The 63,206-nt window shown below is 39.2% G+C and overlaps 2 protein-coding genes across 10 annotated transcripts; both read right to left on the minus strand.

The window, feature by feature from the left end:
* Positions 1-23,097: 23,097 nt before the first annotated feature.
* On the minus strand, positions 23,098-52,127 carry tfeb (transcription factor EB). Of its 8 annotated transcripts, none has more exons than XM_011475527.4 (12): positions 51,827-52,096; positions 36,149-36,213; positions 34,673-34,777; positions 33,577-33,771; positions 32,144-32,242; positions 31,000-31,188; positions 30,273-30,356; positions 27,505-27,622; positions 27,245-27,295; positions 26,753-26,828; positions 25,902-26,049; positions 23,098-25,817 (listed from the first exon to the last, which is right to left on the minus strand). In XM_011475527.4, exons 2-12 carry the CDS (start codon positions 36,173-36,175, stop codon positions 25,239-25,241), a joined length of 1,671 nt encoding a protein of 556 aa, XP_011473829.1. In that variant the 5' UTR covers positions 36,176-36,213; positions 51,827-52,096; the 3' UTR covers positions 23,098-25,238. The 8 variants fall into 8 exon arrangements, with proteins under 8 accessions (XP_011473829.1, XP_011473828.1, XP_078803841.1 ...); XM_011475526.4 differs by having other exon boundaries at positions 27,245-27,301; XM_078947715.1 differs by lacking the exon at positions 51,827-52,096 and adding an exon at positions 43,460-43,541.
* A 3,992-nt stretch (positions 52,128-56,119) lies between these two features.
* Positions 56,120-60,663, minus strand: tmem183a (transmembrane protein 183A). 2 transcript variants are annotated; one of them, XM_004069150.5, is made up of 8 exons: positions 60,406-60,663; positions 59,546-59,635; positions 58,859-59,035; positions 58,613-58,772; positions 58,255-58,432; positions 57,911-57,979; positions 57,655-57,810; positions 56,120-57,198 (listed from the first exon to the last, which is right to left on the minus strand). In XM_004069150.5, exons 1-8 carry the CDS (start codon positions 60,467-60,469, stop codon positions 57,016-57,018), a joined length of 1,077 nt encoding a protein of 358 aa, XP_004069198.1. In that variant the 5' UTR covers positions 60,470-60,663; the 3' UTR covers positions 56,120-57,015. The 2 variants fall into 2 exon arrangements, with proteins under 2 accessions (XP_004069198.1, XP_011473831.1); XM_011475529.4 differs by having other exon boundaries at positions 57,655-57,807; positions 60,406-60,635.
* Between the last annotated feature and the right edge of the window lie 2,543 nt (positions 60,664-63,206).

Here is a 63,206-nt window from a genome sequence, read left to right on the forward strand (position 1 = left end):
GAGGTGCAGGGACACCTCTGCAGGCTGGGTGATGCCAGGCCGATAGCACTGGAGGAATGGCAGTTAATTTGAATATGGCACCTCAAGCCACAATGATTATTATCATCACCAAATCAGGGAAATAAATGAGAAGAGGGGCTCCAAAAATAGCGCTCAGGATCCTTTGTGCGTAGCAGGTAGGCCCAGTGGGGGGGGGAGGGGAGGGGGGGGGGGGGGGGGGGGGGAGGGAAAGGGTTCGCTAGCTCATTATCCAGGGCTGGGCAGAGGGAATGGAGGGATCGAGACAGAAATTGCATTAATGTGACCACGGACCCTCTTTTCATAAGCATCCTCACACACACACTTCTCTTTCTTCTCATTGTCGTGCACTCTCACTATATGGCCTGTTTAATTTGAGTGCCAGCGGGAGGTAATTTAGGTGCACTGCTGTCACCTGCAATGAGGCCAGAGATATGGGTGGGAATGGTGAGAAGATTGAAACTAGTGATGCTTGAGACCTTTCCTCCCACTCTCCTCTCCACTCTGATGTCTGTCATCTTGTCACCTCCATCTTACTATATTTCTTCATGAGCACTAATGCGCACCACTCTTTCAATCTGTCTTCCCTCACGTCTGCATCTCTTTCATGTCTCCCTTATCCAGAAGCCCTCAGCGCTGCCTTCTTTAGCCCACACGTAATCTGCGCTTCACCTCATCCCCACTTCCAGCCCTGTGTCCACTCTCTCCCGCTCTACCACACTCATCTCTTTCCGAGAGAGAAGAGGAGATGTCTTTGGTGAGTCATCCCGCCAGTCGTTTGATTCATGCTGCTCCGGGCTCTCATCTCCCCAGAGAAATTACCAGTCATTTTAATCGGACCCATGTCTCTAATTCATTACCCAACCCCACACTGACACACGCGTGCAAATACACACTGAAAAACTCAGTCTTGATAGCTACCTTCACAGTCACCTTCGTCTTTGGTGTCAAACGGCATTTAGCATCCCTGCCTGTCACTCATATTCCGAGGAGAGTGGAGAGAAGGGGATGGGGCAAATGGGGCTGGGAGGACGAAAGGTTTGCCAGCAACTCTGTCTTCTGTCCCCCCTCCACACCGGAATAACTCTCCACTTTGTCATTTCTTCCATGACATCTGTTCTTGTTAGTCTTACTTCGATGGATCCTTCTGTAAATACCCCAAATCCTCAACATTAGATTGGACAAAACCATTTTCGGTTGTTTTTACCCTTTTTTCTATTATGCATAATTTACATCTACTTCAATTTGCAAAATAAAAATCTCTAAAGCATAAATAGTTCAAAATAAGAATCAAAAAGCCATTTGAGCATTGTAGTCATATCATATGAATATGACAATTAATAATTAAGTTGTTTAACCAGACCTGGGTTTTTATTTTATTGCTTTTATTTTACTGATTTCTTTTTTATTACCCAGCATTTTCGTACTATGACATAGAAATCTATTTATTTACATATACTCTATGCAAATGACTTTTAAAGAAATTGTAGTATTTCAATTTTAAGAGAGAACAGTTTAATTTAAAAAAAAAGTAAAACTTTGAAACTCAACATTTGTTTCACCTTTTCTTTTCATTTTTCTTTTCAGGAAAGTGAACTCTTTCTTTTTAAAACTCGGGGACCTGCTGCAGGTTCTCTCTGAAAGTAATTGGTGTTCACTTCAAGGGCACAAAGCCATTTCCAAACAATGAAGATTGAATTCAAAATGAATGGTATACTTCACCTTTGCCTTCTTCTGCAAGTTCAAATAGCAAAACTATGCTCCGCCTGTAATCTATCAGGTTTTTTGTTCTGTCCAGAAGGTCACGTGTTTGTTAGAAATGATGCAAATATCAATGTATAAAGAAAAACAATCCTGGTTTTAGGAAAATTTTAGGAAAAATTTTAGGAAATACAAATACTAAATTACAACACCACAAAGACATCTTAAATTGCTATTGTCTTGATAAACCTTGATCTTTTATAGTCCAAGATAAAGGTTTTGAAATCGTTTTTGGATAATTGGACTTGAAACCTGGGTCTATTCAGACCTTTATTTGCATTAAAAGCTTTTTTTTCATATATTTATTCATGACCAGTTCATCCCTTCTTAGAAACATGTCTTTCATTCCTAGCTGTGTGAAGCGGCTTGTTCAATTATTCATGTTTCGTCTAAACAATTATTGATGTTTCTCTGGATTTGAAGCTTTTAGTGGATGATGACCATCCTTGGATTTATTCAAACACAATTAATAGAAACGTTTAGCAACTTTAATTAAATTTTTTCTTTGCACTTAAAGTTTTTCCAATAAATTCAGGAAATCCACGGGAATTATGTCCCCACAGAGAATTGTACCATCAAAGTTCACGGGTGACTCAGCCCGTTTTGTTCAACGAAGAGAAGCAAAGCATCACATGTCAGGAAAGATGGCGAAAGTAAAAGGTTTTAGCTACCACCCTTAAATTAAAAAAAGCAATGAAAACACAGCAGCTTCCTCCAGGAGATGAAGAGTGAAAATACTCAGCACTGCGGTTGACACAGTTTCCCTAATTAGGGATCTTAATATGTTACAAATTAACGTTCAAGACTATACACACATAAAAAACACACATCAATTCTGCAACCTAATGCCTGTTTACGAGGGTCAGAGGGAAGCAAGTTGTGAAAGGCTGACAGGCAGTTTGCGGTGGAGGCTGAGCGGATGATAGGGCAGGAAGAGGCCACCATGCTGCAGCTGATGGGACAACAGCAGAGGCTTTAATTGGCTCTTAACATCCACTGGAGGGTCCCGGTGTGTCAATCGTCCATAGCCTTCCTTTCCTCTCTTCACCCTCCCTCATCACTTTCTTCTCTTCTTTTTCTGTTTTTCTGCAGGAAGCTGTAATGGGTCACTGAGCAGGATTAATGACTGCGTCTTTCGGATTCATCCGTTCAATAAGTTGTAAAACTCCTTCGCTTACAGGAGAAATCAAAGATGTCTGCTTTGAGAACTGATCATTTAAAAGCAACTTTTCATTTGAAACAACTAACACATCAGCAGCACTTTAAGCTCCCCTCCCCACTTTCAGTCCAACTTCCCTTTTTAAAGGTTTGTGAAAGCAAGCTAAGGTGTACCGTCGACAGCAGGCTCTTGTGATTAAGTCTTTCCATTGGTTAATTAGCCCCTACAGCAGTCGAACACAGTCGAAGCAAACAAGGCCTGACTCACGAAACGATCAAAGACAGTCTTTCAGGAGGCTCAAACAGTCTCTACACCTGTGGGACAGCCACACACACACACCTCTGTACCTGTGGGACGGTCTCTCCCTCTCAGTCTCACGCACACACGGGGACAAGCGCACTCGTCAAGTTTGGTAGCTTGTGGGAGATTCCCCTGCGGCTCCTACTCCTATGTTGAAGTGCTGCATGTTCACACAGGGACACATTTCAAAAGATCGCACACTCAGATTGTCTGTGACAGCAGCATGTATGTGCACACACACACACAAACAGCCTTCTTTAAACACTAATCAGCTCTGAAAGGGGGCATGAAAAGCAGCATATGCATTTCTTTATCCAACATAATCTCCTCAGGGGATTTAGATTTTTAAGGATATGTTAGTCAGGTGCGGGTTAGATTACTCAAACTGGGTTGTTCATTTGTGGCTATGGTTACAAAAAAAAGAGATGTCTCCTTTCATTAGTGCAGAGGAAAGCAGTCCCATCCAAACAGATCCAGCCAAACACATGAATGTGTTAAAAGAAAATCACCAACACGAGTACATAAAAACACGTGGTTCTTAAAGTCCCACTCTTCTATTGATCTATTGTGAAGGCATGACCACTGGTCTTTTGAATTCTGATGTTGCCGTTTTTAGCCTAAATCAAAAAACCTGTGTTGTTTTCTTAGACATGGTTTCTGCAGAGCAACAAGAGTTCATCAGAAATTTAAACTCTGAGCTGTGTTCATTTCCTCATCCCTTTGTTTACACTCTCTCCTGCTATTTTACAGCCCCTCGCAAGCCCAATCTAACATTAGCGGTGCAAGACAAAATCGCATATTGGAGCTATCCAGACGTACATTTTTGAGTCAGACGTCAACTGAGACGAGGAAAATGAAGACTGACATGGATCTGTTTGCATCAGAATGGAGCAGAGCACAGAGCTAGTGGCCTCTATCAACTGCAATCTTTATCAAACAATTTTTTTTTCCCATCTGTTCCCGATTCACAGTTTGAATAAAGAAATACTCAAAGACGTCATTCTAATCTGAATTTTCTTTATACATGTCCTGCGTCATACATGTTAAAAACCCCATTTCCATTGGAGTGGGTCTTTACAATTGCTACAAAAAGTGTTTTATACCATTCTTTGCACACGAAGGAGAATCATTTATTATCTCTTATTGGTATTTTTCTTCTTGAGTTAGGATGTATACAATCAGCTACTTAATGCAACATCCAACTTTGCAAATTATTGTCTCTTTTTCAGTAAAATGATCAAGCATGGTGTCCTTTCGACTGACAAGTTCTCTTAGAGATAGGTTTTAATCATTTAACACACTCCGTGCACACCCTTTTTTTGCTTTTGTGTGCAAAGTAATTGTTGCTGTTCCTCTTCAATACATTTATGATCTTTGAAAGGAATTGATTAAAAAAGATTCAAGATCAAGTTACTTTTGAAACCTCTTTGCATCAAATTCACAAAACCCCGGGAGTTTATTAAAGCTTGTTAATTCAATTATTTGCCTCCTCCCACACTCGAGTGAAGCTCCTTTCATCGAGGGATGCAAGTGGTTCATCCACTTTTTAAGCAAACGCACGCCAGTTTTATAGTTCAGTCTACCTCATAGTACTCTGAATTCTTCTTTATTTTGTCCCTGCTTGACCTACCAAGGTTTATTACAGGCTTGAAGACACCCTCTTCTTTATAGCAAGTTTTACTCACGAATGTTTTGAAACCAGGCCTTCCCTTATTATCAAAAGATAATTTTACGTTTCTCAATATGTATGTGTCTTCAGGTATGGTTCCTGCTACTATTTAATCATCTATTAGACAGCACTTTTAAAAAGTAAATCTATAGTTTTCCCTAAAAGACTTTAAAGAATTAAGACAACTTTTGTCCTTAAATTGTAAAAACTAGCTTGTTTTTTCAACTAGCGATTACATGGCAAATGTGTTTCTTTAAGCTTGTCTAAATGTAGGCGATAAAGGTGTAACGATTCTTTGATTTCATCAATGAATCAATTTTTATGCCTACAATCCAACCAGATTGACCTATTCCATTATAAAATCATTTCAAAATTAAATGAATTGGTTTTATCAATATTGTGGGGGGAAAAATACTTGAATTAAGGTTTAAGAGGTTTATTTTTGATAACGTTTTTCATCTTTTGGTGTATTCATTCAAGAGTGAAGCAACTTTCACTAATTCACACAGATACCCTGCATTTTATCTGGGCTGGGGACCGGCACAGGGGGACCCCTTTGTGACTTCATAGTTAGGCAGTTGCACAAAGGGTTTTTCCCAAGGACCCACAGTGGATGAAGCTCATCGCGCCCTCTGGGGATCGAACCGTGGTTTTCCATGTGCCTCCTGCGCTCAACCAACTGAGCTATCCAGCCACTAAACAGAACTCGACTTACTCTGCGTGCATCATGGGCCTGACATCATGACCAAGCGCAGTGGATAACACACATGATGGCGAATGGCGGGGATCAAGCAATCATTACGGTCCAATGTGTGAAAACACTTGGAAATTCACAAATACTGAGAAGTCTTTTTAAATAGTTTACTACCTCCTGCAATCATGCAGATACAGCAGCAGATAGTAAAGTCAGCTCTGCCTCGCCACCGTGTTTTTTCAAAGAATAGGCCAAAACTTAGCTCAGGCATAAAAAACCTCCTAACCGCACATGCATAGTTTATTTGCAAAGACATGCAACCCCCTAGTGTATAAAATTATCTATATGTTGTATTTTTATGTTGAAAAACATTTAGTTTATTCCAGACTAATTTTTATCGGTTGCACTTCTTTTCTTAATTGTTAATTAAAGTTGTAGTAAGAGCATAGCAGTGGTTTGAGTTTTCCTTTGAACAAAATTTGAAAGGATTTGTCATTAATTCTTGTTTACTTCTGATCATCAACAAGCTAATATTCAACCACATTTTTTTATATAAATCCAGCATCCGTACGCTTTGACAAAGGAATCAGCAAAAATAGGATCAAAATCCAAGCATCAAACGAACATGCCCCCCTATTTTACAAAAAACTATGAAAAAAGGTCTTTCTATAACTGCTAACTTGATAATGGAAAAGAGGAAAAACAGTGGGTTACCGCAAAGACAATGCAGTTCTTTTTTCCAGTTAACTAGGAGCTGTCCAAAGAGTTTTATTAAAGACTCATGAAGAAAAATAATTTTCTCTTCATACAGTCATTTCAATTGCTCAGTTAGTTTTCAAAAGGAAGTTAACTGAGTCTTTTGTCACAGTGTGTCTGCACTGATCTGCAGTTACGCCTCAAAACCCAAGCTGTTCAATGCTTTCAATCCACTGTGTTGAGTTTCTATAGGAGCTTTAAACACTGTGGTTAAATCCTTCACTGTTCTGGAGAGTGTGGCAGAATACTGATGTTGTGTCTTTATTTTAAAGGGACGTGGTGTGTGTTGTACTTGCACCTTATCTAATGAGCTACAGATGCTAGTTTGGTTGCATCTTTACCTTTTTTGTTGCTTTTTAGCAAATGATGTCGGATTAATTTAGTTAAAAATTAAATGTGATCATCACATATTTTGCCATCATTCCCAACATTTTATAAAGTATTTTTTCTAAACACATTTTCCCAAAACCTGCTCAACATGAACAACAAGCATTTGGATTTTGCTTTAAATGCTTCACGTTTAAAAGGGAAAAGAGGAAAATAGTATTGAAAGAGGTCTTCATGAAGACCTTGCGCTCTTATCCTCAAACTGTTGATAAGCAAATTTGTCATCAGTGCATTTTGTTATAGAAATAATTTCGGGCAGTTAACCTGAGCCTGCCAAAGAGGCTGGTCAATTTTCTCAATGTCATTTGTGACAAAATAATGGTTTCAAATTCTACTTTTTAATGGTGCTGATGGACATGACAAAAGATGAAGCATGCCAGGCTTTGCAGACTCGGTGCAAGCAGCTGCCCCACAGCACTAAAGAACAGTAATGTTCTAATTCCAATAAAAAGAAAAATCCAAGGTCACACTGTGAACTTCCTCCCCATCAGAAGACCACAAAGACTGGCTGCGAGAGTGCATAATATCCTCACAGCTATTTTTACCCTCAAATTAAAATCTATGACATGTTGAAATGACTGCAGTGTGCAAGAGGGGTATTCAAAGCAGACACTAATGACGCTTATTAATGGCGTGAATGAAGTCTTGACAGGTCGTGTGTCATTCTGAAGGCAATGCTCCACTGGCATAATGGCTAATGTAAGTGGGGATAATTATATATATTATACCCTGTCTTATGGTATTTTGGCAGGACTGTGAGGAGCCAGGCAGTTAGAAAGCAGAATGAAAGAGCTTGTGCCTCCTGAGACAGAGGTGTGCAGCCATGTGTTTGCGTGTCCAGGGGATGAATAATGGTGAGACAACAGCACCAAGCAGTGGTTGAACGGGAGACCAGCATAAACAAACCAGCAAGCACCAGGATTTTAAGAATGTTTTTCAAACCAAAATGTGGTGGTGAGTTTCTAGGAGAGGACTTTGCTTCTCTAAAAGCACAGACATAAGGAATTACAAGCTTTAAAGTCCCACTTCAATCATGTTTTGATCTATTTTAAAAAGCATTCCCAGTGGTCTTTTAATTATGATTATGCCATTTTTAGGCAAAAATCAATGTCGTTGTCTAGGACAGTTCCTGCAGAGCGGCTCAACTCAACAGACATCCGCCTATGAGTTGTGGCGGGACAGTTGGCACCGTGTAAGCCTGTCCACACTTCCAATCATCCCTTTGTTCTCCCTCTCGCTAGCTTACAGCCCCTCAACCCCCTCCCCCAACCTAATATCACTGGCGCAACAAAAATGGCGAGAAATATTGGAACTATCCAGCCGTACAGCTTTGAGCCAGATACCAGCTTGAACGAGGAAATCGAAAAAGAATCTAGTCATCTACAAGTGGATGCATCGGAATGGAGCAGAGCAGGGAGCTTGTGGCCTGCAAATTATAGTCCCCATGTCACTGCTACAAGCTTTTCAAAATGCCACTTTTATTTGCTCCCGATTCACAACGATTTGAATAAAAAGAAAAAAGAAAAAAGAAAAACTCAGAAATGCTATGTTAAGCTTGATTTTCTTAATAATTGTCCTCAATCATCATACAAATTCTACAAGAAGTCTTCAAAGAGCCTTTAGAGATGAGGAAAAAAACTAGTTTGTAAATAAAAATAAATGGTACGGATCCAAAAACGGGACAGAAAATTTACTTTAAAAATGTAAAATAATTAGTCAGTTCAGTTATAATCCCATGTTTTAAACTGATAAAAAAAGAGTGCTTTAGAAGAAAGTAGAAAATCAGACAAAGGAAAGCGGAATATGATCAGTAAAATCACTTTTTTACATTTCTGTTTAAAAAGAAATTATTTCTAAAAAAGCATGAGACACATTTGCCGGCATGCACCTGCTGATTCCGGGAGTCTCAGCTGTCTGCAGAGTGTGAGTGACAGCTGTGAGGCTGAGGGGGGGGGGGGGCTCTGACCAAATGGATCATACTGGATCTCCTTCCTGTGATGTTGAAGTGAGAGAGTTTGCTAATTGCAGGCCCGGCGGTAAAAGCTGTTCATTAACGGCGCCGCCGCCGCCTCTTGGTCCCGGTGCTCAAACACCGTGCCTCTGCATTTCTCCACCAATCCCAGAACAGCACCTACACCGTCCCCAAAGTTTACCAAGGAAGAAAGAAAGAGAGGAAGAAGGGAGGAGAGATAGACAGATGGAGAAATGAGAGAGGGAAGGGGTAACTTATGCTCAGTGGGAATTAACAAAGCACTTAGTAATTAAATCTAAATTGACATTCTGGTAATTAGCCTCTTGATTAGGAGCAATAACACAATAAGCCAACCAGTCTTTGCTAATTGTTAATTAGTATAAGCAAAGTTATTGTGTGTGTGGCAGAGGGAGGCATGTAAAAGAACAAATGTTAATCTATCTCTTTCAACAGGCGCGTCCCCTCTCTTTCTTCTTGCTGCTCTCTATTGAGCGCCCAGGCAGGTTCATTGCCTTTCTCATCAGTAAAGCTGCATTCAGAAGAAGCCATCAGTAATTAGCTAAAAGTGTTGTCATCAAAAAAGGAGGTTGAGCTGGCACATTTCCACGTCCATCCAATGAAACATTCTTTGAGTCTGCATCCTGTCACACTGAGGGGGGATTTGTTCTGAATAAAAAAAATGTGATGCGGATTAAATGCAATCATAAAAGCAGTCATCACGTCGGAGATTGAACTAAAAGAGATGTAATTCATCAAGAAAAGGTCTTAGTTGATGAGTCAGAGGGATAGAACACCCAATTAAAGGCAATGAGAAGAGTGAGGATATAGGAAAATAGATAAATGGACTATAAAGCTCCACCACGAAGTGGGATTTTCATTGGCCTTAGGTGAATCGTGAGCTAATTTCAATTAACGTGGGCTCACCGGGACAAAATATGTTCCATTTACATAGGGTTCTGGTACAAAGCTAAAATCATGTCAGCCAACTTCCAAAGACAAATAAAAAGTCTCTTCTTTCATCCGTTGAGCTGTAACAACAGCAGTTACACTTCCACAGTAAACACGGATGCAATGTTAATCTCCTGGAACTTGGTCAAATGATCCATGTGCCGGTCAAGGAGGAAGAAGACACACAGAGCTATCTACAACTGCACACAAATACACACAACTGCACACGAAAACCTAGTTGTACGCTGATAACATACACTCTAGGTGTGTGTGTGTGAGTGTGTAGAGCCAGTTTCAGATTAAGCTGGTCTTCCAACACAAATATTTGGCAGCGGGATGAGCTGTCTCAGGACGCACCGGAACATGAAATTAAGCTGGAGAGGTGAAGGTGCGGAGCAGAGCTGAAAACAACCCCACCGAGAGGAGAGGAGAGGAGAGGAGGAAAGTTAGCAAAACCAGAGCGACGGTCAGATCTGCGCTGCTCAGGGACAGCTGATACATTTCTGGTATTAGAAAGGCAGATGAGCTAACAAACAAAATGAAAACGTGTCAGTGGGTTTGAACTTCATGGGTGTGTGTAGGTGTTACTGTGTCTGTCTTTGCCATCGTGTCTGCCGTGTCCCACCCACTGTGGCTCTAATTGGATCCTTATTACCAAGCCAGCCTCCTACCCAAGAATGATGGATTCATACCATGCAGAATTCCATTAATCATTCCTTATTCACAGTCCACTCTGAAATGAGGGCAAATTCATTTCTTGCCGTGCCGAGAGGCCATTCTAATGAATATTCATGAAAGGAAATTTGGGGTCAGGCCTAATAAAGGAGGTAATTTGTAATTTGCGCTGTTTCCACTTGGGTCTTGTTGAACAGGTTAACCTATAGAATATGCAGAACAGAGAGCGGCAGCACGAACTCACCTCCACCTGCACTTAAACGTTTGTATTTTACTCTGAATCTGACAAAAAGGGTCATGTCAACGTTCACTCTCACTCTCTTAGTATTCAGGTTAAAAATCGGCAAAATTATGAAGAATTTATTCTGACTGACACCCCTCAAAAGCAAGACAGTTTGGGCTTTTAAGCAAAGTTGTATTCAGTCCGTCTGAATGTCAGGCAGAAGCTGACTTCCTGCAAAAATAACCTCCAAAAAGCAGGAAGCCACTCGCCAAACAGGAGACTTTAAAGAAAAAAAAAACCTTCTCTTCAGTCAAGATTACTACGAGCACCAGTAAAACAAAGAATGAAAAATGGCCCTAATTTTTGCAAAATGGTGTGTCCTCTCTGCCTGACCAAACAAACCCTGTAGACTGTGGAACACTTTGAGGGAAAATCCATTTTGAATAAAACAGCTGCTTTAAGAGAAAAATAACAAGCTCCTCTGCTCTGCTTTCACATCGCAGCACTTCACCCCCAAAAGCATTTTATTACTCCTTCTGAAATTATGCCCACCTGGCATCACTTAAAGTCACTTAATTAATAATTTATCAATACATTTGAAGTGATTAAAATTCATGACCAGAAAGTGTTTTTAAAATAGTGCCCCTACCCCCTAAGGGTGTCCAATCAGTGAACTGCTTTCGTTAGATCAGGAAGGAATAATTAATTGTACCTGAATGTTAAGTCGAGTTGGGCAGTGGGGGCAGGACGCTCGTGGTGTGTGTGTGTGTGTGTGTGCACACACGTGTGTATAAATATATATATGTTTGTGAGCGTGGGAGCTCCAAAGGGAGGATCGTCGCTCCCAAGCCTTTGCTGGCTGTGGAGCATCTACGAAGAAAGACTCCATTTTTTTGCATGCAATGTAGCCTATTTCCTGCACCAACGTGTTTTTACTTGAATGTATGCGTGCACACTCTTTTAGCAACATCCCATAATTTTCTCTGCCAACCTGTCATCACCTCTATCTCCTAAAGACCATATCTTTTCATCTCCGTCAAGAAAATCTCCTTCGAAGAAATTGCAATTTAGAGTTGAAGTCTGTCTTTCAGACTGACAGAATGGTGCAAAGCTGCAAAAGTGCATGTTTACACTGATAAACACAGACATCTAGGGATCTAAACAACCATGAGGTATCACATTAACACCATGAATATTTTATCCAAGCAGCAAAATGTTGTGTCGTTCACATCTTATTAGAAAAATAAAACATGATTTGTTCTTCTGCGTCTTTCTTTAGGATGCATCGAATACTTTTTGGGTCCAAGCTATTAAAATCCCTAAATGCCACTATTAAGAATGAATCAGTCAATAAATTCAATTTGGATCACATTTTTATTTGGTATTAGTTTAAGTGCTCTTCTAAACGCTGATAAACTAATAAGACTAATGGACAGAAAGGGGAACACTAAGTCACACCAGCACAGAAAGTAACGATAAAATGATGGAAGACAGTAGAAAAACTGTTTATTATAAATTCTTTGTGTTTCATTTCAGTCCAGCCTGGCAACCTGCAACTCTAAAATGCTGCTTAAAGGTTCATGCATTATTTATCAAACCCCCTAAAAGGGGTCCGTCTGCACCGCCAGAGCTCTCACACCTTGCAGTTTAACATTTTCACAGCTAATAATTTTCCTGCTTCAAAAATGATAATTGTGTTTTTCTATTTTTTTTTAGACATTTTCAATGCTGTAACTCTACAATGACAGGCGTCACTAAAGTTGAGCAACAACTTATGTTCTGCTACATTTAGGCTTAAACAGCGCTGCGCACAGGGGACCATGGGGGGGGGGGGCTGGTAACAGAAAAAGCCCCTTTGCACCGAACGATGAGTGCTGCTGAAGGCCTAGATAATCGACACGGTGTGTCTTGCTATGAAGGTAAGCAGACTGGTCTGTGTTACTCCGTCCTCTCATGTATAATACATCGCTATGTTTCACCCCAAGGTTCAGAAGCCCAGGGCCCCAGAGACCAACACAGTCTTTTAAAGATATGTGCTCACTTAATCACTGAAGAAAAAGGGCCCCTAGAGCTAGCCTAATATTATAATTAATAAATTCAAGCAAAAAGGGGTATTAAATTTCTTCCCTCTCAGGGTATCAGCTGAATACATTGACCTTTGTGGAAATTGCCCTCTAATTCGAATCAGGTTCTTGAGCCGTTTACAGACTAAACTTGTTTCTTTTTCTTCGCTTCTCCTCGTCTGCAGGAGTCTGTGACAAAAAGCCTTATATGTAGGGGTGAGGTCTGTGCGTGCGGGAGCGCCTAACTTTGTCTTTGCGCATCTGTGCCGTGTGTGTGGTTGTGCGAAAAGTGCATGTGATCCCTACTTATCTATCTCTGCTGTAACAGAGAAGAACAGAAACTTTTCTTATTACCAGAGAGGTAGAGTAGCAGGCGGCTAAGTCTGTGTCTGCCTGTCTCTCAGCGGTGTAACTAACTCCCTGGTGTACATGGGGTCTTCAGTAACTCTGACTGAAGTTCAGAGGGGTTAGGTGGTATACTCAAGAGGAAGGGGAGAGACACTAGAAGCAGAAGGAAGGGGGAGGTTTAAGTAGGATTGGAAGAGTGGCAGTTTTAAAACAGAACTTTAAATCTCCACCTACGAAAGACGGAGAGAAAGAGAGTGAGGACAATGGCGTCATACGGCGTGCCGTTATCTTCAGGTCTCTGGAAGCTGGGAGACGATAGGAGGAGAATAAAAATAAGCTTGAAGAGGGGCACATGTGTGATAAAAGCTGTAGGCTGTATAATCTGTGCTGCTTTGCTGGGGAGGAATGAAGGAAAAAAAAAAGTCAAATCTTTGCAACCTTCAGATTGTAAGATCACAGGAACATCCTGTCACCCACAACAACCCCAAATGAAAGCGAAGAGGATTTGCGAGATGGATGGATGAATGCATGAGTGCATGGTTTGGCAGATAGAGAAACAAACACTGCAAAAGAATAAATAGATCACCAAGGCTTATAGGACTGAATGAATACTGTGCAACAGACCATTAGCTGGTTAGTAATCTTCATGGTGTTTTAGTCAGAGACGATAATGTGGCTCGTTATTTGTGATGGTGTGCGAAATAAAATCTAAAAAACCTGCAATAAAAATATAAAACAGAATACATCACTTTCATAGTCAATCCATCAGCTGCTGGAGAAAAGGATGGAGTGGTTAACCTTCAAAATGTGTCAAATTCGATGTCAGAGACATTATTTATCTTAATAATGATAAGCCTAATTTAGCACCTCTTTAATCAACTCAGCAAACTGAAAGATGTTAAGTGAAACAATGTGCCATCTTTGATCATTCACACAGCCCAACAACAGTTTGCCTATTATGTCTCTTGTGCAGCCGTCTGGTGGAATTTAAGGCACGACACCATGTCTTAATTTTAAAAAGGTTGCACCAGATGTTCTTCCAGTCAGTGGATGACATTCACTGCATTTCCAAACAACATATTCATTTTCAGGCCCCAAAGTGTCAGTCGGGCCTCGCTTGTTTTCCGGTCACCTATTTAATAGACCACTATCTCCCCCTGCTGGTCATATAACACACAAAGCTTCTGTTGTGAAAAAAATCTGTGAAGTAGTTCTTTGATTTTCTGTCACTTTCTCCACTACAATGCAAGGAAAAGTTTGAGAAAATGATCAAGATGACAGCTCACTCCACCACCGTCACCCAGTCCTCACCTCTTCTGCGCGTTTCCTCACCTCTGCACACATGAAAAGGCAGATCCATCCCTGCCTCCGCTAATGGTTCAGCCATTATTCATCTCTCCAGCCAATTTGAAGATTTTCAGTAACAGAGTCATGAAGGTTGAGAGGAGTCAGGAAGGAGCATTAAATATGTAGAGGAAGATGGACAAGGGAGGGAGGAAGGAAAAGGGGCAAAAGTGAGAGGAGTGAGGAGTGAGTACAAAGAAGGGCAGACATGGCGTTTGTTTATACTTTTGCAAAAATGCTGTTTTAAAATTGCTTTTTTTTCCACGAAAAAAATAAATAAAATAAAGTTCAGGATCTCTCAAGAGGCATCACATTTTCTGGAGAAACTGAAGTTAGAATGACAGATCAGCAGTGAATGTAGTGCAGTCTTTATTATAGGGTTTTTGATAGTAGGCCAGAAGTTTTAATGCCTACAGAAGCTATAAAAGTAGTCTCCAATCTGGTAAAAAGTGGAGTTTTTTGTGTGAGCCGCAGTCTACCTGTCACTACGAGAATGTATGTTAGGCGACCTGGACAGGAGAGATCATAAAGAACACTGCGGTTGAGGGGTATCTTAATGGAGAAGGACCGATCAATAAGTAATATCAGCCATTTTAATTCCAGGATACACACATAAACCTTTACCAACTTCACAATGTCACTCAGTGTTCATAAAAAGTTTTTCTCTCCACCTTGGACAGGAAGACATAAATCCATCACAGTCCTCTCTGCTTTATGGTCCCCGCTCATTCACCTCCTCCTCATCTCCATTTTGATGTCTGTCTATTAGCACGGGGTGAGGCCTTTCCTGGTCTCCCTTCCAGGGGCTAAATTAGCTCAATCAGCACTGTTTCACCTTTCTTCCGAAGGCTTCAGGCTGAGTGCCTCGGTGCTCTCTCGGGGTGGATGGACGACTATTTCTCACACACACATGCCTACAATAAGCCCAGCAGCTACATGGAGATGTATATATTAAAGGAGAAGGATGTGTGAGCACATTTGGAATAGAAAAGCAAGCTTTAGTTTGCCTCAGCGCAACAGGGCTTTTAGCTTTGAATGGAAAATTCTTGCTCACTCCTTGATGAACCTTCCATCATTATTTTTGCTTTCCTCTCACCCCTCAGTAGGGCAAAGAGGTGCTTAAGGTGCCACACCAAACCCACTTGAAAGATATGCGTCAATCAGAAAAAGAGGCACAGAGTACTTTTCAGTGGCTCACTCAACCTCCAGAGGCCAAACTCTCCATTCCAGAGCCAACATCGCTTAAATTGCTCCTTCATGTTTGATTTGTCTCGACCTCTTCCCTCGTTTCCTTTCACTGAACAGCCACCCAAGTATCCAAGGAAGTGCAAGGCAGGCATTTCTGCAGCAGTAATAGTAGTGGGTGTGTGTCGGGAGGAGGAGATGGGCAAAAAGGTGGTGATCGGACTGAGCCATAAGATCTACTCTTCGTGGCTCTACAGGGATTTATTAGACTGGGAAGTACATTAGCATCATAAAGACTCAGGAGAATGGGCTTGTGGATGGGCTGCAGACACCGTTGTCATACTTTAACATGCTCTGCTGTAGAGTGTGTGCGGCTGTGCACACCTGCGTGGATATGGAAAGATTACCCTGACTTAACTTAAGAAAGGCCGTTGAACAGTTTATGGATGATCCCCAAGCAGCGCTGGACTAATGCATCAGGAGATGATGGAAGGAACTGGAAAGGAAAAGAGGCATTGACATGCAGGACCCTACACAGCTGGTGACCAATTCCATCACTAACAGACTGTACAAAAAGGTGTGGATGTTTGGTGAACACAAAGAACAACCTACCTTAAGAGTTTGTTGGTAATAATTCATAATTCAAAGTAGAGTTTGAGAATAAGGTAAAATTGCAAAAGCTTCTTATTTAATTATGTTAAAGCTTCTTAATTAGTATTTAAGAGGTCAACATCATATCAGCCCAGGCCCTTATCTGTCTGATTACAGTAAAAGCTTTAATCACCAGAAAACATGACCCTCCATGTGGATATATGCTGCCCCCTAGTGGACATGCTGTGTAAAAAAAAAAGTTTAATAAAAATGTTAATATTTGGGCCTAATTCAACATTTTAAAATTAGTCTTATAGTTGCGATTGTTAAAAAAAACATCCACTGATGGAAGCACACACGGAGAAGCCTGTAATTAAAGTATCTCATTTAGTCAATTGGGAGTGAATTTTCTGAATCACAGGCTTTCATTTGATACATTTGTCCGACATTCAAACATTCGATCAACATTACGGTGTTTTACTGTGATTGCACACTTCTCAAATGGCCACTAAGGTAGAGGATTACCTACCTCCGCGTTGGGCGGCGTGACGGTGGCAGGAAGTCCCTCAACCTCCCAGCCATTATGCAGCCTTGCAGATTCTTGATGACACTCAGTAGTTTTTAGGTTTTCCACTTTAGGTGTTGCGGCGAAGAAGACTTGCGCAAAGCAGGATAGGTTGTCATCGGACGGAGTTATTCTTGTGCCAACTTGATTTATGGATTCGATATGCGTAAAAATCGACGCGGTTAGGCGATATTTTACGCAGTCGAAGTTAACAACATAATCTCTGCGACAATAAAAAAAAAAAAAAAACAAGTGAATGGATTTCCCTAATTACCAATCAATCCATGCTTACTCCCTTCCAGGGTTACAGGGCTGGTCCTAATGTTCAATGAACTCGGTCAGTAGACATAGACAATGGACCAAAGACATAGACAGTGGACACAAAAACAGATTTTTGGCACAAATGGAACCTCATATGGTCCAGCCATTGTTGGACAAAGATAGGGTACATCCTTTGTAGACTCACATTTAGGGATAATTTAGAGTCACTAAATTTGACACGACGCTGAAGTTAGCTTCCGATTCACAGCTTCCGATTCGCGAGGGCACTAAATAAACATTCCGCTGCAGTTTTCGCACTAAGACCACCCTAAAACCGGGTCCTGTTCAAAAACCGCTGGACCTGGACTGCTCAAACCTGGATTAAATTATAATTAAGATAGTAAAGAACACAATAAACACAGTTTCTGATTTGTGAAACTTTCCTCTGATTTGTGAAAATGTGAAATAGGTTGATTTTTATCCCATTTTACGCACTGAGTCCACTTCAGACCAGGTCCTGTTCAAAAACCGCAGGACCTGGACTGCTCAAACCTGGATTAAATAATAATTTAGATAGTAAAGAACACGTTAAACCCAGTTTCTGATTTGTGAAACCTTCCTCTGATTTGTGAAAATGTGAAATAGGTTGATTTTTATCCCATTTTACACACTTAGTCCACTTCAGACCAGGTCCTGTTCAAAAACCGGAGGACCTGGACTGCTCAAACCTGGATTAAATTATGCATTAGATACTAAAGAACACATTAAATACAGTTTCTGATTTGTGAAACCTTCCTCTGATTTGTGAAAATCTGAAATAGATTGATGTTTATCGCATTTTACACACTGAGTCCACCTTAGACCAGGTCCTGTCCAAAACCGCAGGACCTGGACTGCTCAAACCTGGATTAAATAATAATTTAGATACTAAAGAACACAATAAATGCTGTTTCTGATTTGTGAAACCTTCCTCTGATTTGGGAAAATGTGAAATAAGTTGATTTTTAATCACATTTTACGCACTATCTTAATGCGAAAAATGCAGCGGAATGTTTCTTTTGTGCCTTCGCGAATCGGAAGCTGTGAATCGGAAGCCAACTTCAGCGTCGTCTAATTCAGTGTTTTTCAACCAGTGTGCCGCGGCACACTAGTGTGCCGTGGGAGATGGTCAAGTGTGCCGTGGGATTAACTGATCAAAAACATTTCCCATCTCCAGGATTCAGCTCTGTGTTCACCCAAACAGGCCCTGATAAAACACTGTGAGGAGTTAGGAATATAAAAGATTGTAAAATTACTTTTTCTTTGTGTTTATTTTATTTTATTAAAGACATTTTAATAAGAATGACGCGATTCAGCTGCACCTTCGGCTGTATTTGGGAAAAGTCCCGTCCCTTTAACTGTCTCCACCAATCATTCTTGAGGGGCTTAATCACATGTCATCGGTCTGACCAATCAGAAGTGGTTAAAGTCTTCACTTCCTTGTCCCGATTTAGCTCGTAAAGTCGCTCAGTTCTAACAAAAATACCAGCTAAAGCTCGTCTTTAGCGGTGTAGCTTTCCACAGAATCCAGTGTCAGACCGTGGAACAAGTGAACAAAACAATGAAGCTCCGAAAAGCGATCTTCGGCCGTTTTATGCACTACATCTCCCATGTAGTGCCACAGAATCTAGCCACAGGGGTTGCAAGCCAGTTACTTCTGTGCCGGTCCCAAGCCCGGATAAATAGAGAGGGTTGCGTCAGGAAGGGCATCCGGCGTAAAAATTGCCAAAATAACCATGCGAATCATCCACAACACTTTAGACATACCGGATCGGTCGAGGCCCGGGTTAACAACGACCGCCACCGATGCTGTTAACCTACAGGGTGTCGGTGGAAATTTGACTACTGTTGGTCGAAGAAAGAGGGGAGGCAGAAGGGCCCGTGGCCAGAGAGAGAAGGGAAAAGGCAGGAACATAGGTTTGAGAAAAGGGACTCTTAACGTTGGCACAATGACAGGGAAAGGCAGAGAGCTGGCAGACATGATGGAGAGAAGGAAGGTAGATGTACTGTGTGTGCAGGAGACAAGGTGGAAGGGCAGCAAGGCACGTAGTATTGGAGGAGGATACAAACTGTTCTATCATGGTGTTGATAGGAAGAGAAATGGGGTAGGTGTGATTCTGAAGGGGGAGTTTGTAAACAGTGTTCTAGAGGTGAAAAGAGTCTCAGACAGGATGATGAGCCTAAAGTTAGAAATTGAAGGGGTGATGGTGAATGTAGTCAGTGGGTATGCGCCACAGGTTGGCTGTGAGTTAGAAGTGAAGGAGAGATTCTGGAGTGAGTTGGATGAGGTCATAGAGAGTTTCCCCAGAGGAGAGAGAGTTGTTATTGGAGCAGACTTTAATGGACATGTTGGTGAGGGCAACAGAGGTGATGAGGAGGTGATGGGCAGGTTTGGTGTGAAGGAAAGGAATCTGGAGGGACAGATGGTGGTGGATTTTGCGAAGAGGATGGAAATGGCTGTAGTCAACACTTACTTCCAGAAGAGAGAGGAACATAGAGTGACATACAGAAGTGGAGGTAGGAGTACTCAGGTGGACTACATCCTATGTAGACGAGGTCATTTGAGAGAGGTTATTGACTGCAAAGTGGTGGTAGGAGAGAGTGTAGCCAGACAGCACCGCATGGTGGTGTGTAAGATGACTCTGGAGGTCAGGAAGAAGAAGAGAGGGAAAACAGAAAAGAAGACCAAGTGGTGGAAGCTACAGAATGAAGAAACTTGTGAGGAATTTAGGCAGAAGTTGAGACAGGTCCTGGGTGGTCAGGATGAGCTTCCAGATGACTGGGAAACTACAGCAGAGATTATCAGGGAAACAGGTAGGAAGATGCTAGGTGTGTCATCTGGAAAGAGGAAAGACGGTAAAGACACTTGGTGGTGGAATGAGGAAGTACAGGAATGCGTCCAGAGGAAGAGGTTGGCTAAAAGGAAGTGGAATGTAGAAAGGACTGAGGAAGGTAGACAGGAGTACAAGGAAGCGCAGCGTAGAGTGAAAAGAGAGGTGGCAAAGGCCAAACAGAAAGCTTACGATGAACTATATGACAGGTTAGACACAAAGGAAGGAGAAAAGGACTTGTACAGGCTAGCCAGACAGAGAGACAGAGATGGGAAGGACGTGCAACAGATAAGGGTGATTAAGGACAGAGATGGAAAGGTGCTAACAACCCAGGAGAGTGTACAGAAAAGATGGAAGGAGTATTTTGAGGAGCTGATGAACGTGGAAAATGACAGGGAAAGAAGGGAGGAAGATGTGGTTGTTGTGGAGCAGGAAGTAGCAGAGATTGGAAAGGATGAGGTTAGGAAGGCTCTGAAAAGGATGAAGAGCGGAAAGGCCGTTGGTCCTGATGACCTACCTGTGGAGGTATGGAAGTGCTTAGGAGAGACAGCAGTGGAATTTCTAACGAGTTTTTTCAATAGGATTCTAGAGAGTGAGAAGATGCCTGAGGAATGGAGGAGAAGCGTTCTGGTTCCGATCTTTAAGAACAAGGGTGACACGCAGAACTGCAGCAACTATAGAGGAATAAAGTTGATGAGCCACACAATGAAGCTGTGGGAAAGAGTAGTGGAAGCCAGGCTTAGGAAGAAGGTGGAGATTTGTGAGCAGCAGTATGGTTTCATGCCCCGTAAGAGCACCACTGATGCCATTTTTGCTTTGAGAATGTTGATGGAAAAGTACAGAGAAGGTCAGAAGGAGCTGCATTGTGTGTTCGTAGATTTAGAGAAGGCGTATGACAGGGTGCCGAGGGAAGAGCTGTGGTACTATATGAGGTCGTCTGGAGTGGCAGAGAAGTATGTCAGAGTGGTTCAGGACATGTATGAGAGAAGTATGACGGTGGTGAGATGTGCTGTAGGTCAGACAGAGGAGTTCAAGGTGGAGGTGGGACTACACCAAGGATCAGCTTTGAGTCCTTTTTTGTTTGCTATGATGATGGACAGGCTGACAGACGAGGTAAGACAGGAATCTCCCTGGACAATGATGTTTGCGGATGACATCGTAATTTGCAGTGAGAGTAGAGAGCAGGTGGAGGAACAGCTAGAGAGGTGGAGGTTTGCTCTGGAAAGAAGAGGCATGAAGGTCAGTCGTAGTAAGACAGAATACATGTGTCTGAACGAGAGGGATCAAGGTAGAAGCATTAGGTTACAGGGGGCTGAGGTGAAGAAGGTGCAGGAGTTTAAGTACTTGGGGTCAACAGTTCAGTGTGATGGGGAGTGTGGAAAAGCGGTGAAGAGGCGAGTGCAGGCAGGTTGGAGCGGGTGGAGGAAAGTGTCAGGAGTGTTGTGTGACAGAACAGTGTCAGCAAGACTCAAAGGAAAGGTGTACAAGACAGTGGTGAGACCAGCTCTGCTCTATGGGTTAGAGACGGTAGCAGTGAGACAGAGACAAGAGGCTGAGATGGAGGTAGCAGAGATGAAGATGTTGAGGTTCTCCTTAGGAGTGACCAGGTTAGACAGGATAAGGAACGAGTACATCAGAGGGACGGCTCTTGTTGCCTGTGTTAGCGACAAAGTCAGAGAAGCCAGACTGAGATTTGGTTTGGACATGTTCAGAGTAGGGATAGTGGATATATTGGTAGAAGGATGTTGGAGATGGAGCTGCCTGGCAGGAGGGCAAGAGGACGGCCAAAGAGGAGATACATGGATGTCTTAACAGAGGACATGAAGTTGGCTAACGTTAGGGTAGAAGATGTTCATGATAGAGTGAGGTGGAAAAGGATGATTCGCTGTGGCGACCCCTGATGGGAAAAGCCGAAAGAGAAAGAAGATCTCCCATGATGCATTGGGTTGTGAGAGTGACAGCGCATAAGGAGATCTGTTGTTAAACGTCTTGAAACCAACGAACACACATCAAACTGTTTTTAAATCTTCTAACTTAACTTATATTGCATCTTTTAGAAAAAAACAGCTGCAGTTTCCAGCTTTTTCTACCACAATTATCTCAAAAAAGCATGTGAGATTGTGGAAGGGCTGTAGATCAATACAGACTATGAGTTTCTCCTTTTTATTTTTTAATTTTTGGATGCTGGTGTGCCGCGGGATTTTTTTTAAGGTTAAAGTGTGCCGTGGCTCAGAAAAGGTTGAAAAACGCTGGTCTAATTGACCTACTTTACTAAGCATATTTTTGGACTGTGGGAGGAAGCCAGAAGACGCCCACATAATTCACCAGGAGAACATGCAAACTCCAGAAAAAGCCGACATAATTCACCAGGAGAACATGCAAGTTCCACAGAAAAGGGTCCTAGCAGGCATTCGCCTTCTCACTGTCAGATACAGTGCTAAGCACTACACCACCATCATCACTCAAAACAGAAGTACACAGGAGTAAAAGAGGATCATGAAACGGTGGCTAGTTTTCTGTTTGCATAAAGTGTTTTTTTAAATTGATTGTGACTTACATTTGTATGAATAGCTGTCAAAGGCAGTCACAGCTGATTTTTCCCTCATTTTGTGTAGGTGGACAGGAAGATACACAAACTGTTCACCTGCTTTGTTGCAAGCAGAGACAAAACTAAAGTCTGAGCAGACCGAAAATGAACATTTTTTGCTGTTTAGACAATGCAATGAGAATGACTACAGATACTGAAAATTGTCTTCAGGGGAAAAAAAAGGGAATAGAGCAGATCTCCCTTTTATTATAAGGTATACTTTTCAGCATGACATTTTTTTCTGTCTGTTCTATGGTTTTGATGCATTTCAATGGATTTATTTTGCATATTGTTTGGACAAATATTTGGCCAAACCTGGCATTTTCTAAACAGTATAGTGTTGAGGAAACTCATGATTTTCAGACACTTTTTCAGTCATAATGCAACAAGAAATGTTGCTCATGATAGACATCTTACAGAAAAATAATTTACAACCTGACTCAACGTAGTTTTTATTTCAATTGTAAACCTTTTAAAACTCTGGAAAAATACAGTTTTCTTTAAAAAATGGTTTAAAATTCAATTCATCATTTTTACTTAAACTAAATTCTAGAAGCATTATTCCTGATTTATTTTTATTTTGACTAATTTTGTGAAGCAACTTTGTGACGTAAAAGCAAACCGATAACTTGTAATTTGATGTGTTTCAGTGGAAATTCTACAAAAAATGCTAATAAATTATTTAAAAAGTTAAACTGAGAGAAGATTCCCCCTTCCAAAAAAGTGTTGACAAACTTTAATTTTATATGTATATCAATATCGATGGGTTTTTTTCCCGGTCATGTAACTTTAACACCCATCGAAATACACATAAATGCATGTTCAAGAGAATAAAAAACATTAAACAAATGCAAAACAGGAAAAAAAAAAAAACGAACACCAGTTTGTGGAGTCTTGCATAACATGTTTATATCTTCGGTAATTTCAAAACCACATATCCCTGTGGAGATGCTCTGCAGAGCACCCTCAAGTGGAGAAACAGGAGGCCGGGGAGCTCTCGGGAGTGTTGACAGAATGACAATGTGCAACTGCCAGACTGTAAAAAGGCACAGTTCCAGACAACAATGAATGCAGAGTCAGTGGCAACACCAAAAGAAATAAAATAAAAAAATGTCACCAAACACTGGCTTAGAGTTTATGTGATAAGGAGACAGCAATGCTGACATACTTCAATCAAACCAGAACACCTGGTAAACCGTAAATCCTCAGAAACTGTTTGATTTCAGTCACATCATAGAATCATAACAGATCTATGTCTGGTTTCAAATGTAAAATAATAAATTAAATGGGAAATAAAATAAAATCCTGATCATATAAAAAGCTACAATAAATGTAGGTTTGCATCCTGTGTCTAAAATCAAGTGAAACTCTTACGTTTATAAATCACTTCCCTAGTCTTTATCCTGCAAAACATTGGCCTAAAAACATACACCATGTAATTCCAGAAAACAGCTTTAAGTAGAAAGACCAGATGGAAAATTAAACAAAACTTCAACAAGAAACAGAAATAAAATACAGTCAAGTGGCTTAGTGGTATACAACATTTGAAATTAATTGTATTTCATGTACAAAGGCAAAAAAAATAGTATAGTTTCCAGTGCTTTTGGAGAAAAAAAAACATCAAACTTAAAAAGAAAACAATCTTGCCTTCAATCACAAACAGAATCATCACTATTTTACTAACTATCAGTTCTGATCGAAAGCTATAAAAACAAAAGCTTAGCCCCAGGTCTACCACAGCAGAAACAGAACGCAGGTCCACCACAACCTGCACCAAACATCCCTGTGACAACTGGAGTAATGAATTACCTTTGGGTGACAGTTTGTATTCCTGACCTGAGCTTTACCTCTGCAGCTGTCAGTTTTGCTTGATTTACGAGGGAGGCGACTGATGAGGTGAACAGTCTGATCTGAGAACAGCCTGAAGGCACAGGCCGCATATGTGTATGCATGCGAGAGCAAGAATGCACTTGTACATGACTGGTGAGTTTCCATGTGTTGAAGGGGTTGTGTTTGTGACACGAGCATGAGCGCACGAGGGCAGGCATGTTCTGACGCTGTTATTGTGAAAATCACATGTGGAAGAGAAAGCTTCGCCAGAGCCTCATCAATCTGTCTTTACTGTTACGTTTGCCAAAAACTTAAAGAATCGATTAGTCGGATAGAAAATTGATAATTTTCTCTTGACCGTGATAGTTTCAAATCTTGTTAAACCCTTAGCAGTTTAGGTTTTAGGCAAAAGCGAAACAGGGAAATAAAAAACAAAAAAAAACGACCATCTGAGCACAGAGTTTCCCCTCCAGATAAATTATACAGCCAAGACCAGAAAGCTATTTCCATTTTATTAACTGTGATTCATTCAATCATTTACGGTTGCTATAAGAGGTTGTAGAGAGGGCAAATAACTTGTCCTCCATCACGTGAGTCAATGTTCTCATATGTCCTTGTGTCTTAAGGCATCAGTCTAATTAAACACTGTTTTTGCTCACTTCTCAATTATGATTCAGGGTCCTCTTGTGCTGAATAACTGATCTAGCTGTGTTGGCTCTCGGCTTGAAAAGGCAGAGCTTGTTGGCCGAAGCTGTTCTGATTCATTCCATAGGCACTTGTGTGTGTGCAAAAATGTGCTCTGTACAGCATGGTTTCATCATTGTGACTGCAGTGTACCCTCTTCTTCCCATACCTACAAAAAAATATATTAACTGTACAACCACTGAGTGTCACTTGTGTGTAAAAAGTGTGTTCCTTCTATCCTTCATGTGTATGTTTGGTTTCTTTTTTTTTGTGTGGATACTTGACTATGTTTTGTAGTCTTGAACAGCAACCATCAGACCTCATGCCCTTGGGTAAGTGCATGTGTGTCTACATTATGTCTTCATCATCTATGCCAAAGCTGGATCTGCGGCTGGAGTCAATTGAGGCTTCAGGGGACATTGCAGAGAGCAGTGGGTCACCAACCATGGGGGACAGAGGTTCGTCCATCATCAACAGGCCCATGTCACCTCTTCTCATTTGGACATCGAGTCCACTCAGGTCGCCCAGCCCTGGCATCCCATCTGAAAATCCAGGTATTCCATCGCACAAGTCCAGCGATTGGACAAAGTCAAAGGGCTGAGAGCTGCCCACAGCTGGATACTGGATGGGCTGCTGTGGCTGAAGGTGTGGTGGGAGGGGTGGCAGCTGCCTGGTTTGAGGCTGCATGTGATCCTGCGGGTGGAGATGGGTCTGGGGCATATAGTGGTGCTGCTGAGCGTGCTGCTGTGGTTGAGCGTGGTTATGGTGCAGGTGGTGGGGCTGGTGATGGCCCTGTGGGTGGCTGTGAGAGAGGTTCTCTTCTGGGCTGGTTTCTTGTTTTATGTAAGCAGGCATCATGTCAGGAAGGCTGAGACCAGAGGGAGAGGCGTTGGGCAGACCATGCAGACGAGCCTGCATTTCCAGCTCCTGTTGAGCGTCAGCAGAAGGCAACCTCATCAGAAACATTACATTCTCAGTGTTCATGCACATGCAATAGAGCAAATGTGTTACCTGGATCCGTAGCAACAGCTGTTTATTGGCCATTTCCATCCTTTTGAAATTATTCTCCACCTCTTTGGATCTCTCTACATCTTTCTGCATACGTTTAATATAGTCTACAGAAGCTCGCAGTATGGTGCCTTTGTTCCAGCGTACATCACTGCCGACACAAAAAATAATAATTTTCCATCCTGAAGTTTACCCTGGTTAAATGCAGCAAATGAACCCTCAGTAGTCTCTGAACTCAACGGAGAGTTTGCCAATCATATCGGCTTTTGACGTAGGAAAGACACCGCCCCCCTCAATTGGTAGGGTTTTCTTTAAAATTAACGTGAGGGTTTCAAAAGATTTTTAGCTTTGACATTTTTCATTTAAAATAAACATAAGAGTTATGAAACATAATTGTGATCATTCTTCTTGGAATATTGTATAAAATTTAATGGAGCTTCGATTTTTGTTGTTGACATTTTTCATTTTGTTTTGACCGCGTCTTTGCTTTGTTTTTGGATTTATACATTTTTATTTTGTCTCTACACGTTTGATCTTTGCTATACAACATAAAACTGATCTGAATTTTTTTACATTTTCACAGAAAAGACTAAATTAACTGCTCAGAATTGACTTTTTAGGAAAATTTAATGTTTTTATAGAATTATTTATTGTTGGTATAAAAAAAAATACCTTCCAAAAAAAGCTGGGGTTATCCTAAAAATGTATAAATCAAGTTGTGACACAAAAAATGTTTTAAAGATAAATTATTAGAGCAACTTTTAAAGTGTGCATAGGATCAAAAAGGCCCCAGACTACTAAGGGTTAAAGCAAAGTAAAAAATTCTATTTATTGAAGAGGTAACAGAAACTCACAGTTCGTTCGTTTTGGGAATCATTGTGCCCAGCTCTTTGATACGGTCGTTGATGTTGAATCTCCTTCTCCTTTCAACTAGAAAAAAAGGAAAAAAGATCATAACTGTCAAAAATCTGAAACAGAAAAGGCAGCACTGCAATGCATTTTGGGACTACACATTAGATAACAGATCAGGACAAACACTCAGGCAATGATGTGAGTGGATGCACATTTACACACACAGAGTCACAGGCAATTACACCAAAGTGCCAGGACAGCAGAAACGATCAGGTTAACTATCCACCCACTTGTTGCACCATTTCAGCTAAATCAGCACAAAGCAGTCTTAAACAGTTTGTGCAAGGATCCATTATGTTGTATATGTGCGTTTGCAGATGCATACAGAAATGTGTGTGAAATGGCTGTACAAGCAGTAGTAAAATAAAAAAGTAAAATAAAAAAAATTAAGAAAAAATGAGTGCATTTGAAGTAAAGACTGCTTCTAGACTTACTCAGGTTGTGGTTGTCTTTTTTCTGTCGGTCTTTGGCCTGCGCCCGGGCTTCTGCATCTTTGCAAAAACAAAATGGAATTAGCTAAGGGCTCAAACAGTTTTTCTGACAAGGACTGTCATACGTTTAGCAAGGCATGATGGGAAAAAAATGTATTTACTCCGTAACAAAGATTGTCTGTATGACATATGAAAAGCTTGATAGTTCTTTCCTGACTCTCAAAACGTGACCATAAAAGACAAACAAAGAAAGACGTTTCCACCTGAAAGTTCCCGCTTGACGGTGAGGTTGGCAGGACAGGAGTTACTGGTCATAGTAATGGTTGGCCCTTTCATGCCGGGGCCGGAGTAAACGTCCAGATGACTGCTTGACAGTGGGAGCTGGGGCAAAACACAAAGTTTAGTTGGAGAAAAGGACATTTCTGTTCAGGTCAACTGAAGTGATGATCTCATGGACACAGTGGATATTTCCCATCATGTCTCACTGCAGACCTCACAGGACTGATCATGAAGTAATCACAGCCCCATTGAATATTACACAGGAACAACATTAAGGTCCAGCTGTTAATGTGTGATCACACTTTTATATCTATAATGAAACGATCCAAAAAGCTGAGTGGAAGTTGAATGTAATCAAAGAAAAACCAACAATCCTTCAGCAGATTCATAAATGTGTTTAGCACCTTTCTGAAGTCAGCATTTGTGTTTATTGTGCTGTAAAAGGAGATAGGAAAGAGTGATTCTAAATTATCACACCTGGGAGCAGCAGGCCAACACATAGCAATGATTGACAATCATACCACCAATCTTATCTCACTTTATGGCTCAATTCACTCCTTTGGCTTCTCCAGCTTCTGAAATTATGTTTGTGGCGTGCTCCAAACTTCAAACTTTTGCACTTTAGCCATTGTATAACAACAGCAATTTGCTTTTGTATGGACTCCTAGAATGTTTTAATTTCATTGTTATTGGGTAGGTTAATGCGTAATAGACTTTTTTATGCCTTGTAAAGCATCTGTGTCATACTCCCTGAAGTGGAGGCAAATATATTGCTGCTAATGAGGCCTAAGAGATAAGGAACTCAGAAGTAGAGATAACTTAATCTGAAAGCTACTGGGTAAACTCCGAGGGCAAACGCATAAGCAGACACACTGATCCCTGCAGGTTAAACTTATGCATGCATGTGGAGACCATGGAACCTAAAGTTATACTGTCACAATTTAAAGATACAACCAGTTTTTTTATATTGATGTGCAACTTGCACGTTCGAATGTCAGCAATATATTAAAATAAAAAACAAAATTTTTAGTATAAATGGAAGAATAGGTTAAATACGTACTTAATTTCAATGGTTAAAGAACAAAGGCTATATTTTGTGATTGATTTTTTTCCTCAGCTTCTTTACTTACTTTTGCTTTATTAAAAGTCTTGGGTTTATTAAAATTAATAACCAAAAGCGATCTAGAACTAGATGTGCTTCAGTGCAAACATCCCTGTGCAGACACACTTGAAGGAGTCAAACTTCTCCTCTGTGCCTGGTATTCAGTGGTGTCTCAGACTCTAATTTTGAGATTCCATGAATTCCATGGAATTTGCTGCTTTAATCCCCATCAGGATTTAGCACGTTAGGTTTGCTCACTGTTCTGACATTTTGGAATAAAGCTGCTATTTTTTTGTGCGTTAAATTTGAGAGCTGCCCTTTGGGTTTTTCTCTCACTTCTTTTGCAAAACTTGTTTTTCCCACATAGACCAACCTAAGTTCAATCAGTGAGTTCTGCCCAGCCTAATCAATAAGTGACACAGACACATGCGAGAGGACACACTTAGCTTGATTAAACCAATCAACCACACTAAGCAGCACAAGACAAAGCTACAGAAAGATGGATAGGTTTGGAGTAGAAGAAGTGAACCAGGTACAAGACCATGTTGTGTCTCTAAATACCCTCACCACCCCAAAAATGATCATCTGATACATTTGACAGCTTGGAGTTCTTAAGAATCCCCCTTTAAATGCTTAAAAAAATTGAACTAAAATGTTCCTGCATCAGCTTCTTCTGCTGAGGCCCCTCTTCTAATCAGAAACCCAAGGCTCAGAGTTAGCGCTGCTGCTGCTGCTGTTGCTGCTGAATCATTCTTTGAAGTGGTTCTGAAAAACACAGATTTCATCCCGAAGATAGTAAAGAAATGAGAAAAACCTTTCGTCTTACCAGCTGAATCTGTTCTCCTTCAATAACTTCCACAATGGCATAGGTCTTACTCATCTCCTTCATCCTACACTCCTTCCCTTTCAAGCTTGGGGGATTTCTTGTTCCCGCTCAAGTACAGGCAGCACATGTGGCTCTGTGCAGCCCTGTCCCGACACACTGACCTCGGCTGCAGTTCTCCTTTCTTTCTTCTACCTCAGCTCCAAACCAAACAGTGAACTTTCCCCTAACTGGACTTTCAGCCTGTTTTCCCCTCGCATAAATTGTCCTCATCCCCTTTTCCCTCCTCCCTTCTTTCTCCCCCTCTTACCCCCACCCCCACCGTCCTCTCTTCAAATGTCTTGTAAACAAGTTGAACTCTAACTGCTGGTTGTTTAATTGTTAATTTTCTTAGTGCGTTCCCTCAGACACAAAGGACTGCACAGTGCTCCACTGGCAGGTCTTCCCTACAGTCTAACTATGTCCAACATGGTTTAGAGCTGGAATGTTTGGTGTTTAACTGCATTATACACTGTTTTGTATCTTAGCATGAGTGTGTATATATGACTGCGTTAAGACAACATTTCTCGTTTTGGGTTTTTACACAAACAGAAAATGGCTCTGAAGCTAAATGTAATGGCTTATTTCAAACATTAACTAATTACATTTTCTGAAAGACCCAACATAACTGATAACAGAATCAAACATTAATGCAAACAATAAACAGAAATATTGATGGTTTAGTATTTGTAGCCCAATGGACTCAAATAAGCTATCAGCTAACTTGCTGCAAAGCATCATAAACAAAATAAAGAAATGGTCAAACTGAGCTTTTTAGCCTTACTTACTGTGTTTGGCATCTGGATAGGATCAATGTATGGTTGATCTTCATAGTTGGACATACTGATTATGTCGTCAATAACATCATCCATCTGAAAAATATTTTTACAATGATGTTTTGGTTTCACAGAATAAACCACAAAAGTAATTCCAAATTTAAAAAAAAACTGAAAAGTAACTTGTGAGATTGTAAAACTTTAAGGACCTATAAAGCCCAGAGAGAAGAGTGAACCATATGCTTAATTTTTTTTAACTAACTACCAGAAACATGAAAGACAGCAGAGTCTTTTGTGATGAGTAATTGAACTATTTTCTTTTAGACCGATGAACAAAGAGGTGGTTGGAAGTTGAAGGTAAAAAGTTGGTCAAAGTCTTTTGGGTTCAAAGGCCCCCTGCATTCTGCTGTTTTTCTGTCACTTGTTAAACTGTAATTACAGCTACAAGGCCATTATAGAGCATTTAAAATCCACTGATTGCCACTCTCTGTCACCACTTTCATCCACACATTTACTGTATGAATAACACATTAACAGTAGTTCATTTGCAACCACTACTTCTCTCTGCCAAAGAACAATCAAGGCATTACTCCACTTTCATTAAATGAAGGTATAATACTCCTTTTGGGGTAACTATTGACCCTTGTAATTTTCTACATCTTTTGTCGTGGAGCACCGTAGCCTTGTGTTTATGGATTTGTGTTTATGCCACACTGTGCCCACGCCCGCAGGAATCTACCTCTGTCTCGTGGTTGGAGCTGATGTCGAGCATGGCCATGGGGCTGTTGGGGGCGCTGTTGCCAGATATGAGCTGTTCTGTGCGGATGTGTGGGGAGCAGATGGGTGGGGGGGCAGAGCCTGAGACCCCAGTGGGTCCCCTGTTTTGGGGAGGAGATGGCATCCCCAGTCTTGACACCTCGTGGACCGTCTAACAACACAGAGGGAGTTGGGAGTGAATGACAAAGATTATGAACTAATTAGGTCAAGTTTATTTTTTATATTTCTGTTGAATCAGCAGTGCCATTAGAAAAAGCTTGCAGTTCTTATGTACAAACTACTATCGGCGGGTCACAAGCTCCCTGCTCTGTTCCATTCTGATGCATTTATTTGCAGATGACTAGATTCAAGTACATCTTCATTTTCTTCACCTGTGTTGGCATCTGGCTCAAAAATGTGCAGCTGGATAGCTCCAATATTGCTGGCCATTTTTGTTGCAGCACTAATGTTAGCTTGGAATTGTGAGGGGCTGTAAGCTAGCGGGAAAGAGTGTAAACAAAGGGATGATGGGAAATGGGGGCAGGCTTACTTCGCAGCATCAGTCACACCTCAGCCGTGAATTTCTGATGAACTCCTGCTGCTCTACAGAAACTATGTCCTATAAAACGACAGATTTTTTTGATTTTGGCTCAAAACGGCATATTCATAATTAAAAGACCACTGCTTTGAAAATAGATCAAAAGATGATCAGAGTGTGAATTTATATCGAAAACCTCATTTCAAAAAAGATCAAATGTAAAAAAGATTTTTTTTTTTTTAAACAAAACACAAAATTGCAAAATGTAACCAACATAAAAGCCCACATTTATCCAACATCCTAGTAATTGAAAAAAGTGCATCCTAACAGCCTCGGCTTAGATAATTGAGCATGCAGACAGAGGTGGAATGCTCCGTTAAGCCATCACTTGGAACGTTCGATCCCCTTTAGTCTGAGAGTGTGAATGAGGGACAACCAGTGTACTGTGTACCAGTGCACTGTGACTCCTGCACAGAATGATAAACAAACCAGATAATAACAGAAAAATAAGCCTTTCACTACCATTGCACCAAAGTTGTTTACTCTAGTTTCAAATCGCAACTTACAATAGCAAGAAAAGGAGACTTACTTGTTTGGTGGCAAAGGTGGTTGAAAGGTATTCTTTAACTTGCTGCCTCTGCGCCTGACGGAGATGATAGTTTGTTGGATTTTCAAGGTGAGTCTGCACCTGCATTAAAGCAAACAGAGGGAAGATGCTTTTCATTACAGCTTTAGAAACACATTCCACTGTTTTTAACCAGATAAGACTTTTTTATGCTTTTAAAGTTCAGTGGAAAAGGCAAAAAACAGTAATGAATGAATTACTCATCACTGCCATTTAGTTTTTACAGAATTTGACCTTATTTTACTGCCAACATTTATACTCACTGGGTTGAGACTGCTTCACCTCAATACTGTGATATGGCTAAAACTTGGTAGCATTAAGTCAAAGACAGGTCAACAGGAGTAAAGCTGCAGTAAACCCTGTGGTGAGGCTAGATAAAGACATGGACTGACCTCATTCCTTTACATCAGAGGCCAAATCTCACTTACAAGCTTTAACAGCAAACATCAGGATAAAAAGATCAAATCAAACAAAACGATAGCAGCAAATACATGGTTTTACTGCTCGCCATCTTGGTAACGTCAAACCCAGAAGAAGAAAAAATCTGCATTAACGATAGAAGATGAGCTGAACCTTTAGATGTGTTTTATCGTTTTAACAAGTTCCTTAATTCATGCTTGGGAGTTATTTTGCAATCCTGACAACAAACAATGATCGACAATGATCACATTCCTGTCCCTCAGCTTCTGCCAGTATGCTGGAACAACTGTTAACACTGATAAACACACACACACACACACACACTTAAAATATGCCTTTCTCTCAGATGAAGGTCTGTCAGCACAGAAAAGGTCCAAAGATAAACACCCCAGCAGGTAAGACAGGCTCAGTGGACCGCGTACATCCACATTTGGAAATACACTAACTTTATTCACTGTAAACAGCAAATATCTAGCTACATAGCAAGGACCATATGTACACAAGACAGATCATTTCTTCAAATGTTACAAAAAACAGCATGCTTATACATCTAGGAGTATTGCAAAAAGCCCCCTTCCCCTCAACACACAAACGCACACACAAGCATCATCAAAGATAAGGACACACAAAGGCATCTCTGGAATCAGGCAAAATGTCACTTCAGCTTTATCTGTCCCTGTCTGACTGTATCTGCATTGTTTCTTTCTGGTCTATCATAAAGCATGTCAAACGTCTCTTATCTCCCCCATTCAGTCTCCTTACCTGCAAACAACTCCACTGAATTTTTCTAATTTGACCTTTTTTAAACCCGTCTAGTTTTAATAAACATGCGCCATTGGTTGTTGCTCACCTTTCTGCTTGTTTCTTTCACTTTAACACTGTTGACTCTTTTACTATCCTGACTTTCCAACTTTTTAGTTTTTTAGCACTGCTGAAAACAAATAAGTTGGTAACTCCTGCTTGAACTTCACACTGACCTTCAGAACCTCCACTGGGACCTGCATGCTTTGGTACTGTTGAGGAGTGCTTATGGCAGGCGTGGGTGCAGGAGGCCGAGCCATGTGGTGCTGCATGTAATGCAGAGCTGCATTCTGCTGCTGCTGCTGCTGCTGCTGCTGCTGTTGGTGCTGCCGCTCACGCTGCTCCTCCTGCTGCAGCTGGTCTCGCATCAGCTGGACAAAAACACAGAAGGGAGTAAAATATGTGGTTTTCCTGATAGGCACTAAAATATCTGCTTATGATCCATTATTTGGTAGATTTGCTCCAGTCTTAAATCATTTTTAAAAACACACGGCAGTAGTCTTTTTCTCAGGGGAAAGGTTAACTTCAACTCATTTCTGAGGTCTTCATTTTTTGACATTTTACACGTATTATTTATTTAATATTGGCTCATTGTAACTAAACATAATTATCCCACATCATTGCCATGTTTGAAGCACATGCCCCTGTTCAATAATACCAGTGTGTGTATTTAACTTTGCTTGTAGTTTGGCTTCGTCCTAAACGTACATGTGTTCAAGCTGCTCTACTAGAATAAAAAATAGACTAATGCTGGTTTTAGTGTTTTGATTCTTGTCTAATTAGCTCAAGGAACTAAAATATTGAAGTTTCATATAATAAGGAAAATTAAGTGCTCATATGACAGAATTTAGAAAGTAATGGGGGTGCAACGATTCACTTTTCCCATGATTTGGTTCAAATCTCAAATTTTTTTTGGATTAATGTTTTGTTTCTGTTTAATTTGTGTATAAAAACAAAAACAAAAAAGAAAATCAGAAAAATTGTTGTTTCATTTACTAGATAGCAAGTAGCTATGACAAAAAACCCTCCAGTCGGCTTTTACTAAACCTGGTGTAATTAAATAACACTAAATATCAATTCTTCCTAAATGTTGCACGTGTCGACACTTTCAGTGTTAACATACTGGTATGCAGTCAGGATGGAATGATACACTTTCCACACCCTTAAGTTCAAAGGTGTGGCATATGGTTCAGTTTGAAACTAATGATTGTGGCCTTCCAAAACTTTTTTAAAAGCATAAACAATCAAACAAAGAAATGAACGCTGTTATACCTGCATCCGCAGCCCAATGCGTGAGGCCATGGCTGAGGGACGGGGGGGCAGGGGAGGGCGAGCCGACGTTAATGCACCACAGTCCAGCCCGAGAGGTTGTTTAAACTGTGAAGAAGATAAAACAAAATGTGAGTCGTTAAATTCTGTTAGGTTAGGTTATATGGACAGTGTTTAAGTCCATATAACCTAATGTATAGTTGCCCAATCTGATATTTCAAGTCCGATTCCCTGATTATGAATAAATACACACCAATTTTTATTTTTTGTTTTAAGAAATTAAAAACTTTGATGCTCTCGCGGGCCACAGAAAATGACATATCGGGCCACATTTGGCCCGCCATGTCATTTTTGTCATCAGTTTGATACATGTGGTCTAAATGATCTGACTGACAGCAATAAAAACAAAAACAAAAAGCCATTTATAGATGAACGGCATTTCATAGAAAGGACTATCTAGAAACTATATGGACAGATTTTGTAACCTTCATTAAGACAAAGACTATAAAACCACAGTGGGTGTTAAAACTTTGAATACTTCAAAACAAATAGATGATTCTTGGTCAACAATAAACAAATCTTTGCAATACACCCAAAAACCCTTTTTGTCAGATTAGAGCACAAATATTTCTAAGTTAGGGTTTTATTATTTTCAGTCATTTGTTCAGTTTGTTTTAACAAAATCAGATTTAAATATACTCTGATTTGTAATCAGTATATCTGTAATCTGAGGTAATTCACAAATCTGCATTATGTTACTGAAAGAATAGAAAAAAACAAAAAAAACGTGACATCCGTTGCAACAAACACAGGGTTCTCAGCTCCCCACAACCCTTAACAACTGATACATTTACTGGATCTCTATGATGCTGTGGTGAATTAAGGTTAACTTCCTCCATAAAGCTGGAGAGGTCATAAGGGAGTCATGTCATGTGGTTGCTCTGGGGAGGTCATGTGAGAAGAAAGACAAGGGGAACACCCATTCCAGCGCAGAAGCATCTCCTTCTCTCACGCATGCACACCAACAAACATTCAGCGGGGAGTCCCAGGTCAGACACTTCCTCCTTTTCCTACCATTACTGGTTATCCCTCAATGACTTAGCTTGTTTTAAGGTGTGATGAAGCCAGCACCAGGTCTCAAGGACTAATACTGACATTTAATCAAAATTGCATTTATGCAGCCTCACATCAGAATCTGTATCTGGTTAAAAAGAGACACAGACTCAGCGAGAAAGACAGCCAGACAGAGAAAAGCTCATTGTGTATGAGGTACAATAAGCATGGCAGCTCCTACTGACACGGACTGAAGCTGCCTGTTGTCTCAAACTGTACATTTCAACACCCAGGGGGGCACACACTGCCTGCTTTGTGCCCCTTAGACAGCCCAGAAAAGAGAGAAAAGAGAACTTCCATGCAGAGAAACACATTTAAACACATGTATTTCTCAACTCCACAAAGCAAATTTCCTACTTTTTGTACCTTCCTAAGGTGGAGCAGGTTTGTCATCAAAGTACCTTCAGACAGTCAGACAAAGAGCACCTCACCTAAAAAGTCAAAAACTGAAATTAGTCACATAAACTTTGCATTCTCTGGGATGTGGAATGAAATCTCCTGAGATTGGATTTTCTTTCTAAACATAGCATCAGATCGAACCTTTATCCAGAGTTCATAAGTCAAAGCAGGATTTTTAAAGGGTTCTTGTGTTTTTTTCTCAGCATGCTACAGCTAGGAGGGGTGGGCAGAGTTTAATCATAAACTAAAAAAAAAAAGTGTAGTTTTAAACTAATCAATGCTAATATTTAGCAGCACATAAATGAGAATGTTTGCTAAGGTGCATCCATGATGGGAATTCTGCATGATGCAACTGTAGTCTGACAAACAGGGTTATTAGATCTTAAAATGTAATTAGTAGGGTCAGTGAGGAACAGTCCCTGATCTAAAGCCCAAAGTTTGTCTGGATGGAGTTACTAAATCCTAACAAACAACAAAGTAAATACTTACCAGAATATTCAGTAAGCAAAACTTCTTTAAAAAAACCTGTTTGTAATGCGACTTCATCAACATAAAATAATAAAACAAAGGAAGAATTGTATTGACTACACAGGCAGGAGATCCTCATTATATGAGGAGGAAGTGTGACAACTGCTCTCTGAAAGATTAAACGCTAATGAAAGTATAGCTTTTCCTCAAACAATGACGTCAAAATGTTAATACCATAGCTTGTGCGCTTTTAATGCATTAGTATTTTGAAATTTAAATAAAAAGAATTTTTATCAAGTAAAGAAATGCAATCCGTTAGGGCTGGGACAGATTTTATACATTCTAATCGATCTTTACTTGCAAGAAACCATACGGATTCATGTCACGAATGGATTTAGCTTCAGATCTATTTCGCCTTTTTTTATTGTGTCCTTGTGAAAAAATTGGCATTATATAAAACAGAGGGAGTAAAAAAATAACAGATTTCTAAACAGAAAAGATTTTCAGAAAAAGATACATTTTGAATTTAAACGTTTGATAAGAGAAATATTTGAGCTAATACCTGGTCTATACACTGTAACTTATTCTCTGATGGCTTTAATTCCACATATTTATCTCTATATTACCAGCAGTTTGATTATTTTTAGATTTGGTCAACAAAGAGGTAAGTTCTTACTTTCACAGCTGTAATGTGCAAATATAACTTATTTAATCAACACTGAATAGTAAAAAACGGTCTTTAAAATTGATATTGCATGTCTGTAGTTTGAGAAAAAAAAAGCATTTATGACTTCAGTTACCAGCAAATTACACAAATATGTTGACAGTGTAAAGACGAGATGTGAAACCCGTTCCGTTCGCTCACTGTAAACTGCAACAGGTGTTTTAAAGTGGGTGTGGTGCACAATGTACACAAAGATCATCATCTCAAAAAAACATTTTTTAAAAAATATACAGAAAATCCCCAACTAACTTGAAGACAAAAAATAACCTAAATTTCAAGGCTGCAAATGTCCCTTGGGGACTGATTTGACATTCTAAATATTCTAAAGCGCTAATGCAAACTAGCTTAAATGTAAAACTCTGAAAATAGAAACAATTCTAAGTTGACTTCCTTGACATTATTTTCTTTAAGTAAAATAGAGTGTTTCAATGTAAAAGCCTATATTAGATGTGTTATTCAGTAATATCAGGCGTATTAAAATCATCACATAGTTGTAAATTATTGTGTTTTATTACATGCAGGGACAAGATCATCACTTCCTGCTTTCCTACAGTGATGCACTCCTACCAAGAGGCCTGGTCTGTCACTTAGACCCTCCCATTGCCCGACATCCACTGAGGACATTTGTGACGCAATAAGAGCACACAGTGACCATTGTGATTCCAACGCTGTCATGTCATGCCCCCCTCACTTCAAACACTGACAGCCCGTGGGAGGATGCAGAGCGGAGGAAGCCCAGGTCAAAGGCCAAGCTCTGGGCCGTGCTGCTCTTCAGTCACAAACATGCACAAAACAACAAATGCACAGGACGGAGGGAGGGGTATTATAAACATGTTGTGCAATGACAGCCTTTACTCTCGTGGAACACATAAACACAGACCGCCGATGAGCACATGCACACACGAGGGCAAGTGTAGGCCATGGCACCTGTGCTCACAGACATGGTGTTGATTTGTGGACTGTGTATTTTTAGATGTGAGAGCTCCATGCCAACAGAGGCCACTTTGAGAAGCGGCGTTCATATGTGGAATATTCACACATGCAGTGACCTCGCACAAGTAATCAGAGTATGTATTAATTAAAGCTGCAGAGAGACATTCAAAAGCCACTGTTATATTTAACCTTAAAAACCATCTGAAAGTTTGAATAAATTAGTTTTAAGAGAACATACAAAGTTGTGACTATCACATGAAAACAGGAAAGAATGTCAAATCTTGTGATATTATTTCTGCATTTAGTTCAGTTTGTCACAGTTTTATTTTGCTAAATTCTATCCTTACATTTCATGTTCCCTTTACATCCTCAAGTTTTGATTCATGTTCTCACTTGTGGGATGTTTAGGTACGGTAGTTTCACAACAGTCAACCAGTCAAATTTCACATAAAGCACTAAAATGGAGAAAAGGGGCAATTTAAGCACCTTTTAGTATTGCAAAGTTGACCATTCAAGAGAAATGTCATATAGTTAATGATCTCCAAACATTTAATGTGTGTAATTCAATGCAGAAAATGCTACAAAATACGTAACAAGCAGCCTATCCTGCTTAAAAAGTCTGTTTGGATGTCAAAGGTCAAAGAGCAACGAGCTAGGCTTTTATCAGTAAAACAAAAACACAAAATAACCACATAGTTTTAAACAGTGGATGTCAGCACTGTCTACTGATGGCTTATGCCTTAGTCACATGCACCCGTTTAGGGTCAACTATTCAGGGTTGTAGAGAAGGAATGCCACATTTTGAAGGGAGTGTGTCTTGTAGTTCTCTAGTGGCTTGTGCAGCCACCTTGAGCGACATCATGAAAACGGAATGTACCATTGTCATGTGATAAGTGCATCATGTAGTATTCATAGGGACAATTTAAGTTACACGCACTTGCAACGTATGAGTGATGTTGTCTTGCCCTTATGTCACACTCTAGACGTTAATAAGGCGCACATGCTAGCCGCTTAGTGAACGTGTGTAAATGCCGTACGCAGAACGTTCAAAGGAAACGCAAGTACTCATAGAAGGAGCACAAAATACACTCCGATTGTCTAATTCTTTAATTTCTAGCAGTCAGGCAAGGAGTGCTGACTTTTCACTTGAACAGCACCAACAGGCCGCTTACACAGTCCACCCAGTTCAAGGGGCTTAAAAAAATGAAAAACCTGTATGACATGCCTGAATCTCATCAACTTCATTCTTAATTACCTTTACGTGTTAAGTGTTCGCTACGACCTGTCGCCCGCAGCATGCCCGTAGTAAAAACTGTGCATTAATATTTTCGCTCTAGGGTTCACAAGGTTGTCTACTAGGGCTGGACGATATGAGGAAAACTTGCGATATGCGATATTGGTAATTAATATTGCGATAACGATATAAATTGCGGTATATAAACACATAGCAAAAAAAACAAAAACATCATTTCCATTTCACTGCAACAGTTTAAAAATTTTACTCCAAATGACCCTTGTCGACGTAGGAGGCAAACATCAAACATAAAAGGGCTCATCTGATTGATCAAAAACGTAAACGGGTCCTTCTAATTGGTTAAATGCATAAAGGGATTTATTTCATTTGTTCAATATTTCAAGCTGCCATGAGTTTGTTTTAGCACATTTAAGGTAATCATTTATTGCGATTTTTGCCGTCTTTTGGGGTTGCTTGATTTCGCGATAACGATAAATTTGCGGTATATTGTGCAGGCCTATTGTCTACGATCTTAAAATTTCGTGCAGCAGGCCACAGACAGCCTGCAGACAGCACGTATCCGAGGGCCGTTGTGACTAAGGCATTACAGAGTTGAAGACCACGTTTGGTCCCACCACTGTTACCTAAGAAAGGAAGTTGTGGCTATAATTTGCAAAAACTCTCTAAAGCTGGAGGAAAAGACTGGTGGGAAAAACTGTTTGCTGAGTTCATGAATCAGTAATTCCACAGAAGGGCTCAAATGACATGTTCAGACTTAATGTTACTGTAGTTAACAATACAAAACCAATGCACTAGTGTGCTGTAAGAGCTTGTCAGGAATTGCAATGAGAAATGTTTCTGTTTCACCAAATTGGTCAAAAATATTTACCATTACCAGGATATAAGCTATGTGTTCTTTCAAACAAGCCCAGGATTCACACTGAGGAGATAGGCATATCAAAAATACCCAAAAGACTATCATGTTTGTGCTTATGCGATTCTTATTCTAGACATTTGTTGTGTCTTGTTCCAGCACTAATTTCCCATTCACTTAAAATTGAATTTCTCAATTACGAAGCTAACTTTTGATTTCAGCAAGCCGTTTATTCATGTTATAAAATACACTGAAGTCGATGATTAACTGATTAGATAGTTGTCACATGGAGCAGGTGAACAGGTGTAACACGCTGCGGCCAGAGAGTGTGGTTCAACAATGTGTCAAACAAAAAGCAAGTTTCCAACAACAGTGGACATCATAAAAACCCAACAAGTGGAGGATTTTTTTAGTATCGTCATTAGAAATTCAGTTTTTAGGGAATGTATCTATTGACATGGAAGTAAACAGACAAGAAAAGGACACAAAATCACAATATTTTACACAAAAATGACTCAATATTTTATTTAGACAACTAACTTTAATGTTTGAGCTATTAAATTGAAAACGATTTGTTTGAAACAAATGACCAACCACACACACTAAGACCCTTTTTCTGTATCAAGCTACCAGTCTGTCTGCTGGGGCCTAAAATAACCCTCTGGTCTCTGTTCTCCTTTTCAGGAACACCCTGTTCCCCAGAGGCTGGGTGCATTTTTCCCTTTAGTTTACAAGCATCTGTGTGTCCACATGCATCTGGGTATGTCAGTGGTGGGTAACTGAAAGCGTAGCACATGTAAACAGATCATCGTCAATGTTACTTAGCAGTAAACTCAGCGTGGAAAGGTACGGCTGTTGAACAAAACGTGCATGAGAAGTAGAAGATCTTCTTCTAAGATATATGGCTTGCACACAAGCCTTTATCCTTTACCCTAGAAGACACCAACTCTGCTCCTGTCTCCAGTGCTGTCATACACAGTAAACACAGCCAGTCCTCGTGCCGCCACCATCACACAAAGTGGGCGAGTAGAATGGAACAATTGCATAACAAAGCTTGCATTACAGGTATGAGATCTTGTTCAAAGATATATGGCCTGCCTGCACCCACATACACACACATTTATTTCCCCAACCACCAGAAGAGACCCAACTGCTCATAAAGCAGGAAGGACTCGCCAGCAGACGGATAATTTTTACTCTTTGAAGCTGGGTAAATTCCTAGGTTAGATATAAAAAACTTCCAGTTATCTCCTCACATCTATATTAAAAATGCATTTAATTACAGCACACATGGACAGTGTGTGCACACCAGAGAGGACAAGGTCACTTTAGTTTATCAGAAACACTGATTACTTTTAGATTTCAGTGTGTCAGAATGGTTGTACTCAGTCTCAATCAGGTTTTCTATAGTTCCATCTCTATTGCTGTGTCAAAAAGAGACAGATATTTTCACATGTCATCTGTTTAAGAAGGAAATATAGAGTTTACATGTCTGGTTGCTAAAATGAGACAACATCCAAAATAAAATCATCACGAAGAGATCTATTAAGAAATGTGGAGAAAGGTACAACAGAGAGAAATAAGCAAATTGAAACAAAAAGAATAAAAAAACAATGACTGTTTTTTTTAACCAAAGAAAGTGGTTAGGTATTAAGGAAGAGGAAACTACAGACATGCAATATAAACTTTAAAGAACTTTGTAACAAGGAATTTCCACAGCGGAAACAAAAGAAGCAACAGACTAGTGTTGTCCATCTGAGCATGAACACATGTGGTTAGATGTTATGCTTGCTTGACTGTAATTTGATTACAGAAATTTTTTTAGGTGTTAAAATCTACAGACAGATTTTTAGATTTCCTATTTTACCTAAATCAAACCTGTAAAAGAAAGAAAACATGTTTTTAAAGAAGAAAAATGTTTTTTTTAACAGCACCACTTTAAAAAACTGTGGCTCTGAGGAATACCTAAAATTAAATTAGTTGTCGAAATCTGTTGTTTGATTTATAAGCCAGGAGATTTCCCTGAGTCCACACGAACATGAGTTGGGAGTCATCCTGAATTTCTGCACAGCAATCCACTTTAAGAAGGTCTTCAGGATGAATCACCAACTCAGTGCATGAATCACACTGTCAACCTCTAGTCTCCATGCAGTCTCTTTAAGCTCGATAAAGACCAACCCCTTCGGAACTGACAAGAACTTCAGAAATCACAGAAAACTGACTCCTTTAAAGCAGAACAGACAACAACAGGCAATTAGCAATACGTCTTCAAGACAGTCAACTTACTGCATAAAGGAGATAAACCAGCAAAATCAATGTTGACAACAATATCACTTCCGTCTTTTGGTTTGGATTTTCACAATTCCTAATTTTGTCAGTTTTGTCAGCAACTTCCCAAAAATAAGCCTTTGCTTTTTAGCAACACTTTCTTGGACTTAAAACTGGTTTCATTTATTGTGTTTACAAGTAAATTCCAACACTAACAGCTATTTCCTTATTGCAAAGGTTCTCTGCAAAACTGGTTCGACAAAAACGCTCCAGTTGCCCAGGCAATGACAGCGAAGACGGGTTTTGTGCAGAAATCTACAATCAGATCATGAATTGTAGGCACTGAAGATGAACTGTTTCGTGTTTAACTTGATTAGTGAATACAGTTTTTAAAAACAAAGAATTTACAAAGAATTTCATGTTTTTGTGAGCACAGGAGCTAAAGTCAGACAAACAAGGCTGCCCCCACCATCACACTTTAAAATGATCCAGCACTAAGCTATAAGTATTTATGCAAATAGTTTAAAATCTCCTTTTTATATTTAAAAAAATCTGAAAAAAGTCTATCAAATGTTTGGCTATTGGAAAAAATTCAGCATTAACATTTTTTTCCCTAATTTTAATAAACATTTTTGCATTTACCTTTAGTATTTTCCAACTATGAAGCAAAAAAACATTTTAAAAAAAAAGGAAGGTCCAAAGCAGCCAATTAGGCGGTTGGTAAAATACTTTGAGTTTACCAAATAAAAGCAGCAAGTAAAAACTTCAAATTCTTACCAGAACCCTGCTACTACATCCAAGTCAGCATGGTGTATCCAGCCGAAATCTGTCTCTCCACTTGTTCAGACACTACATCCCAGAAATGAGCACGTTTTGGTGGCTCCACCGACTTATGCTTACAGACTGTGAAACCACTCCCCCCGGCTGGATAACTTACAGTGGACTGTTTGCAATCAATGTGAGTCACCTCTGCTTCCTCCCGCACAGCTTCCCTCTTTCTTTCCCTCAGCCTCCTCCTCCTCTTCCCTAAATTAACCTGAATGCTGTCTGGAACAGAGACAAGGAGAAGCCTGTATGGCCTTCACTCATCTTTTTTTCTTTTTTTTGACTCATGTTCTCTGGATAGTAACTCCTCCTTCAAACAGTTACACCCGCACATATGTATATGCACGTGTAAAGACACACAAGCATGGAGGCAGTTCCTTTTTCTCATAATAAGTCACAATGCTTGTGTGCTTCGGAAATGCTGTCAGCATTTCTTTCTTCCTTGATTAAGTATGAAAGGCATGTGAAATTTCAAATAAACACCAAAGCTAAGAAGGCAGTAAAATTAAATGTATCATTTTCAATTTCCTTCTGTGACTTATTTGTTTAAAGTGAGTCTTGACAATTACGTCACAGTGGTAGGAAGTTGAAAAAATAGCCTATGCATGATTTACTTTAAGAAATACAGACAGATGAGTAGACATATAAAGCAGACATTCAAACTAAAACACAAACTTTGAAGGTGATTATGGAACAGTTCATTTGCAAAAAAATAATAAAACCCAATAAAATGAAGTATAGTAACATTATTTTAAGAAAAGAAATCTGATTAAATTTTGGTTTAAATTTAATCAGGAATTTAAACAAAAATCTCAGCCATTTCATTAAAATAAATGCATTCACTAATACTGGGGTAATGATAACACCTGGGTTATTATCTTCCAATTTGTTCCAAGCATGAATGAAACTATATTGAATTCCATTGTGATCTGTGATATTTTTTAAGAGCATGCCATGCGGCCGCTTTAAGTGGTCCTCACGGGTGACCATGCGCCCCCCGGGCACTGTGTTGGTGACCCCTGCTCTATGGTTGGCTTAAGGCCCCTAACACCCCAAACAAACAAGCCAAACCAAACAAACAAACCAAACAAAACCGGTGCAATTAAAATGTTGACCAAGATTGGAGCTATCCATCTTTACAGTTTGGAGCAACAATCCAGTTCTGACAAGAAAATGAAGATGGATATAGTCATCTGGAGGTGGATGCATCAGAAAGGAGTAGCATATGTTCTGCTTCACAAATACGTTTTTCCCCCCATTGGGAATTTTCCGTCTGTTTCTAATTCATGACGATTTGAATAAAGAAAAACTCAGAAATGCAAATTTTAGCTTAATCGTCTCTATATATGTTAACATATAACACGTTAAAAACACCAAAACCCCATTTTCATTGGAGTGGGTCTTTAAAGAAGAAGCTCCACATGTATCACTGGAGCATAGACAGAAACTCTGTAATGAACTGTTTCTAAAATCCTCTTTCTCTGCCATCACTGTATCTCGCTCAGCTGCTTGTATTTCTTCATCCACTTTCTCCCTGAATGAAGGGACACAAACATGCAAACCAGTGCGCCAGTTACAGCAGCAGCAGCAACCTGACAAGAATCCCTTGTTTGTACACAAAGAATTCACCAGTGGGCTGGTTCCAGTTCTCAGAGAGCCCACTGTGTATTTACTGGATTATTTTAGCTCAAGTACTAGGCTCATGCAGGATGTGACATTATTGGTTGTGGTGGTGCTCCCGTTCTGTCTGCCTTACTTACCTTGACATTGACTCATCAAGGAAATCTGACACGTGAACACAAACATGAGAGTTCACACATAGACACCTATGAAGCACCTCTCCCCGTCAGGCAGGCAAGTTTCCCATCTTTTGGTCCTTCAGTCCCTGTGGTTGCCAAGAGGCGGCAAACAAATACAGCTTATATAGATCTCTGCTGAGTGTTGAATAACTGTGCAGATGTGTGAAGTCTGACTAAGCTATGCTAACTTAAGCGTGTTCGCTCTTAGGGAGAACAAACAGTGCTGACAATAAGCCAGACAAGTCACCGCTTGAGTGTGCTCTGGCTTTTGAAGAACATAACTCCCATTTGTGAGGGGAAAAAAAATTAAATATTGAAATTATTATAAAACGTTTAAGAATTGACAGAAATTCAAATACAGAAAGGCTTAAAAAGAAGCACAGAATGAACTCCATAATTGGAAACTCGAATAATTGGAAATTAGGTAATAATTGTGGCTCCATCATCACAGAATTCACAAAAGTGAGTCCAATCTTGATCATAACAAGACAAAATCTTTCCAAAATAGCTGTTTCCCCTGGACAGTATGACGAAAAAAAGGATAATGTCAAATGATGACCCAATTATTAATCACTGAGCCTAAAGTTGTTTCAGGCAAAACTAGCATAAAAAAACTTGACCATCTGTCAAATACCGTAACTATACTATACTTCATGCATGTTTAAGAAAGTAAGTTAAGTAAAATCCTAATACAATGACATATTTCTCAATTATCTTTCAATGATCTAACTTCTTTGTTGACATATTATTACTTACTTTATTTGTAGAGCCCCTTTCATCAGCATGCAAGTTGCTCAACATGTGAACACAAGTTAAAACGATAAGAACTCATAAAACAGATAAGATAGTTTAAAAAGGAACTGTGTAGATTGAAATATACAAGGTGTAATACATGTACAAATGGTATTAGAAACTATCTAATTGTAATCCTTTGTTTATTAGATTTTTTTTCCAGACTTAATGACCCACTCCAATGAAAAATAAGTTTTTGGTGTTTTTAATATGTTCTTGTAGCATTTTTCTGATGATGGAGGACATATACAAGGATAATTGAGCTTCAAGTTGGATTTCTGATGATTTCTTTCTAATAACCATCAGGAGCAAATGACAAAATGCTGTTGGAAAAATAACTTCTTTGTAACTATGAAAATACATTGGATACATTCGAGCTGCCTGCTCTGCTCCTCTCCACGATGGGGAAGGGGGCGGGGTTGCTTCACACAGTCCGGCCCTCAAATCAAAAGCAAATTCTGATGAACTGCTTCAGCTCTGCAGAAACTATGTTCAAGAAAAAGAGACAGGTTTTTGTCTAAAAGCGACATAGTTATAATTAAAAGACCACTGGGGACACTTTTAAAACAGATCAAAACGTGATTTCTTTAAACATTTCAGAAGTTCTGATTTTGTAGTTAAATTCTGAGATGTTCCCTAAATTCATAGAAATACTTTGGAAGAGTATTTTCTAGAAGAAATACTTTAGGTCAGAGTTTGCAGGGAGCAATTCCAGAACGTTCCAACAACTGTTTATTTATACAGCGACCCATTTCTGTTGGGAGCACATTAATCCTCGTCTATTAATACAGAATCAACAAGAGTGAAGATCTATGACGGCGTTTGTTTGTGTTAAGGTGCAGTAACCAACCAACCACTCACAAAACATTTTCCCTTTTGCAGGAGAGATGCAATGGATGGCATTTTGGAGATAGGTTTGGAGATACAAGGCACTTTAAAAAAAGAATTGCCTCCATGCTGGCACATTTCTAAAACAAACTACATTTTGCAAAACACAGACTTAACAGTTTCTTTAAATGGATTAATCTAAAAACAAATATGTGGGTGAATGGTAGAGTAAAAATGTTTTTTAAAAAAGAGCAAAAGAAGAAACAAGAAACGAGAAAAAAAATGCAGTAATCATTTCTTGAAGAGTACTGGTTGTCCATTAGAGAGACAGACATATTTTTAAAATAAAAAACAGATTCTTAAGTTTAAAAGTCACGTCATGATTGAAATATTCAAAAATGACATATTTAAAAAGAATTGCGTATAAAAAAGATAATCAGCAAATGAGCACAACATAAAAACTTGAAATGAGGTATTTAAAGACACTTCGATCGTCCTTTATTTCATTTTCAAAGCATTCCCAGTAGCCTTTTAAACAGGATTATGCTGTTTTTAGGGCATCATTTCTGCAGAGCGGCAGGAGTTCATAGTTCATTAGACATTTGTCTTTGAGGTGTGGGCGGGACCGACCCCTCATTTTCCTATCATGTCTTTGTATAAACTCTTTCCCGCTAGCTGCCGATTGTAGTTTGTATGAATAATGAAATACTCAGAAACACAAGTTTGAATCTTCAGGAATTTGCTCTAAAAATATCAAAACATCACTGTATGTACTTTTTTTTTAATTTGGGAAAAGAAAACATCAGATCAACTGCTGCAGCTACACTTTTAGTCATCGTCCAACAGCACTTGTTTTATTTTAAAAATGAAGCGTATTGATAGAATCACATGTGAAATATGGTCTTGTTTTTGAGAAGACAGCTCTTCAAAATAAACATCCATAAATGCATTGCTTCCTGCAGTGGCGCATCTTTTTGTTAAACAGTAAAATCAGAAATCCGAACAAAAGGCAAGCTTTATGGTCAAAGATGGCATCCCGTCAAACCCACCAAATCCCCATCCAGACGGTTTGTCGATTCCAATCAATGCAGATGTTTTCTTGCATAATTCTCAGAGGCAGTTAAAGTATCATTTTTCACTACTGTCAGTCAAAAGAGGATATGAAACAGTGGAATTGAGATAAGATGAGGAAGTGGAGTCATACATTCAGCACATGTTCTAAAACGTCCCACCCACACTCACCTCTAACAGATCATGGGTCATGTTGTCATACAGCACATGCCGTGCTGTCATTCCTCTGGTTTTCACAGAAAAGTCCAGGTTTTAACTAAAAACCTACACCGTCAGTTTGGAGTCTTTTGGATTGTCTGTTTATATTTTTACGGGAACCTCTGCCGATCACCCTCACAGCTCCTCAAGCATCATTTGCAGTCACACAGCAAGAATATAAACGTCCACATCACACAAGACCTGTCCATATGGCAAACAGACGAAGGTGTGTTGACACACACCTAGTGCTCTTTCACACTAGAGTACATCCACTGATCCAAGCCGATGTGCCTGTGGGGGTTAGAGTGTGTGTATGTGTGTGTGTGTGCGCGCATGAGTCTGCCTACGTCTGTTTACCTGTAGAAAATTAACACTTTCAAGCAGACATGTGCCCAATGAGGCTGAAAATATGAGGCACTCACACACACGCACAGATACACACACTTCCATTAAAACAACACAAAAGAGGCAGTGCTAGCTTCCTACTCTCACCTGTTACAACATTAGCTAAACCTGCTTAACCTCATGTTGACGACCTGTCAATCAGCCAATCAAACGGTGGCATTTTTTGCGTTTAGATGTGTGGGTGACGTACAAAAAAACCTTTTATGTACACATTAACTGGTATTGAAAACAACTTCAAACACAGTGAAGTGAAGTTGTTGATTTAGTGACATTTTCACATTGTCTTGTATCCTCTGCTACTATAAGTGATTGCTTAAGCCAATGCTGCTTCTTAGTCACCTAGAAACAACCCAAAAATATCTATTTGACCTCCAAAACATAAAAACTACCACCTACTCATTATTTTTTTCTTTGTTTTTATCTGTTGGCTATCTGAGTAAGGAGCAGATGTCCAGTAAGAGAGAGCACAATGAGTCCATCAGGCATCAACACTGCTCTGAATGGTGAACACTGACCTATGACCTTGCTGACAGTCACCTAATAGGCCAGAGTATTTACTGAGCTTGATCCCATCAGACCGCATGCACTCTGTGACCTCCCTGGTTTTACTAAATAAAAGTCAACCAGGCTTCTTTTCCTGGTTCTCGATTTCTCTGTATTTCACCGTCTGGATCCGTCTCTTCCTGAAATGTGCACCTACCCTGTGCACATGCTTGTTTTGCAAGCAGTGCAGGTTAAAAAAAAAAGTCTAAACAGTCACATACACCTATTGTTTACAGACATTTTCTTGCACAACACCAATGCAAGCTTTTTAGTCCTTTTTCAATGAGACTGGATTGCGAGCACAGTTTTCTGCCTTTTTTTCTCTGAATAAACTTGAGTTTTCTTGAGCTGCATTCAGAAGCAATTAACATGACAGTCGCCTCTATTTTAAAGATATACTCTGAGGAAAACTGTGTTTTTGGTGTTTTTAACATGTTTTTGTGGCATTTTTCTGATGGTGGTAGACATACATGTAAAAGAGCTCATTTTAAAATGGCTTTTTCTGGGTATTTCTTTGTTAAAAAATAGTTGTGTATCAGGAGGAAACAAAAAAAGGAGCATATTTGTGACGCGAAAATACACTGAGCGGGCCAAAATGCATCCACTTGCAGGTGATTAGAGCCATATACGTCCTCAATTTCCTTGTCTAAGCCGGCATCTGGCTCAAAACTGTAACGCTAGGATGGAGGTATAAGGGGCTAGCAGTAGAGCGTGTAGACAGAGAGCTCTCAGTTGCTCCACTTCAATGCCTTGCTCGTCTCTAAGCAAAAAAACAAAAAGTTTGTTTCCATCCAGCTGAACATTTCTCTTTTCCTCACAAATCCTGCTAAAAGTTCAACTTCAACATTTGATTACCTACAAAATCTCAAGGTTTTTGGAAAGGACCGAATATCTCCAATCTTTTAGGATCTACAGAGCTTTTATCACAGAGCGATTTTAATGAAAGTTATGTAAACGCACCAAGAGGCACATGATAAATCTGCAAGACAATAATTAAATAAGCTAGTTTATGAACATGTGGTAGTTCTGCACAACTTACAGCAAAGCGGCGCACTGGTGCTGCTTAAGAACGGATCCCTTTTATCTCGTCACACTTTTGAGATTATCTACCAACGACTAACAATACGGAGGGAAAAATTAGACAGGAAATAAAAATCTCAGGAATAGACAATCATCAAATAGTGTATCACAATCAACACCTCCCAGATTGAACTTTAGTGGTAACCAGCATCCGGTTTCTCTTTGTCTTTTTAGCTAATTCGTGACTGACCTCAGTGATCTTGTGCAACTTCCCAGCAAAACTCTTTTTACTGGAAGTGAACCAAAGTAAACTTCAAAAAAGGGAACAATTAATTCGTTCTTTCAAACAAACATGTTTCTATTAAACCACAATGAGTTGGAGTATATTAAAATTCATTTTAGCAGCAAAACAAAAGCACAGCCTTCACAGACAGTGATATGTGTATAACATGACACATTCAGTGGGTAACTGTTCTACATCTCTAGAGCACCATGGAGGACAGTTCTCAGAAATTCCCCCGAGAATGAATGCAACCAAGGTACAATACAGAAACTTAAGGAAAACCAAGGTGAACTTGTCAGATATTAAAAGCCCTAACTATCGACCCTTACTGCGCTTTTAACAAAGTCGTTTGTGTGACAACAGGGATCCAAATGAAACAAAAAGATCAACCGCTGTGGTCAAAAGTTTAGGAACCTAATACCACAGGAATATGGTTTTTTGGGAGAAATCAACACCAGTCATGACTGTGCAGAATTTAAATTTTGACAGATTTTTTTATATAAACATTGATCAAATTCATTATTTTAATTCTGTATAGTTGTTGGACTTTTGGACAAAAGTGCTCAGATCAACCAGCGCCTGCATAAACACACCGGTAAATCCTACAGGGCCACGTAAACAGTCGAAGTCAACATTCTGTGTTCCCAACATGCACCACTTTCAAGCAAAGTGCTTAAATAAGCGGCAGCATATTACAGTCTGAAGAGTTTACAGTCACAGCTTATACATAGCAGCATACCCCAGGGCTGAGGTGTTGTTACTGATACCGGCCCGGCTGCAGCTCATAAATGGAAAGAGCTGCAGCTCCCTCCACACTCACAGATGACAGTAAAAAGGAAGCTGGTACATTGTGATACAACCAGCAGTACCATGGTCTTTGACCAAAAAGGCAAACCACAGAGCAGTATTGGGTTACTGACTATTCACTGATCTTTATCAAGTACCCCAAATATCTGAAATCATAAACTGAATCTAAAAATAAATATGTTTAGAGTAAGATTTGAGACACTTTGAATGTCAAAAAAAGTTCTAATCTGAGAAGTGCTGATTTAATAAAGCATGACCTCCAAAGCCTAAATGTCCCTAAATGTGCTTCATGATATGTGATGCTTGCAACCTTAGACCGTTGGGATGTCCATGGAAGACAACCATGATGTACACCTACAGGGCAGATTATAATTATTCTGCAGTTAAATAAACAAAGTGCGTTGACGTCTTTTAACGCAGGAGGAAACGAGTTAAATTAAGGTTTCACTTTCAACTGTAAACCATAAAACATCCCAATCAAAGTCACAAATGTTGACTCGACACGTCCCGTACAGACTTTTTGGTGTTTGAACTGGGTCCCGGCGTGACTTGCGCTGGTGAAGTTCTACGTACCCGCTCTGAAGGTCAGGTTGGAGAAAAGTGCGTGCCCGCTTCTTCTCAATGTGCTCCGACGGTCCAGCGGGAACCGCCAGAAAGTGTCGCAGCAAATAAAAGAAAAGACTCAACTTCTACCGTTAGGAGTTTTTAAAGTGTTTCAACGCCCTTAACTCATACGGCCGCCGACTCCTCGATAAAATAATGTGTTTTCGTTTTAACGGTCACTATATTGTCACAGCTCAGAGCGTCTACGGTCACCTGTGCCACCACCAATGAAAGTTGTCCGGTTGCATTGTGGGTAGTGTAGTTACGGGTCACTCAACGTCGTGTAGACTGTATTATCACAAAATACATGCATCCTGTTTTGCCTTTCCCTTTTAACAAAATGAAATACTGTCAGTGCTTAGCTGTTTACCCGTAGTTCCGACCTTTTTTTTACACAATAGGTTAGAACATTTGAAGGGCAAACGTGTTTTAATGAACAACAATCTGTTTTAACAGCAAACAGAAAATTGGTTAAATAGGAAAAGAAAGATGATGACACATCGGTTGTAAAGGTAGCACCTGCAAAAGCTAATAATAAATTAATCAAGAGTCACATTACTTAAAATAAATTTGGATTTGTTTTCCACAAACAGACTACTAAGGGGGGGATTTCAAAAGCAAGCTAAACAAAACAAAACAAACAAAAAAGATGAATATATAGATAGATTACAATTTTAGTTATTTACTCAAAAAAAGTTAAAAGCAATGTAGAAAAATAAAATCCTTTTCAGATACGTTGAAGACTATTAGTCTTGTTACTGGAGGTCTCTGCCTTGGGTTTTACCACGAGCAAAAACCAAAAACCCACCATAGATTACGGTACTTTGCCCATGTGGAATTTTCCCTTTAGAAAAAAATAAAGTAAGTTTTGAGATTATGCATATTGTGTACTCCTTGCCGTATTTTTACTAAAACTAACAAAATAACACATAATACAGTTTAATTGTGGTTTATTTAACCTTTTATTACACAGTTAGATATTCTCACCCATTTGACAAGGGCTTTTATTTTGTGCCTTGTATAAACAATAGCAATGTAACAAATAATTGATTTTTTGATCAATCGATCTTTATTCCCACGACCAAATCGAGCTCCCTGACGTGTTTTTGATCAAATCAGATCGACCTATATCATAAAAAATCTTTTTTAAATGCTTTAAATTTATAATTGAGATTGGAAAACAGCACGTGGATTGAGGCATGGTGGGTTTATTTTACTATAACGTAAAAATGACAAAGTGCATCACAGCGAACGACACACAAATAATGCTGCAAAAACTGGTCAGTCCATCATTCCAGTCCAATGTGTGGAAAGACTTTGAATTTTGACATGTGACCATACAGTGCGCTAGAATCTTCTAATAATCTTCCCTTTGGATTATTAAAACTGGGGGCTGAACTTTAGGAAACTTAAATGTGAATACTTGCTTGTTTGTTTGCACAAATATTTAAAACTTCACCTGCACTGTTCAGTACCAGGTACCGTATTTCTCACTGAGTCACACTGGTGGAAGTTTTAGCTACAGATGTCCTGAATTGATTTTAGGTCAGTGAAAATCTCGCACAGTTCAAATGAACCAATATCGACATATTAACATCCACAAATTATGAAATGAATCGAATTGCTGCTAAAACGAATCCTTACACCCATACTTTATCCTAAACTGACAGGCTTACAATCAAACAAGCGTGATCTTATTTTAGTTTGTGAAATGTTTTACACGATTTTACATCATGTTTGCACTTAAAGAATCTTTGGCACTGAAAGACTTCATTTTTGTGAGCTTTTTCATCAGCCTGGATCAGACTGACGATATTGTCTGCTCTACGTATCCAGGTTGCCATGCAGTTAGAATGTAGCTGCTGGATTTTCCCACCTCTTGATTCTTCTGCTATCTTCTAACTTGTTTTTCCAGCCCATGAACAGATGACTTGTCCTCTGCTACAGTGGGAACCTCAATTTCGCATGTGTAATATGCACAAGAACAAGTTTTCCTTTGACTGATGTATCATTGTCGTTCTCAGTACATGCAATTCACACTTTACAAAAACTAAGGGCCAAACCCAACATTGCCTCCATCCTGATCCTTGCTCTGTGGTTGCCCCCTTGTGGACAGGGACGATTCAGCTACCCACTCTAGGTGCTCAGAGACACTGTTCTGCTGGTTTTCGGCTCTCATGTAGTTTCTTCTTTTGCCCTGAAATGTTTTTCCATTTGAAACTTTCATTGTAAACATGTGTACCAAAACATCTATTCATCCCTATCTAACCACAACAACCTTAACAAATTGTCCAAACTACTAAACATTCAGTTGTTTGACCCTCTTATACGCAGTTTCGTTGTTTGAGTATTTATTACAAGAAATATTTAAATACATTGGATTTTTGCTGATTAGAGTTTTGTGTCAATTCTAGTCTTGGATATTTCATAAAATAGCAACTGTCTGACTTCATTGGATCAGTGTTTTTGTTCAATCATCTTTTTTATCCCTTTTGGGCTCACAGGGCTGCTGGAGCCCATCTCGGCCACTTGTGGCCAAAGGCAGAGGACATCCTGGACAGGTCGCCAGTCTGTCACAGGGCCACACAAGTCACACACCCATGCACACTTACACTCACACGTAGGGACAATTTAGAACAACCCACTAACCTATGAACCTTTTTCGATGGTGGGAGGAAGCCGGAGTCCCCGGAGAAAACCCACGCATGCACGGGGAGAACAGGCAGACTCCACACACAAGGGTCCCCCATTGAGGTTTTGTTTCAGGTCCCCCCCCAGAACTTGAACTGGACATGAACCGTGTTTTTAATTTTGCACAAATCCTTCACTGATTTTATCTGGGTTTTTGGTTTGTCATTAAACAAGGATTTGGAGCAAGGGATGAAACGATGCAGTTTTGTAAAGACTAAATTCCCTTCTGACTTCTAAAACTATAAGACCTCAATCCATGAAATGAAAGGATTTTTTTTAAACATTAAAAATTTGAATGTTTTTTATCTTTTGTTTTCTTGTTTGATTGATCAAACAAATCCAGATGTAAAAGAAATACACTAAATAAAGTTGGTTTCGATTAGAACAATTTTTTATTTGATCAGGAGCAGTTCAAATAAACTTACCGTAAGTTGAAAAGCAACTGCTGCAGACTGTTCATTCTAGGTTTTATTAGCCTTCTTAAAACATTCACGTAATTGTTATCAGTGCAAAAAAAAAGACATGAAAGTGTGTTTCGCATTATTTTAGAAAAATCCTTGTAGCTTGGAAAAAAAATTTCACCTCCTCAAACCCACTGCACTGTCTAGAAAAAGATACACAATTAACATAATTCAGTTTACCTTTAAAAGTTTAAATGCTTGTTTATGGTCATTTTTGGTCTGTGACCTTAGAAAACACATTTTTAAATCTACTGCCCCCTCCTGGTATGAATTGGAACTAAGAAAGTTCCTTTTGAGAATTGCAGGAAACAAAGTTTTTTTTAAAGTATTTTTATATTAGACATAATCCACAAATATATTAGTATCGCAAAATGTTTTTACTAAAGCTTACATGGTTGATTTAAAGTAAATTCAATCTACCAAAGGGGCAGGTATTAAAAACTCAACTCAACTTTATTTATATAGCACTTTCATACAACAGTAGTTGAGACAAAGTGCTGAAACTGTTCTTTGATTATTTTTTTTTTCCTTATTCATTGCAGCATTGATTTGCATTTGGTAAATTCCCTCAGAAATAGTTAAATATTTGAGAAAATGTATGATCTCCAACAGCTCCTCTGAGGAAGCATCGCTGCGATTAGGCAATTGGAAAATGCCGTTACCCACTTTGTGGAAAACCAACAGGACTTTAAAGCTGTAGAGGGCTGGACTGGTGAGCTTTGCTTTGAGAAACTGAGCAGTAAAACTTATGAAGGTTATCATACAACCTATAACTAGTCAAAACTAGAAACATACCGCTTAAAAGCAGTTTATTTAATGTCATCAGGATTTCTGCTAAAAATCTACCAAATGAGTCAAAATGCAGCAACATCCATTTAAGTCTTACGGATTGTGAGCATCTAACTTGTTAAAGTTTTGACTTTAAACATAATGAAGTTGGTGAAAAATAATATCAATTATAACTTGATGAAATATAAAACTATCAACTTTGGGGTTTGTTTTTTGTATCTGATGGAAAAAAGGGGTTTTCCCCATTCCTGTTCCAGTTTTTAATAAAGACTTAAGTTAGATCAGAAAAAATGGGAACCCCATTAATTTCCAATAAAACAACTTTTCCTCATCAAACGTATTTATTCTGTTTCAATCAGCATGAAAATATGAATGTGTTAAAAGCCAACATATGTTTGGAGAGCTAAACTATGGAGGGGACTTCAGCATTTCAACACAGAGCCTGGTAAAAACAGATCAAAACACAATAACTTCAACAACTATTTTTATTTTATTGTTATGGTTGAAATTTTTACTAGAACTCAATGAAAGAAACATTTCCTTCTTGATCATCCAGATGCAATTAACTCAAATTTGCATTGAAATAGACACTTTAGTTCAGACATTTTCCTAGGCAGTGAATATGCAGAATAAACTTGGCACCAAACATTATTGGTGAATTCTATTTTCTTTAAACACTCGTTTGTCTGAAAATCTGAGTGCAGCATGAAATGATTCAGCTTCCATCATCAGTAAAAAAACAACAATCATTTCCTGTTTGAAGCAAACATCTTCCTGACTTTTCCTTAAAGTCGATAACATTCACAATCATGTTTTAAAAATAAATAAACCTGATTTCACGGGGAAAAAAATACAATTGTTGAGGAAAGATTTAAATCAGTGCTGCATAACTTTACAAGTGAAAAACAAATGAGATCACTGCAGGGATTTGCAAATATGTTCACCTAATCTGTTTGAACGGAGCTTTCAGAAAAGCAAATGTTGAAGTTCAGGTGTAATAATGCTGCCATATGTGCAAACAACAATCCAATCTAATGGATTTGAATAAGATTTACCCAGACAGTGTTCTATAGCCTTTTCTTTTTAAAAAAATCAAATCCAAATGTTTGTGCAAACACAAAAGAATAAAATGAATAGAATAATCTATCATTTGGAAGAGTGTGAAGACACCAGCAGGACCTCCTGGCTGCTGCTGCTGGGACTGCGGAGGAAGCATCATCATGTGTAGGGCGATGATGGGTACTGAGGATGCCACCAGTCCATTAATTTGACACCCTGTACGGGATCCAGAATCACCTGGATCCCACTTTGATCCGCTCTCCTCTTCCTCTGGAGGGGCGAATCCTGGAAGATTAGACGAACGCGGTGGTGCCGCATGTCTGTGCTCACGTTAATGGTGAACTGGAAATCAGACGAAGAGAGGACTTAGAAAAAAAGCTCATTCCTCCAGCCTCGTCTGTTACATTAAGGCTGAGTTTTAGCATTTAATGTGGTTTTTTAATTCATGAGCAAAAGGGAGAAAGAGTTTCAAAAGCTAAACTTTAAGTGCAGCTTTAGCAAAACCCTATAGGGAAAAATCAGTAAATTTCACTAAATAAATGTATGTTTAGTCTTTATATTTCTGGCAAATGATCAAGTTTAGACATTTTGACATTCATCTTCCAATCGTGAAAAAGACTGGTTTGTACTCAACTTATTTAAATAATTTGACCAACTTATATACATCATATTATTACTGAAATAAACCAGAAAATGTACCACTTAAAAGTATCACCTACCTTTATCAAAATCACATACAAAACTAGGGGAAAATAAAGTCGTTATAGTAAAAGGAAATGCAAAAACAAAGCCGCTCACCAGTGTCAGAGTCATTCCCATGACAACTGGGATGAAAATGAAGTTGAGTGTTGTCACTTGGAGCACATAGCAGTCAGAGTCTGGATTCACGTGGACGTTTTCGTATTGTTTGGGCATGAGCAGAGATTTGGCACAACCATTTCTGCGATGTTCCTGCTGGGATTAAGAGGCACATTCAGAATAATAAAATCTCATCGGACATGCTAAAGTTTTGGATTTTCTTATCAACTTTTATTTATAATTTAAAGCTGAGTACCTGCTTTTCAAACTTGAAATTGAACTCCCATAATGCCTCTGACACTTTTCTGATCCAGAAGAGTAAACACTGCACAAAAAGATAAAAGTTGTTTATATCTGATTTACAACTCAAAACAGTTTTTATTGCTCTATAGCTCAATGCTTATTTATTTCCAACTGTTTTATGTGAATACATAGCATGCAAGATTAGTCCTAAACTAACCTGAACAAAATCCAGAAATTACATTTTTAAGTTTTCCTTATTAAATAAAAGTTTAATGAGAACCAGGAACAAAACGTGTTTAAGAAAAATGTAGAGCTTGACAACGTGACAAACAAGCTAAAACATTTCCCTCAGTTTACCTTTGAGTTGAGTAACGTGGGCGTAGATTCTGGTAGAGCAGGAATTTTGGCCACGCGTAAACTGAACGGCTCATATAGATGGTAAAGGGAGCGAATGACGCAGGCTCGAAGACAGTGCATCTTATGTACGGAGTCGGGCTGAAGGCGGAACGGCAGGTCGGCGTCAACTTTGTAATGTCTAAGAGCCAAGAGTAAAAAAGAGGAGTTAAACATTTGAATACTTCTGTGATTTTATATATCTTACAAAGACTGAAAGTATTTCGTTACAGACTTTTGGACCACTTTGAATTTTTAACATAGAACTGCAAAAAAAAAAAAAGAAAAAGGAAGCATACAAATGACTGGAGTATGACTTCACCTTCTGTAGAGTCGGGTCCAAAAAGCGGCTGTACAAGTGACGATCCAGGCGTTCTTGCAGATCAAAGCAAATTTGCACACATCCTCAGGTCGAATATACGACGCAAGAAGTAGCCAAATGTCCACTGGATAATCGCCTCCATCCTCATTCTCACTATTTTCTGAAAATACACAAAAGATAAATTCAAGACCCGTAGCCTTCAAAGCAGCATATTTGATGTTGAAGTCTTGAAAAAAAGAAATAAACCTTTTCTCCTTTTGTTTTTCTTTTTGCGGCCTACTTTGTTTTCAGTCTCTCCGTCTTCCTCTTCTCCAGGCTCACAGTCTTCACTGCTGCCCAAAGCATCCTCCTTGACACCAACTGAAGATGAGAGGACTTCGTCCACCGCACCCTGAGATGCTTCCAGGCCGCAAAGTAGTTTTGCTGAAGCACAAGAGTTTCCAGTTAAAGCTAGAAATACATCACTGAAAGCAGGGAGCTCAAACCCAGGGTCTATGAGATTCTACAAAAAAAAAAAAAACAACCTTCATATTTAGATAATTAATTCATTTCTAAAAAGATGAAAAATAAATTAAAATTTGGTCTATACGACTTATTGAAAATATTTTTTATAATATGCACTGAACAATTTCATAACAGTAGGATTTCCTCCTTAGTAAGAATAGCTTTGTAAAAGACACATATGTAACATGTTCAAGCAAAGAATACAAGAAAATTATAAAATAACCATATATAATTTTTAACCACAAAAGGCTTTAAATCCCTAATAAAGATTTTTTTTCTAGCTCCAATTCTTTGTTTAAATTACAATATATATATAGTCTTCTAGTCTTCTGTCCTATTATTTTGTATAGTTCAAACAGTGACGTGGGAGTCCAAAATGTGTCACAAGTGGCTTCTAACTCATTTGAGACTCCTGATGTAAAGACTTACCTTCTTTTTCAATCGCATTGACAACAGCCTTTTTCACCCTACCAGACTTCACAATGGCTGGGTCGGCATCAGCATAATCAGCAACGGTCACTTCATAAGAAGAGAATGGGAGAAAAACAGTAATTTGTTGAGGTTAAGATATCCAAACGCTTTTACAGAAAATGACATTGCATATGGAACATTATGCTTAGTGTCGAAAAGTGAAAGAGCTATTAGTTTATTATATTAATTTAAGATCCAACTTCGTTTTGTTTGGATTTATAAAACCTGAGTAAAAGGATAAAAAAATTTTTGTTCAAGTTTAAAATGTGATTTTATGTCTTAATGCCAACTGTAATGCAATGTCGGTTTTCCACCACTATGGGGCGCAGGTTTAGACGTCAGGAACATGTTACGTCGTTACGTTATAACGCTTAGTGACAGTTTCTTTTATTTTATAAGAACTTCAAAAGATTACACACATATCCATATCTTATGGATTTAACAGAGAACGCTTAGTGAAAGTAAATAAATCATTTAAAGTAGTAATTTCGGAAAGAAAGTTAACTATGTTCCGCTATTAAATAAGCTATACTGTAATACAAATAATTATAAATTATATGACTTAATTACAATAATTCTGAATGTTACTTTTTTTCTCCTCGTTTAGTTTATCTATGTGAAGCTTACTGTAAAAGCAACACTTAGACTAATTGACAAAAAATATCTGCTTCTTATTAACTTTTCTTATCTTAGTTTTAAGGTCCAGAGTGTTAAGTAGTAAATAAAAGAAACAATAAGTACGTTTTTGACAAATAGTTCCCATTAGATTTCAATAAAAGAACGCCAAGTTTCAGGCTAGCGTGCTGCATGACGTTTACCTGATTCCGAACAAACGTCCCCCGCCTTAAATTTCAGCCGTTTTCGGTTCCCTTTCTTGGGCATGTCGATACCAAAGATCTGTAGATGTCTAACTTTTCTATAAGTCCAGCCATGTCTCTATGACAAGCGTAGATACAAAGAAAGTAAGAAAAATATGGTAAGAATTAAAGAATGTTCCGCCGGAATCTTCAGCCATCATGGAATGACGTGCCCTAATATCGCGAGACCAACGTTTATACTAGTTTTCTTCTTCTTTTCTTTTCGTCAAACACAGGTTTAGCGCATTACCGCCACTCTCTGGCTTAGATCGGAATTGCAATGTGACTCATTTAAATTGCCCAAATTGACCCAAAGGGGGGGGGGGGGGGGATATTTAAACAATATTACTATTTACAACGTTTTAGATAAACGTAACATTTTTATGTGAATCATTTGTGGGTATAGTTTTTCATCAGTTAACAAAAATCATTCAAACATTCATTCATCTTCTGAACCGTTTGTTCCCTTTCGGGGTCACGGGTAACAAAAATCAAATTTTTAAATTAGTTGCAGTATTATGAGCAGGCAGAATGCTTTTTGCCCTCTGAACTGCTGGTTTGATTTGACCTTTTTTAGAGGAAGCCTTAATTGATTTTACACATAAACCTTTTTTTCTTTTCTGTGCATTAGTTATTTAATAATTTCCCTCCACACCAGCATTCTGACATTAATCTTTCTAATCTATTCCTAATTTTTACAATCCCAAATGAAATGCAAGCAATTAAAAATTATCTTGCCAAAATAAGAGCCATCAAAGGAGGTGGCTAACCTCTCCTGAAAAGCTCACAGAGAGAGCTATGAGTTTCTGTAAGCAGATGAATGGATGGATGGAGGGAAGGACGGATGGACGGACAGATGGACGGATGGATGGATAGATGACAGCTCTATACAGCAGCTCTTCTGAGTCCTCTCTGTAGGCCTGGATAAAAAAAAATCTTATATTCCACTTAAAATGCTGAATTTGCTGTTTTAACAACTTTTAAAACAGTCCAAAAATGTGATACTAAATAAAATTGTTGAATCATACTGTGGTTGTCCCTTTTCTCCATCTACCTACAGTTTGTTCATTTACACACTTGTTTTACTGTCTGTGGTCAAGGTACACAACTTTTGTTTGCATTTTCGACATTCTGTTACCTGTAATTTTATTTTGTTTTGGGTTGCAGGTAAATTATGGATAGACCACCGGAAATCACTGGGAAAGCCTTTGCTTTTACCATTAGGGTCTAACATTGCCAAAAAATCCTTCCAGTAGTTGTGTCAAGTCCTTTTCATTCTTCCAAATGATCAGTAAAACAGTTGAACACCTTTGCTTATTTTTAGTCAGGTACGGACAGATAAATCTTTGCGCAGTTACTGTAGCTTGATCCATGGACATCACAGCTTCTCTGAAACTGCTTCCCCCTTTATGGTTCCTGTTTTGCACATTAAGTCCATATTGCTGCCATTTTAGAATAATTTTATTTCATGAAGCCTCACTTATTTACAATTCAGTGTATACATGCTTTTATTTTGACAGTTACTTTAGCTAGCCAGTTCACTCTTGTTTCACAGAACATCTATTTGAGCAGACACTAGCACACTTTTTTTTTATTTTACTGTCCTTACAGCACACACAGTAACAACCCCCAACATACGGGGATATATGTTAAGCTGCAAACCAAGAAACAAATAGTGATTATCTGCAGATAGTGTGCTGTAAATACGGTTTGAAAAATTACAGTTACATGTTTATAGAGCACCTTGTCTTCGCCCAACAGTGGCCGGGACAGCCCGATTGGGAAAATTGACAAATGGATGTTCTGAGTGTTTAATTCCCAATTATCCCCCTTTTTAGGAGGACTTCATAGTAACTTGAAGATAAGAAGAACAATAGCTTCATTTGAGAGACAAAAAAAGTCAATCAAAGGCAATTCAAAAATAACTTCAATACAGAAAGAAAATCACACATAAATTGTTAAATGGCAACAATCAATGAATCATCAGGAGTAATGTGTATTTTTTGGTTTGCATTGGGAGTTGCAGAAGAAGGAGATGCAACAACAAAATTGAATCAAGTATCTGGAGAGTGGGAATAAATACCTGCAGGCAGAAATGCAGATGGGAGGCAGATGAAGAAGAGCAAACAAAAACAAACAAGGGAATACACAACAGGATAAAGGAAAGCATGACACCCTCCTAAAAACACCCAAACCAAATCCAATCTGGATTTTCTGAAAATCTCTCGGAACTGTAAAATACAAGAAAATCACTTCACCTACATGAAGGTGAGAAATGTATCTTCACAAAACACTGTTAAACAATCACTCCATTTGCTTTAATGTGAGATAATTCCATCCAGCTATTTGAAAAATTAATCATAAATGCAAGAAAGAGTTAAGAACTTCTAAATATTTTTTTCCTGTTTTTACTTGAGGGGAATTTTAAAGATAGTCTGATTTCTGTCTGTTCACCACAAAAAAATCTATCATATTTGGCCTGAAATGATCCTGAAGATATATTATAAATGTATTTTATTTTTAACATAATTTAAGGAAAAAAGAACATTCCTTGTTTTGGTAAACTATGTTGTTGTTGAAGATTTGTTATGTAGCAGAGTTATTTAGGAAATCTTTCTACTTCTTCTTCTTCCGTTGACCCATCGCAGGTCTGAAGTTTTGGCTGGTGACTGCAATAAGACCTGATTTGACGGACGTCCCCTCTCTGTGTGCTTCACTGGGTTTCTGGTCCACCAGGATGGACCACTGGAGAGACAGACTGG

Source organism: Oryzias latipes, chromosome 5 (assembly GCF_053564925.1).
Source record: "Oryzias latipes strain Hd-rR chromosome 5, Olatipes_Hd-rR_3.1".
Classification (NCBI taxonomy): Eukaryota; Metazoa; Chordata; class Actinopteri; order Beloniformes; family Adrianichthyidae; genus Oryzias; species Oryzias latipes.

Coding starts and splice junctions, on each gene's coding strand:
- tfeb (XM_011475526.4), bottom strand. CDS start 36,175: ATGACAAACCTGCTCCACCTTAGGAAG. Junction 31,189..32,143: donor CCACCTTTGCCACCAAACAA/GTAAGTCTCCTT, acceptor CTGTGTTGTTAG/ACGGTCCACGAGGTGTCAAG. Junction 27,302..27,504: donor CGTCAAGCGGGAACTTTCAG/GTGGAAACGTCT, acceptor GTTTTTGCAAAG/ATGCAGAAGCCCGGGCGCAG.
- tmem183a (XM_004069150.5), bottom strand. CDS start 60,469: ATGCCCAAGAAAGGGAACCGAAAACGGCTGAAATTTAAGGCGGGGGAC. Junction 57,811..57,910: donor ATTTCAAGTTTGAAAAGCAG/GTACTCAGCTTT, acceptor TCTTAATCCCAG/CAGGAACATCGCAGAAATGG. Junction 57,199..57,654: donor TGGGAATGACTCTGACACTG/GTGAGCGGCTTT, acceptor TCTGATTTCCAG/TTCACCATTAACGTGAGCAC.